A 72,089-nucleotide genomic window follows, 5' to 3' on the forward strand; every position below is an offset into this window, starting at 1 on the left:
ACGGGGAACAATTAGCGTCAGCCTCCCCCGCCGATGAGAAGTTCGGCTCCCTCTCCGGATCCGGGGTAAAAAATGGGCCCCGGCCGCAATTCTTTCTGGGAGCCGGCCCGGTCTGGCCGCGGCGCATGCGGGAGCCGGGGGACGACTTCCGGAGCGATGATCGGCAGCCGCAGGAGCCGTTTTTTTCGGCTCCGGCGGAACCGTTTAATTCGGTCAGAAACGATTTATTTTGACGGGACGCAAAGAGCGAATTAGAGCCCTCCTTGGCCCCCTTTTCCCACTATCGGTTTAATTTTATTAGAGATTTTCGGTTCCAGGGTTGAACATCCTCTCTCTCTCTCTCTCTCTCTCTCTCTCTCTCTCTCTCTCTCTCGATCGCCCCACTCGCCGAGTCAAACCTCCGGGAGCGGGTCGGGCTCGTTGCCGTTCGTTTTGCGACGCCAGGTCCAGACCCCGATTCCCACTCACGGCGACGGGTGACCCTGTCGCCCCGGAGCGACTCCCGACCCCCGAGTCACGGAGAACACGTGTTCGCTGGGATGGAAGTCTTGGACGCCTCGGTGCTTTGACTCCTTTCCGCCGCTCCCAGCCCCCGACGCGAAAACGCAACGCGCGCCGAGGCCGGCGGAGATTTCACAAGATTTCACTCGTCTGGGGTCCATGTCTGCATTCTTAAGTCTGCTTTTGCTTTTCCAATCCCTCTGTTCCTCCCTCCTGCAGCCCTCCCCTCGGTCGGGCTTTGTTCCTGTTCTTCGGTTCATTTTTGACGGGTCTGTACTCACTGAAACATTTTCAGACGTCAGACTGAGACTTTCGGCTTTCGCTCCGCTACGCCTCAAAGCAAATATCTCTGCTTTTCACTTTACATTTCCAGCACGGTCACATGACCTTGTTTTTTTCATCAAATATTATACGTACTGTATATACATATAAAAAAAAAACAAACATAAAAACAAGGACTGGATCTATCAAACTACTGGTTAAGGATTGCGATGATGAAGATTCATTATCATATCCATTACCATATCCTCGTAAATACACGACACCACCCATAATATTCATTTTTTAAATCAGGATATATAGGCTCTGTTATCCGGCATCGGCGGCTTTAACTTTTAATTTGAGTACATTCGGGAGCAAGCAGGTACTGTATATACCTTGAGTAGGAACGTCGACGTGCTATGTTGCCTTTCACCTGTGGTCGTTCGGTGGCGTTTTGGGTATTTGTACTTTTCGCCGAAGTGAAAGATCTGAGCGCACCGCCGCCACACCCCTGCCTCCGGGACGGGGCACGGTGGCTGCGGCCGTGCCGTCGCGTTGCCCTCGCGGTTGGGGGGGGGGGGGGGGGGCGCCGGGAAGAACCTTCCATGGGAGCCGCCGCCGCCGCCGTAGGGGTTAATCTACCAGCCGGTTTGTTTGTCCTGGAAATTTGCATACAGTTGCAGAAAACTTAATGACCGTGCTTTAATTTGTCCGCTGTGCTTTCCCATCTTTGTAAATCATTGCGCAGAGCAATCATTGTCTCTTTGAGAACAGACACTGCAAAGAGAGAGAGAGAGAGAAAAAAAAAGAAACAACATTCCATCTTGCACGAAAAAACATGAGAAGCAGGCCAATTGCACATGCTGGATTGATGTGGAAAACTGTGGTTTCCCTGCCTCGCTTTCAAAATGTGTCCTCTTTCCTTTCTCTCTGTCTCCCTCTTTATCCTGTCACAACTCTGAAGGATCCATCGGCGACATCCAAAACGCTTGAGTAACTTGAAGTCTTTTTTTTCTTTTTTTTTTTTAGAATGTGTCCTATCTTTTATCCTTTGTCATGCGCCGACTGAGGCTCCAGGACGTTCCGCTCCCCGAACACGGGGGAAGATGTGGAGTAGAGCGCTCCCGCAGGCAGAATCTGGAGTCGCACCTTCTCCACAGACCCCCGTTGTTTTGAACCACCAGCTATTTTCTTCAATCTCAAGATTTCCAGCAAAGTGTAATCTTCCTCTCCCTCTTCAAACAGCGATGTCCCTGTGAACGCTCTGCAAGTAGGGTCCCAAAATATATACATATGACAGAAAAGAGAAAAATTTACAATGCATATAAAACTCAGACCGCTCGGCTGTTTGTTTGACATCAGAGGCAGAGTAACAGAACGTTGGTTTAACAACATGATGACCAGTTAAAACCATGTCAGCGGCCGGTGAAATATTCCTTCAGAGGTCAGGACTAAAGAGAATGCATTTAGATTCCCATTAAAAAAAAAAAAGGTAGTAAAGCGTTCAAAAAAGAGAGAAAAGAAAAACAAAAAAACAGCTCTCTACAAATTCTCCCTGTTGATGTCGCTGTGAACTGAAAAAAAATAAAAATAAAAATAAAAAAAAGTCTTGTTCTGTAATCAGGGTTTTTCACGAGTCGTTCTGCGGCACACAACCCCGACGACACCCCGGTGGGAACGCAGAGCGCCGCGGTTTGATAGCAAATCAGTTTTATCACCTCATGCGTCTTTATACTTAATTTGTTTTCATTGGCGTGGACGTCCGGGTTTGGAATGGACGCCAAGTGGAGAGGGGAGAGAGAGAGAGAGAGAACAAACAAAAAAAAAAAGGAGTTTGATGGTTTGCGAACAGTTTCCAGCCCTCCATTACAGGCTCCTTATCACCACTTTGGTAGCGAGATGGAAGATGGATGGCGGGATGCGGACGGATTGATGGGTGGAGGAGAGGCATGTTGGCGTGGGTGGTGGGGGTTATTATTGGGCATGTCGGGGTGAAATGAGGGCACGCTCCCTCTATGACGTGTGTGTGCAGACTCAGACACACACACACACACACACACACACACACAACGTGTGTGTGTGTGTGTGTGTGTGTGTGTGTCTATATGCATGAGGATGTGTCAGTGCACGTGAGTGATTAATGGGCTTTTTGCAGCATAAAGCAGTCGGCGTCTGATGCCCCGTAACCCGGATAGCGGCAGAATGGTCGCCCCTGAACCTTTCTTCCTCCTCTGTTTTTCCTGCTTCTTTCTGCCCCTCCCACTTCTTCTCGTATTCTCAGAAGGCTTGCTCCTCTGTTTACACCTGCTCCACTTGCAGATGTTGAATGCAGGGACTTCAGAACCCCCCCCCCCCCGGCTCCCCTCTCTCTTTCCCTTTCCCCTGGTTCAAAAAAAAGGGGGCGTCACCGCAGCGAATGGGCCCTTAATGGGAGCGGAATGAAATGAAAGCCCCAGAAGCGCAGCGCGCGGGGCAAAAGTCTACAGACGCTTAGCTCTGATCTCAATAAAGCTCAATAAAGGTCTAAAGCCATGAAGATGTAAAGATGTAAACCGTGCGTTATTTAAAGACGTCCGTCCGACCGTCGCAGCATCGGCGTCGGGCGGTCGGAGGCTCCGAGGGCCCGGGGGTGAGACGCAGAACGGGTGGGAGGGAGGGAGGGAGGGAGGGAGGGCGAGGCCAGAAGGCAAGGGGGACCAGGGGCTCACGGGGGAGGCTCCAGGTGTCCCGAGCGGCGGACGGACAGAGAGTGGACATTTCGGGTGGGTGCGGGCGAAGCGCTGGCGCGGAGACCAGAGATTGGCTGGTCCAAAATGGCAGCATGTGGCAGGTGCCGCATGTGCCACCGGAGGAGAGGGGAGGGGGGGGGGGGGGTGAGACCACGGGTGGCCTGAGCCTCTGTCACGACCAGCCAGAGCCACTTGGCACAGCACCAGAGGTAGAAAACGTGTGTGTGTGTGTGTGTGTCTGTGTGTGTGTGTGTGTGTCTGTGTGTGTGTGTGTGTGTCTGTGTGTGTGTGTGTGTGTGTGTGTCTGTGCGTTGTGCACGCGCTCAAACCATGTAATTAATGGCCACTAGGCGGTGCGCAGACAGGCATGGCAGAGTGTGACGAATTAACACTGTGGACCTGCATCCTTTCTCTCCACACTTCCAAACACAGACACACGCGCACGCACATGCGTGCACCCACGCACACACGCACACACACACATACACACACCCACACACACACACACACCCATACGTTGTTACAGCAAACCATTCATGACACCTGCCTTTTGTGTTCCAAAAGAACACGTCCAACAATGCGTCACCCGCTGGTATCGGGTTCTATGTTCCACGTAGTTTAATCAAGCGGCGATTGAAAAGCAGAGACTCTGGTTCTGTCTGATGAGGGCGGGTACGGGCTCCGTCAACCAGGACTCCTATGGAAGATGTTATCAGAGAGCGGAAGGGAAGAAAGCGAGCGTCGCAACTGAACGAGGGATACTGTGCCTCTCTTGTTAAATGTGTGCGTGTGTGTGTGTGTGTGTGTGTGCGTGCGTGCGTGTTTGTGAGCTTGAAGCGGTCCATGTGTGTGCATGGGCTCCCTGTGTGCGGCTGGGCGACTGTTTGCCGCTCTAGTCCAAAGTGCCGCGGCTGGGCTTTGTGAGCCGCGCTGATAAGGACGAGCACAAGAGTCCCTCTGAGGAAAGACTGCCCCGTACTCACACACACGCCCTATTTCCTTTCCTTTCCCTTCCTTTCCTTTCCTTTATTCTTCTTTTTTTTTTCTTTTATTTCCAAAGTCTCATTGGAAATTTTTCCCTCTTGAGAAAGTTTCGAGTGTGAAACTCGAGGCGGGCGTATGCAAATGGGATCCAACGTGGGAAAATGAAAGTCGTCGAAAGCAGATCCTCTCTCGCCGTCTCGCTCTCTGTATTTCTCTCCTCTTTAACTCGCTCTCCCTTCACTTCCTCTCTCTCTCTTTCTCTCTCTCTCTCTCTCTCTCTCTCTCTCTCGCGCTCGCTCTCTTTTTCCCACTCTGCAGCCTGTAAACGGAGAGGGATTTAAAGTTCTGAGAACCCGCTGTGCGGAAAATTCAAAGGAAGAAAAAAAAAAAAGAGAAGTGGATGACACAGAAAGAGGATTGCTGGAAGTGTCATTTTTTTCAATTTGCACTTTTTTCGTTTAAGACAAGAAATGTTTCGAGGCGGACCCTGTTTGATGCATTTATTTATTTATTTATTTATTGATTTCCCAGAGTTCCGAGGTTGACTCGTGAGGGTTTGGTGCAGTGCATATTGATGTGAACTCGCCCCCCAAAAGCATCCAAAACTTCTCCCGGCGAGCGGCGCGGGCCCCTTGTGCCAATAGTTCTGATGTGACGTCCCGCCTGATGTTTCACACATGATGTAAACCGATCGGGCCCAAAGGTCACAAACGAGACGGATGCCTCCGGCGTCCAGGTGCAGCGCTCGCTCACCGGCGCGGAGTGTGAGCTCATGGCCCTGAGCCTCGCTGGCACAGCGGACGTGGCCATCATGCGGTGATGGGGGCTTCATTCGAGACGGGTGTCGTAATCGCCATTCTCTTCTACGACCGCCCCCCCCCCCGCGTCCAACGACACAGCCACCCACCAACACAGCCCCCACCTTTACGGCTGCAGCCCGGCCTGCACACCGCCAACCTGGGAAATGCAAAGACGTTCACTCAGTCAACGTGAACATAAATCAGTACATGTTTTAATGCATAAGTCCATTATCTTGGCTTTCGCTGAAGACCAAACTCTTTCTATTCATGTATTCAGTGGGTTGTGTTGCCATGTGAAGACCCAAAATGAATGAACAGGAAAAGTTTCTCCGGGCAAAGTCAAAAACGTTCTCGGTTTCAGTTTCAGAAGCTGTAGGATTTACGACGGAGCCTCGCTGCAATGATCTCATGCAAATCCGAGCAGAGGAGGAAGAAGAGGATAGTTGAAACGAAAGCGGTTGATACAGATACAGGGAGACTGGACTGGAAGAGCAGAGCGGAAACTGGGATTGGCCGAGCAGAGAGAAGCAGCGACGCCACCGACAGATATCCAGAGAGGAAGAGGGAAGGGAAGGCGGTGGGAGGATTCAATTCGGTTTGTGAGAGTCCGCGGGGTTTTATTCCTGGGTTGTGACCACCGCCGCGAGGGCTGAGACGCTCTTATCTCCAGCACGCCGTACTCTCCGGTGATAATGGCCTCTCATTAAGACCCGGCGCAACCCTCCGGGAAAGCTTGGATGACTTACCATCTTGCGGTGCCACGTTACAGAGGAACATCCATCGTCGCGCAGCACGAGAAAGGGCTGGAAGTGGAGTCGTCTCACACACACACACACTCGCGCACGCACACACACACAGGCTCACACACACACACACACACACACACACACACTCGCGCACACGCACACGCACGCACACACACAGTTTTACTGGACGCCTGAGTGTCTCGTAGCAAGCAGCCAATGACAGCTGTGTGTCCAGTCCGGTCCGTGGGCAGCTCCGGGGCTGTCTAGGTGCCAACAGGGAGACAGACAGTGCCCCCTGCTTAGCCCACTAATCTGGTCTAATGCCTTCACTGTAACCCAACCCTCCATGTACAGTGATGGACGGACAGACTTTTCCCCATCGCGTCCCACGTCTGGCTCATCCCCATCTGGCGGGGGCTTCCCACCTTACCGACAGTTCACACATTGCGTCCTTGATTGACACGTCAAATACCGGGGTTCCTGCCGTCGCCTTTACGTGCGAGGGAGCGGGGGCACGGGGATTGGTCGCAGCTTCAGTGTGACCACGCCTCGGCCCGCCCGCCTGCTGATGAGGACTTCCGACACCTGTTGCCACACTTGAAGCCATGAGAGCGGCATTGACACACACACACACACGCACGCGCGCGCGGGCGCACACACACACACACACACACACACACACACACACACACACACACACACACACACACACACACACACACACACACACACACACACACACAATTTGGCTGTGTCATCCAGGCAGCTACAAGTACAGAGCTGCACAGACGGAAAAAAAAGAAGCCACAGAGAAAGTCGTTATGCCTCTCCAGTCCAGTTCTGTCTGGCTCTGATTACTATGCGGCCTGTTGCTCATTTATAACATTTTTGTCCAAAGAATGAACACAGTATTTTTCTCAGTGCTTTTAAAACGTGATACAGAATGGGAAAGTTAAGACTCTGTTGGCCACGGAAACACTGAAGGACTGAAGAATTCCCTGCCCGGACATCACAGTAACTGGCAAAGAAACTCGCGGATCAATGATCGTCAACAGCATGATTCCAGACGACAGAAATATTTAAGCTTAGATGCGTAAGTAGATTACGCGCACCCGGTATTCAAGCTCTGCAAATCAGGGTCCCAAGTGGTATCCGTTGCCAGCCGGCTTTTGGGGCGCCAACCGCCGGATCTGCGGACGCACCTGGACTGCCCCGTCTGGATCCTTCAGCAGATCGCTGGTCTGCCCAGAGCACTGGCACACAAAGAAAAAAGAAAAATGGACAATTCCCGTGAGACGCTTTGACGCCTCGAGTTTGGGTTTACGCCCGTGTATATCTCGGCGGGAAATGGAGCCAGAACATTCTGAATTTGGGCGGGGCATAGGGGATACCTGGGAGCGCCGTGGTTGACAGCCAAGAAAGGAAAGAAGAAACGCGCCCACAAAAGACACCTGTCAATCACGGCAGCTCCGCCCCCAAATACAATCTGTTATCAGCCTTAATATCCTCTTTATGGAACAATCATTTTCAAAAATCAAAACCCAGACACCCAATGGAAGTATTGAACTTGGATACTAAGACGGTGAAGTCTTTGGTAAAAATAAAAGACTGTATTTCTAGTGAGAATTCGCTTATTTTTCCATTGACTTCCATTCAGTCTGATATTTTCTGAAGCAGCATCTCGTGGCCATCAGCTGGACTGCAGTCTAAAGCACCTCTGCATGGGCTTCAACACATGGCAGTAATGGTTGCTGCTCGGTACGATCCTGCATGATCCAGATGATGCAGATACCTGCACAGTTACCAACCAATGAGGAGCCACGATTAAAGAGCAGAACAAGAATCATTTTGATGAAAGACACATACTGCACATGCACCGCTCCCATGCGTGTTCCCTGTCCCCATGTACAGCGAATAACATCAGTCTGACATGATCAAACATGAAAAATCTGAACACACACACACACACACACACACACACACACACACACACACACACACACACACACACACACACACACACACACACACACACACACCATGAACCCACAAACGGATAAGCGCGGGTGCACAAACAAGCAGGTATACCTGTACACTCTCTCTCTCTCTCTCTCTCTCTCTCTCTCTCTCTCTCTCTCTCTCACACACACACGCACACACACACACACACACACACACACACACACACACACACACTGTCAACATCCCACACACATACACACCTGGTGTCACGTGGGCCACGTTACCCTAAGACACATGCCAATACATAAGAATGCACACAAAGGAGCGCTCTCACAGATAGATGTCAGCAGCCACAACAACAACAACAACAATAGCAGTATAGCTAGCTAGCTACATGCGATAAGAGTCGTACCCCGCCGTGTTTCAACACAGATCTGGTTGTCTCCAACCCCCCACCACCAAGCTGTCCCACTGAGATAAGCCGGCTGGCATTTTCATCAGCAGCCATACTGATTGGACCATTATCATAAGAAAGAGGCAGAGAAACCAGGAGGCCTTCCCCCTGGACGCTGATTCATGTTCAAAGTTGGGATTAGCGATCTCGCCCCTCAAATCCCCTCAAACAAGGCAGGGCCGCAGAGGCGGATGAAACAAGCATTCAACAGATAACCAAGAGGCGTCAATGGACAGGCGGATTTGTGGATGGAGCGGTGGTAGTATGTCTGTATATTCAGTATATGGATTGATGATGGATGGATGGATGCATGGATGGATGGATGGATGGATGGATGCATGGGTGGATGGAGGGAGTGATGGATGGATGGATGGATGCATGGGTGGATAGATGGAGGGAGTGATGGATGGATGCATGCATGGATGGATGGATGGATGGATGGAGGGAGGGAGGGGGGAGGAATTGAGGGAGGGAAGGAGGGGTAGATGGATGGATGGATGAATGAATGGATGGATGGATGCATGCATGGATGCATGGATGACAGATGGATGGATGCATGGATGGATGGATGGATGGGTGCATGGATGCATGGGTGACGGATGGATGGATGGATGATTGATGGATGCATGGATGGATGGAGGTAGGGAGGGAGGGAGGGAAGGATGGATGGATTTATGGATGGATGCATGGATGGATGGATGGATGGAGGGAGGGAGAAGGGAGAGAGGGAGAGAGGGATGAATGGATGGATGGGTGGGTGGATGGATGGATGGATGGAGGACATGGGGGGGAGGCATGGAGGGAGGGAGGGAAGGGATGGATGGATGGATGGATGGATGGATGGATGGATTGATGGATGCATGGTTGGACAGATGGAGGGGGAAGGGAGGGAGGGATGGTTGTTTGGATGGATGGAGGGAGGGAGGGATGGTTGAATGGATGGATGGATGGATGGAGGGAGGGAGGGAGGCAGGGAGGCAGGGATGGTTGGATGGATGCATGAATGAGATGTTTGCGGAGGCTGACGTGCGAACCGTCCTAAATGATGTGTCGTTTCTCCCTCTCTTTTTCCACTCTTTCCCTCGCAGGGAGCGGAGCGGTTGGAGCACTCCGCCTCGCTCCTCCACCAAACGCCTCGGGGCGGCAGAAAGGGTTCGGTTCACGGCGTCAATTCCAAGCCTCATCTCCCACCGCCGGCGTTCCTGGCGCGCTCCTGCCGGTGCACCAGCCTGACGCAACTGTGGTGAACATCCGGCACGACACGTTCCCCCGGCACGGGAGCGTCTCCACCAGAGTCTCTTGGCTCTTGGACGGGGGGGGGGGGGGTCTCCAGGGCGTCAGGCCTCGGCCGTGACGACCCCCCTGGTGGGTCCAGAGAAGTGGAGAAGGGCGAGAGAGAGAGAGAGAGAGAGAGAGAGAGAGAGAGAGAGAGAGAAAGAGAGAGAGGTGGAGCTGGGGAGGTGGTGGGGATCAGACAGGTAGATATATATATATATATTTATATATATATATATAAATATATATATATATAAATATATATGCAAAGTGTTGATTGGTAGCAGGTGTTTTTGGGTGTGGTCCCATCTCCCAAACCTGGGGTGTTTCTAACTCCACCCATACAGTACTGTATGTGCAGATCCATCAAATAAAACCTGGAGAACAAAACAATTTTGGAAGCCCCTCGGTTAATGCGAAGCGGTAATGAAGTGAAGTCATCACTGATTATTATCACCTTTCAACAGCCTTATTATTTCCCGTGGTCACCACAGTGACGTGACGATGGGCATTTCGGGAGGCTGAAGCCTCGTCCCGTTTCTTGTGTTCCAAATGTGATCTGTTGTGAAGCGTCTCAACAAATCCTTTTGCGGATGAAATATTTTTTTACTAAAATTGGAAAAATGAAACGTATGCAACCCAAGGCGTAACGATCGAACTGCGTCTTCTATCTCCGTGGGAAATAGGATCTTGCCAAAAAAAAAACAACGACAACTCATTCCTCTTGATTCGCTCTGGGTTTCATGTCTTTGCGTCTTGTTACCCCGGGGGGGGGGGGTTTGGTTCTGAAATGCAAACGGGAGGAATGAGCGATCGGCCCGGGGATGACGGCGACTCAGCCTCCGTAAACCGCCCCTCGCCCGCCCTTCTCCGCGGCCACACAAAAGCCCAGCCCCGTGCCGGGGAGTGAGCGTCGGGCCAGGTAGCTCAACCAGAGATTATTCAAATTGGGGCTCATAACTTCCTCGCATGGAGACAGAAATTGCGGGATCTTGTCATTTCGCTCTCACCGCGGGGGGGGGGGGTCGTTCGACAGCCTCTCTCTCTCTCTCCCCCTCTCTCTCTCTCTCTCTCTCCCCCTCTCTCTCTCTCCACGCTGTTCTTTAAAGGCTTTATAGTTGACGAGCGACGTGATCCTCTAAGCCTTCGATGGGAGACGGGCAAACTCCTTCACGCCCCCGAAAGCCAATTTGGCGCCGTTGTAGGCGAAGCCGTTTATATGTGTAATTTTAGACACGGCGACGACGGCGACGCCGTTGATTCAATCGGCCTGATAAACATCCCTTCGCCGCCGGTGGCAAGGCGGCACTGGGGGCAATTCCCCCCCCCGTCACGTGTTGCCCGGACATCCAACCGGCCTCAGGGCAAACGTGCCGTCCACCTCTCATCTCATGGTGGCTGTGAGCGCGACACAAGCTTGAAATGTATCTGGAATTATCAATAATAAATAATTAGAGGGTCGTCCAATCGCCCGTTTACACAACGTCAACCTCCAGTTTGTCTGCTGACCCCCCCCCCCCTCCAGTGGCATTAAGACAAATGAGGCTCATATTCCTATTATTGATTCCTGGAGTGTTATCACATATTCAGCCGTATAATCGCCTCTTAATCTGGAGGCCGCAGTTTCTCCAACTCCGGCTCAGAGAAATGAGAAACCTTGTGATATCGCAGGAAGGGGGGGGGGGGGGGGGTAGCTAATTAATTACATCAGCAAATGGAACAGGCTCACGAGGAGGTGGAAATTAAAGCAGCAGGGGGGTGGGGGGGTATGATTAAGATTCAGCAGACGAAAATGGCTGTGATTATTCCCGGCAGTGTCAAGTGTAATCCAAGGGGGAGGCCAACGCGCGGTGCTGCTGCAAATGCCAATGAAATTAGGGAATCTCGCTCCATGCCGGTAACTGAAAGCGGAATAAACGGCTCCCATGGACGCCCGCGCTCGGTGCACGCGCCGCCATTTCCCGGGATCGACGCCGACAGACGGCTCCGCGGTGACACCTCGTGGAGAACGATCGGCAGGCGCGATTAATATTAGGACTCCTGCGGGTGAGCTGCGGGTGCAAGGCCCTCCCAAGCGCGTCCTCGGCGTCCGCCCTCCGCATCCGCGATGAGAGCTTCGGCCCTTTTCTTCTGTTCGGTTTGGATGAGTCGCTGGGTAAAAAGAGTCGTTGGGCTCCTCCGGCCCTCCGCTCGCCTGGCTCGGCCGGTGCAACGCACAGTGAGCGGGGTACGACTTCCCGAACGACCAGCGAGCTGAGGGAGAGTCGGCTCGGCTCAAAGTTATTTCTTTTGGTGGAATGAAACGCACAAATCGGTCACGTTCAATGTGAATTATGCCAAATGCCTTGGCCTTTTCTTTTATTTATTTTTTTATTTTTTTACCCTGGACTTTGATTTCGTCCTCGTGCGTTAATTATTTTTAATTTTTGGGGTTTGGAGATTCACTCGCATGCCCGCCCCGTCGTCGGAGGGCCCCCCGGAACCTGAGTCATTTCAAAGATTTGCCGCCACAAACGAATCGTTTGCGAGTCCTGCGTCACTAACTAGAGACAGGCCATGAGAATAACAATAAAGCGCCATCATAACGTATACGTCTCTCACGTTTTTAGCGGTTGACAGGATCGTGGTAGAACACAGTGGGATTATCCTGTCATGTGTTATTGGATCATTGTAAAAAAAAAATAATAATAAAAACATGAATAAAAAGGGCGCCGAGGAAGAAAAAAGTCTCCGGAGACGCTGACACAACAGACACCAAAGCCCGCCGCTTTGAGCGTCGACGCCAGTTACCGTCCAGTTACAGCCCAACCTGCAGACGGAGCTTGCGGAGCGTCGGCGTTCGGGGAGCTGCTCCATCTCGCCGTCCCTCCTCCCGCTCTGTGCCTCTCGCCGCTCCGCCTCCAGCCTGACAGCTGCCGTAACCAGGCGGGTTGGGGCGACAGTCGGGGGCTGAAAGTTGAACGTTTTTAATTTGGCGCCGTCTTTCTACCTCTTTTTGAGCTCGGGGGAAATGAACGCCAAGATACGTTTCTTTGCCAAAAAGCGCTAGCCACGCGTCCCGTGTCTGGCTCGGCTCTGCCTGTTCCCCCCGAACCCCCTCGCAGGTGAACTGTACGGCGGGGCACGCACGTACGTGTGCAAACGCCAGGGTTGTTGTTTTCCCCTTTAAGCGAAGCCAGATGAGTGCGTCGGTTGCAGCGTACAGCAGCTGCTCCGGCTCGGTGATTTATCATTTGATTAACAGGCACGAAGCGTCTTCGGCATATGGCAGCGGTGCCTTTCGGTACGTCAACACATTTAAATAGACATTAAATCGAGACGGCAAACAAGAAACGCTGCAGGTTTATCGTCTCACTTTGTTAACCAATCACAACAGGGCTGTAACACCCCGGCACTTCGGTTCCTAAATGGACGCCGTCCTGTTCGGTGAAGAAGGGGCGTTCGTGTGTGATGGTTTACGGAACAAAAGCTCATCTTGAAATGTTGCCTACCCACCGACACAATCACATTAAGCCTTACATGACATTATATGACATTACATGACATGACATGACATAACATGACATAACATGACATGACAATACATGACATGACCTGACAATACATGACATGACAATACATGACATGACATGACATAACATCAAATGACAATACATGACATGACACGACATGACATAACATAACATGACATGACATGACATAACATAACATGACGTGACATGACATGACATTATATGACATAACATGACATGACATTATATTACATGACATGACATGACATGACATGACAGTACATGACATAACATTACATGACATGACATGACATTATATTACATGACAAAACAAGAAATGACATAACATGACATGACAATACATGACATGACCTGACAATACATGACATGACAATACATGACATGACATAACATTAAATGACAATACATGACATGACACGACATGACATAACATAACATGACATGACATGACATTATATGACATAACATGACATGACATTATATTACATGACATGACATGACATAACATTATATGACAATACATGACATGACCTGACAATACATGACATGACAATTCATTGACATGACATAACATTAAATGACAATACATGACATGACAATACATGACACGACATGACATAACAGAACATGACATGATATGACATTATATGACATAACATGACATGACATTATATTACATGACATGACATGACATAACATTATATGACAATACATGACACGACATGACATGACATGACATGACATAACATTATATGACAATACATGACAATACATGACATGACATGACAATACATGACATGACATGACATGACATGACAATACATGGCATGACATAACATTATATGACAATACATGACATGACAATACATGACATGACATGACAATACATGGCATGACATAACATTATATGACAATACATGACATGACATGACATGACATGACATGACATGACATGACATGACATTATATAAAATGACATGACATGACATTATATGAAATGACATGACATGACATGACATTATAGAACATGACATAACATTACATGACATGACATGACATGACATGACAGTACATGACATAACATTACATGACATGACATGACATTATATTACATGACAAAACAAGAAATGACATAACATGACATGACATGACATGACATGACATGACATGACATGACATGACATAACATGTCATGGGGGATGGGGGATGGTAGCTCAGGAGGTAGAGCTGGTGGTCTAGTGATCTAAAGGTTGCTGGTTGGACCCCAGGCTCCTCCTGCTAGCATGCTGTAGTGTCCTTGAGCAAGACACTTAACCCCTAATTGCTCCTGATGGCTGCGTCCGTCGGTGTTTGAACAATTGTAAGTCGCCTTGGATAAAAGCGTCTGCTAAATGACTAAATGTAATGTAATGTAACATAACATGGCATGGCATGACATTATATTATATTACATGACATAACGTTACATGATATGACATAACATTACATTACATGCCATAACATGTCATGTCATGCCATGTCATGTCATTAAACTCTACGTGGTGCTTGCGTTACAGAAGTGCTCCTAACCCAACAGGCGGGGATTAGAGTTAACTCTGGGCTTCACCCATACGTGGATCATATTAGACCTGGAGAAACAGCTGGAGATCACATGCTGTGCAACAAAAACAGCTTTTACAAACACGCAATGGCCCCGGCAAACACTGTGCAAAAAAACAGGTCGAATAGTTTGCATTGTTCAAACCATCACGGTTGAAGAAATGGTCTGAAAAAAAAAAACATGGAAACACAAGATGAAATTGGCACGTAGCGGAAATCTATAGCACTGGTCCTAAAAAGAAACATTACTTTTTAAGGCAACAGTGACAATTTACTGAAATTGCCTTGAAATGTTTGTCATACTTTTGGGAGTTTGGAGCGATATCTGACCGGAGTCTTTGGTTTTCTCGCCGCCGTGCGTATGTCCGCCCTTGGGGCCCCCGAGGGTCTACCGACATATTGATCCTCCTCTGTCTTGGCCTGGTTTAAATTTCCAAACCTAATGTGTTCAAGAGAGTCGGACGCTTTTCTTATGATCCCTCTCTTTTGACCCCCATTGTGTCTTCACTTCATCTCCACTTGGTTGAAAAAAAAATAAAAAAAACCTCAGGCCTCCGCCTCTCCCTCTTTTTAAGTAGCGCCGCCACCACCTGCTCTCCTTTTCCACTTATTGATTGCCACAGGCCATCGCGATCAGCTGGCTCCAGGTTGGCGTTTAGCATATATAACGCCCCCCACCCACCACGCCTCGAAAGAGCCACCGACGACCCCCTTTCAACGCCCCGGACGATCCGCTCAGGTCTTATCCTCGGCCTCGTCGCCATTAACTCACCCTCCTCCATCAGCATTCACATGTGAGGGAGTTAAGTCCCCCGGGGAGCAGGCCGAGCGGGACCCAGGCTTTCTCCGCCGGGGCCCTTTATTTATTTATTTATTTATTTATTTATTTATTTTGTTCCTTCATCATTATGATTATGTATCAGCACCCGGACCCCTGCCCTCTCCCCCCTTAGTGGGACCTGCCCCTTAAAGCACTGCCCTTGTTATTCATGTCTTCTGCCTCGACAGGTTCCAGAGTAACGTCGCCAATCAAGCCTCTGGAACCTTCTGCCGACCTTATTTCCTTCCCCTCCTCCGGGATCCATCACTCAGGGACAAAGGGACAAAAGGGGGCTGCGCCGACGGAAGGGAGCCGGCCCGATGCGGAGGACGGCGGAGGTGTATGGAGCCGGGGCGGAGCTCCTCCATTCTCCGTCTCTCAAAGGCCGGGCGGAGGGGTTAATGGCGGATTGAATGGCGCCCCTGCCCCTTCCCCTGCGCCCGTGGTATAGGTGGCGACGCGGCTCTCATTGTGGCCTTTGTGTCAGGGCTCAATGAGACAACGGCGACCCCCGAAACCTCAGGGCTTACCTCTCAAGGCAAGAAAGGGGACCGATCATTTAGTTGTTGTTTTTCCTTTTGTTTTGTTTTTTCTCCTCGTGTGCACTGGGGTGTGTTGGCACTCCAGGTCGGCTCAATGCCCCCTTTGAGTCGGCTTTGGGGTCTCGTGACAAAGGGAAGAGAGAGGGGCGGGGGAGCGGGGGGGGAGTGGGCTTGTGTGTGTCGGAGGAGATGGGGGCGGGGGTGCGGCTCGGGCCGGGCGTGGATCAATAACCTGTGCGATTCCGGAAGCGGACTTCACCGCGAGGGGCCGGCCGGTCTCACCGCCGCCGCCGCTCCTTTATCCCCGCCGCCGACGCCGGGGCCTGAGCCAAGGGCCTTTTCTCAGATGCGGCGCCGGGCTGGTCCTCACAACATTGAAGCCAGGGTCCAGTGCCATTGTTTTGGTCACGCCAGGGTCCTTCGGTGCAGCAATTTGAGCCACGGTTCATTCCGGTTCATTTCAGTCTAAAATGTTCTGCGGCTCTCAGGACTTTCATGGTTACCTCTGAAAGAGTCCCCGAAACAATGGACTGAAAACCGTCTTCCCAGCAGCAAACTGCGTTAAGGCTTTTTCCTGGAAGTAGCAATCACAACCCAACCCGCTATGTGCTTAATCAAATCCGTGTGGTAATAAATTTTACACTGCAAGGCCCATTACTTCTAATTTGGCCCTAATTTGGCAACTACAAATCACCCTCAGTGACGTGCGGTGGCTGCTTTAGTTCGGGGACTTTGAGGCAAAGGTGAGAGTGAGTAATTGAGGGTCCTCCGGTCGATGCATCACGGTCCCATCGAGCCGGCATGTGTTTTTGGCTTTCATCCAGTTGTCTACGGCTATAACCAACATTCCTGCTAAACAAGCCTAAATAAAGTGCCCCCCCCGTACGCACCGGCGCTCAGGAGTTTTATTTCCTGTTAATGACGCTCGTTTGGGTTCCTTCCCCGCCCCGCCAACCACAGCGCACTGGCTTTTTTTTTTTTTTCCGTGACGTCCGCCGCCGCGCTTTTTAATTTCTGATAAGTGCAAATTGTGCAGTTTTTTTTTTCCAAGCCGCGCCAAGTTTCCGCTGTTTCGACAGACGTGTTTTCACAAGCCGCGCAAAGACTGATGGGGCTTCTGAAACCACCGGGGAAAAAAAATCTGAAGATTCGAGAGCGGGGGCCCCTCGGGCTCTGTCTCCGTCTGTTGGTTTGAGGTGAGGGTGACAAGCGCGAAGGAATATATCATCCGCCCGGCGCGCGACCCGGCGTACCGCGGCGCTCAAAGAGATCCCCGAACCGTCCGCCGAAGTTGCGGTAGCTTTGAATTTTTCGTCGGAATCTTCAAAAACGCAGACCGTCATGAGGTCTGGAACGGTCGGGCCGGGGAAGAGCCGACGCTTTCAGAGACAGAAGTGCATTGTGGTCGGCCGGGCGAAAAGAAAAGTGGTTTTAATGGCCGGCGTGCTCCGCCGAGTCTGATCTGAAGCATGTGAGAAAGCGCTTCACCACTTTGCTCCGAAGGGGGAAAAAAAAAGAAAAGAAGAATGATCGACAAACGACATGAGCAAAATAATTAGTCCATTCGGCAAAATCAATCCCCAATTTAGGGTGTAGATCTTGGTGAGAGAGTATAACCATTGCCATTGTCTTTTTCTCTCTCTCTCTCTCTCTCTCTCTCTCTCTCTCTCTCGTCCTTATCCGCCATCTTATCGTCACCCTGAGGAGCCCATGGCATTCCCATTCACATTCCCATTCACATCCCTCGCATGGCGGCCCGATCCAAAGGAGGAATATCCCTTTCATCTATTAATAGGCAAACGCTCCGATTGTCTCCGTCCTCTTTCAGGGTCTGACCTAATTGGAGCCTCGGCTCGGCTTTAAGTCTCGGAAAGAATTCTCCGCAGTGAAACTTTCTATTGTGGTAAATGGAGAACCCCACCCCCGCCGCCCCTGCCCGACACCCCCCCCCCGCTGTTCCTCAGTCCTACCGGCAAAGACAATGTGTTTTTTTTTTTAGTTTTTTTTTTTACAACAGCTCATTAATTACTTAATGATTTGACGGCACTTTGAAAGGAGTCTCATTGTCAGGCCACTGTCTCCGGCGTCGAGGTTGGTTCATTTTGAGGAGATCGCTGTGGATTAGCCCCCTCAAATGAAGTGGATGGCTTCTTTCAGCCGCCAAATTCACATTTGCATCCAAATATATTCCCAATGATTAACTGGCAGTGTTTAAAGAAATAAAGCCGGTGATTAACCAGCTTGAAAAAAGCCGCCGAATGGAAAGAAATCCCATGCATGTGTAAATGGGTATCCAGGGAACGGAAGCACTTTGGAAAGCAGCTCAGGAGACGGACACAGTGTGGTTGGACGGTCGGTGAAGGGACGACGTGTGCCGCCGCGCCTACATTTCCGACGCCACCGGGCGGAATTGTTTCGAAACCGTCGAAGACAACCGTCGGGAAGCAACGACCCCCGCCCTCCCCACCCCAACTCGCCGTTGCTGGCCCCCGGCGTGGCTCGGCAGGGGCCACGCCGGGGGCCAGCAAAGAGATCCCCGCTGATTGGCCAAGCTGTTACAAATCAGCGCATCGGGACAGCTTCATAAATAGGGTCATTAGCATATAAAGAGACTGGCAGAGGGCAGCGAGGGCCGATTATCTAGCCCCCCCCCCCCGCCACGGGAGTTGCCCCGGGTCTTCTGTAACGACCGTCGAGGGCCCCGCTTCAAGTCCCCGAAAGCCGACAACACGGTGTCCAGACTCTGTCAGTCATTTGTCAGTTTTACCCCCGGGCCATGGTGGGTCGCTGGGGAGGCCTGACCCGGGTCCTGGACAATGTAGACGTAGACGGGACCTGAGCGGAGGCGGCGGGGGCGGGGGCGGGGGCGGGGGCGGCGTCTGCCGCATCAGATGTGAGACAGCGCCCGCGGCTCCGGGTGAGGAGGGCGCGTGGGAGGGCGAGGCCTCATTTAACCCATCACTCGCAGCCTCATTATCCACCTTCCACCTCCACCGCCGTTACCGTGCCTCATTACCGTGCCTCGTTACCGTGCCTCGTTAACGGGCGCTCGCTCACTCCTCCACCCGCTTCCCTCCTCGTCATTTCTCCTTGTCTTGCACTTGTGGGGGCCCGGGGCCGACAGCCACGGGCGGTGGATTGGAGTTTGAGCGCCGCGACCCGGGATGCGGAGGTCAAACCGCCGGCGACGGCAACGGTCGGCGGGCGGCGCTAAAAATCAATCATTATCATCGGCCCTAACGAGAGGAGACATCATTAAAAGCCGGTTCCTGTTGACGAGAGGCGCGTCCCGGGGATTCCAGCACATTCACAATCAGCTCCACCGAGGAATGGAAGGAGCGCTGCTATTGATTCGGCGGAGGAACATCGGCGCCCGGCGACGACCAATCCTGTCAGTATGGATTATTTTCAGAGGAAGGTTTAGATGATGTGACGGCGCCGAATGGGAGAACCTCTGTGTGGAGAGGGATGAACATGTGCTCACGCTGCACCATCACATCATAATTATTGTCATTATTGAGGAAAATTAAGAAATTTACTCAATTAGACAAATTATTGAAGCGTGTGGAACGAATTCAACGTCTTTTTGTGTTTTTATTTGTTTTTTTTTACCAATTCCATACTCCATGTCCAATAGGTTTAGATTTCATTGTTCTTTTTCATTCTCCGTACGACTCCCAATAGGCAACTACAATCTGTGCACAGTCTCTACAGATTGTAGTACACAACCCGTATATTTTATTTACTTATTTTCCTGAAGAAAAGATATTCTGGAAAGCTGGGAGGAGGCCCCCCAAACCCCCCGCAAACAAGTCCTCCTGGGAAAATCCAGCACGTTCCCGAGACATGGATCTTAACCAACGCTACCAAGCACTGTGTGTGTGTGTGTGTGCGTGTGTGTGCGTGTGTGTGCGTGTGTGTGCGTGCGTGTGCGTGCGTGTGCGTGCGTGTGCGTGCGTGTGCGTGCGCGTGCGTGTGCGTGTGCGTGCGTGTGCGTGCGTGTGCGTGTGCGTGTGTGTGTGTGAACTCAAAGCCGTCAGGTACCACTCTTCAACATGCATTATGGATGGTTTCATTTCGATGGCGTCCTCTCCTCCAGCGGCGCCAAGATTGAGGAGATTGATTGAAGCAGGAAAATAATACAAATTCTGCTTTCATCAACTCCCTTTCGACTCCCTCTTTGAGCAGAACTTTGACAAACGACTTCGTTGCCGCCATCCGGTCGCTCCGCCTTTGTGTCTGTGTGTGATTCCTAATGACTTAATGCTTTAATTACGCTGAGACGTCATCGCAGCCCGTGGAACAATGGTCGCCGCCCCCCGCGGTCTCGCACCAGAGACTAACGAGGCCGTAATCTGTTATTAATCATCTCTTCTTCGCTTTCGTTCCTTATCCCCGACCCCTGGGGGCCTCCAGAGCCTGTTAAGAGCTCCGTTCGCCGCACCCGTGGCCCTCGGACGGTTTTTTCCCCGTGCTTTGTGTCATTTTCTTTCTGGCGAGTCCAGCGCTGGGGCCTTCGCCGCCCCGAAAGAGTCGGATCCGTGTGTCCTCGGACCCCCTCCTGGAGCGTCTTCTGCTTCTTCTGCTTCTTGAGGTCTGCAGGTAGAGCGGCCCCTCTGAAATTGTCACACGCAGCCTCACAAGTACGATTGGGGATGGACTGGGACTAAAGAATGGCGCTGGACTTTTTTACCCACACCGGTGCACCACCACGGGCCCCCTGCTACTCCACCAGCCCCGCCCCGTTGGCGCACATACAAACACAGCAGCCCTTGATTGCGCCACGTATGAGCATAATGGATGGATACTCAAGGCTACTGCAACACTAAAACAGAGCTATTTAAGGGCAAGTGAAAGGTTTGTTGCCAGCAGGCCACCACTGTGAGGATACCGTGATAGGTTCAGGCAGCCAGTGTTTCATGAACGTCTATATAGGAACAGCCTGTATCATCTATTCCAACACAGGAAACAAGTCAGATAATGCCATTACCAAATTGCTCCCTCTGACCTCGAAACTTGAAGGACTTACTCTTCAGGGCAGGTCTATAAACAATAAATTATTACGAACATCAGGTACAGACTGTACACATTTGACCATCCAAAATGCAGTTAAGTAAACAAACAAACTCTAAATAATATCTAAAATTGAACCAAAATGAAGTAGTGTACATTATATTTGCCTACTGCAAAGGCACAGACCTTTACTTATGGCCTGGTTATTGCTGGTCTATAAACAATGAAACAATATTAAAATAAACAAACACCAGCTGGTCCATAAATCATAAATAACATATAAAATTGATATTTCCGACGTTTGAAGGCTGCAGCACAGTAGCATTTCTGACAGCCCTTGAATGCAGCGGTGCTGCCTTTGAGAAAAAAAAAAAAAATCCCTCGCAACTCGGAAAAAGAAATGCTGTTGCGCGCTGCCGGTGATGCTGCTGCTGGTGCTGGTGCTGCTGGTGCTGCTGGTGCTGCTGCTGGTGCTGCTTGTGCTGGTGCTTCTGGTGCTGGTGCTGCTGGTGCTGCTTGTGCTGGTGCTTCTGGTGCTGGTGCTGCTGGTGCTGGTTCTGCTTGGGCTGGTGCTGCTGGTGCTGGTTCTGCTTGGGCTGGTGCTTCTGGTGCTGGTGCTGGTGCTGGTGCTTCTGGTGCTGGTGCTGGTGCTTCTGGTGCTGGTGGTGCTGGTGCTGGTGCTTCTGGTGCTGGTGCTGGTGCTGGTGCTTCTGGTGCTGGTGGTGCTGGTGCTGGTGCTTCTGGTGCTGGTGCTGGTGCTTCTGGTGCTGGTGCTTCTGGTGCTGGTGCTTCTGGTGCTGGTGCTTCTGGTGCTGGTGCTGGTGCTGCTGATGCTAGAGCTGCTGGTGCTGGTGATGGTGCTGCTGCTGCTGCTCGCAAACACATCATTTGTCTTTATGCAAGCTGTGGCATCTGCTTGAAGTGACTGCTTGAATTTTTTTTATCATCTCTAGCCTTTTCAGCTCCGCCTTTCCTCTTTTTACTTAGATTTTTGTCCATTTTGACCGACTTGATCATGACTCCACCTGTTCAGGCTGTCCCCTTAACTGCTGGGGGTGTGCGCCCTCAGCCCCTCTGATTATGAGGGCCGGTGCATAATCAAAGTGGACCGGCGACGCAGATCTCTCTGATGCCCGCTCATGTTTTTGTATAATGGGCTGTTCAGGTGGCCCCCAGAGCGACCGGCCCACCGGGATGTGTCCCGGTGCTCCTGCCGGCCAGTCCGACCATGAGTATGATGCAAGGAAATGACATGAAAAAGGATCAACTCCAAGGGCTGGGAAAAATAATAAGGTCTTAGTATAAAAGAAAAAAAATTGAAATCTGAATATATATATAAACAATAAGAAAACAAATATATGAGTGAGTACGTAAGCCAAATGTAACACAAGGCAAGTTTATTTGTTCAGTACATTTCATGCACAAGGGCTTTGCATTAGGCATTAAAGACATGACATTAAAGTCAACAAGGCTCAAAGAACTGGAATAAAAAGGTAAAAACAAATATGAAGCAGAGTAAAAGAGCACCCATTTCACATGATCAGCCCTCGCGTGGTTCAAAGCTGTGGGCCGTGTTGACCGCTCCTGATGTTAATTTAGTATAGTCATTCAGTTATGAGAGGATTCATCGTTTTAAAAGTTGACGTTCGAGTGGTGAGTGGCTGCTCGGGGCTGGCTTTCAAAGCGTCCGTACGTCCTTCTTCTGACAGATAAACCGTGACGCGCCGCCCGTTTGGTGTTTTTTTATCAGCCCTTCTCCCGCAGGCGCAATGGCCGTCGCCCCTCCTGTCGCCCGTCAAGGTGTACGCTCTTTTTACTACTTTGTCCACTTTCATTTCTTTCCCTCTTAAACGGCTCCACTCCCCCTCATGACTGCGCCCCCCCCCAAAAAAAAGAGGAGAAGGAAGTTTCCAGATGGTTTAGCACTTGTCAGGGTGACCCCCGCCACCCCAGATGCTGTCCAGATGCAGGTCAATGGCGGGGTGCAGGACGCTGTCCAAGTGACTTATGGAGCGCAGTAAAAACCTTAAAATAAAAAATAAAAAAAAGCCACGACGAGGAGCCCGACGAACCCAAAACTCCACCTTGCAGAATGGAACGACTTAAAAGATCAAATTCCTTTTCAGTTTTTTTGTTTTTTTTGGGGGGGGGGTGGTGGTCGAGTTTTGCGTTTCTGGTGTCGGAAACCTCGCTGACGCAGGCGCGTCACCTCCAGAGCCGAAGTGCTAAAGTGTCGCCGCCGGAGGTTCTGGTTTGTCTCAGTGGAAAAAAAGCAAAACGTGGGACGGCGGCTCCGGGGTTTCCTGTTCCTGTTTGAATGATTGCGCCACGCCGCTCGGCGGACACGCACGCTGAGAGAAGCCATTTCATCCCCTCGCGCCCGGGCCGGGACGGACGGCGGCGGCGCGGGCGCTGTCCGTTGCCAAGTCTCGACGACTGACTCGGGCGATTGACTTTTAAAAGTCGGGAGTGAATTACCCCGAAGTAAGCGCTGCGGAAGGACCCCCGTGTCACCCTCATCACGGAGCGGGACACTTAAAGCCCAGTGTAATCACATCCACTCCGCGCCTCCATTCGTTACGGCGGCCGATTCGCCGAACGGCGAGCGCTCATCCGCGGCCACGTCGGGAGGGGGAGCGATGGAGCCGCGCCAGGGGAACAAGTGCCGCGGCGGAGGCGCCCGCTCCGTCTTTCTTATTTTTTAAACACTCGCTAGGCGTTTGCATTTTTCTTTCCTAATTAACCAGCGTGGTTTCAATGGTCCCCGGGTGCCTGGTGACTGGACTAATAAAAATAAAGGCTCTTTAATGGACCCAGGGCAGACTGTATTATGTTGCCCTTCAAACTGGCCCCCGGAAACACCCCCTCCTACACAGCCAGGGCCTTTAAACAACAACCATAAAAGCCAATGAACCGGAGGAATATATTTGCCATATGGCCTTTGATTGTTCAGGGGGAAAAATAGAAAGGGGAAAGTGAGAAAGCATAAAGGGGACGAGTGGTTTGTAAGTGTGTGTGTGTGTGTGTGTGTGTGTGTGTGTGTGTGTGTGTGTGTGTGTGTGTGTGTGTGTGTGTGCGTGTGTGCATGTGTGTTCGAGTGTGTGTGCGCGTGTGTGAGCGTGTGTGTGTGTGTGTGTGTTTGCACAGGGGAGGGGAAAGGGAAGGGGGGTCCCCACGAACTCCCCTGACACCGTGAGGGGCCGCGGCAACGTCTGTGAGTGGTGGCAGTGTGAACATTATCCAGACATGCATGGTTGTGTGTGTGCGTGTGTGTGTGCGTGCGTGCGTGTGTCTACGTGTGTGCGCACGCGCGTGTGCGTGATTTAAAGCGTTGACCTACAGCTGCAACAGTGTTTCTCATGATGAGGGGAGTGGTTTTATGTAGCGCCGAGGGCCCGGCCAGCGGGAGGCTAGACAAACTGACGGTCGTGTACAATATCATTCAAAACGTTCACACGTACAGTACAGTGTGAGTGTGTGTGTGTGTGTGTGTGTGTGTGTGTGTGTGGGTGCGTGTGTGTGGGTGCCTGCGTGCATATATGCTTCAAACCTGTGTTTCCCAACCACTTTCCTGCCCAGGACACCCTTTTCACAGTGAAAAAAAACTCCATGGCACCATGGTCAGTGTCGCAACCGATCTGCCGGTGGCGGACACATCTTTTCTAATGACCGGCAGTCTGCCGTCACTCCGGCAAAAGAGTCGGTCAGCGAGTCAAGCCAAAATGGGTGAGAGCGTTTGGCAGAAGTCATGCGGGGGCGAAGATTTAGCCTCCTCGAGTCATTTGAGTCCGAGATTTAGAGGATCGTCTTCTTCTTGTGTGTCGCGGGGGAAAAAAGCTTTGGGGAACACTGGTGTAACCTACACTGACTGTTTTGTGTTTTCTATAATGTACACGGAGCTCTGCGTGTTGTCCGTGTGTCCAGCTCCTCTTATTATTCTTCTGTTTTTGCATCTTTGCCTGTCGTAAATTATAGGTTTTCAACCCCGGGGAACAATAGTGTTATATCCACATTCCCAGAGACACGTTCTAAGTGATATGTTTGCATATTTGACAAGCAGGTGTTATATTTGATGATTGTCCGCAGAGCCGCACACACGGGTCGGCCTCGAAATAATTGTGTAGCAGTTGTTGATGATTAAAGAATGAATAAAGAGACATTGCAGGTTGAGAAGTACCACTCCACTTGCAGACTAACTCTGTTCTAGATGCAATGACACAAATACTCTGTGTCTATGTCCAGCAGCTGACAGCACAGGTAAAAAAAATAATAATAATAAAATAAAGTAATAATAATAATAATAATAATAATAATAATAATAATAATAATAATAATAATAATAATAATAATAATAATTGTGCTGTCTTAAATCGACATAATCCCAACTAACCTTCTTTAAAAGGGTTTTTCTTGACGTCCCTATAAACCATACGATACGTAAAGGACAAAATACCTGAAAACAAACCAGCATTACAGTAGGACACTCGCACACACTCACAGATTGTCAGATTGTCTCATAATAACGGGTCCTCATAAGGTCCTCAGGTTTTTAAACATTTTTAAATTTCCTATGTACAACTTCTGATTAACTCTCGATAATCACTGTGCTGTTGTCTTCATATTCTACTGTGCATCATCCTAATAAATCTTGTTTTAAAAGGTTTTTATGTCCCCAGAAACCACTTATACATGAAAGCATGAGTGTGTGTGCGTGTGTATGTGTGTGCGTGCATGCGTGTGTGTGTGTGTGGTTTAAAAGGGCAAAATACCTGAATACCGACGAGCATTAACAGGACACTTAGGATTGTCAGGTTTTAAGGATTTAAGGTCCCCGTAATAACGGGGTCCTCATGAGGTGCTTGTATTTTTAAGCATTTTTAAATATATTTTTGAAAATTTGATATTCACCTTCTGATTCACTCGCTTTTTCCAGATGTCCCCATAAATCACTTATACCGGAAGGTGTGTGTGTGTGTGTGTGTGCGCGCGCGTGCGTGCGTGTGTGCGTGTGTGTGTGTGTGTGTGTGTGCGTGTGTGCGTTTGTGTTTGTGTGTGTGCGTGCGTGTGTGTGAGACAGCCACAGACGGCCGTCCTCTCCTCCAGCTCCGCCAAAATGGAATTCACTCAGATCGCTCCGAACAAAAGCGCTTCCTGGAGCGGCGGTGGGCGACGCCGCAGATGAGGATCCATGTGATTCATTCACCCACTCAACCCCGAATTTGAAGATCAACCGAGCAGAGCTTAAAAAAATAAATTAAAAAAACAAAACATGAAAAAAAAGAGGCTGATAAGACCAGACGAAGGGCTGAGGAGGTGATTGCTGAATGGGTGTGTGATTAGTAAACCTCATTAGCGAGCGGCGAGTCTTTCCAGGTTCCAATGGAGTTCATCCGTCCATGCCTTTCAGTGCCGAGACAGAGTGATTAGCGGGAACAAAGAGGAAGCGCAGGGATCTCTCTGTCTCTGTCTCTCTCTCTCTCTCTGTCTCTCTCTCTGTCGCTGTCCCTCTCTCTCTCTCTCTCTCTCTCTCTCTCTATGGAGCCCTTGCCCTTCAGGAGCCGATAGGGTGAAGCCTGATGGCACCGGTGCTGGCGGCTGATACGTCCGGAGCCGCTGTCGGGGGCCCCCGAAGATCAGCCGACCGTCTGGGGTGGAGGGACCCGGAAGACAAAGGTGAAAGGGAAGGACACACACACACACACACACACACTTATACACACCTACACAGAAAATACTGTACATGTTGTGTGCAATGACAACAACAGTAACAACACACACATACGAGGAGTACCAGGTACCCACATTTTCACACACATGCTCACACATGCTGACACACACACACACACACACACACACACACACACACACATTCTGTTTCAACTTGTTACCGTATCTTTTTTTGTTGTTGTTTCCAATCAAAGATGTTCCGTTTTGAAACTGTATTATTCTCTCACATTGTTCATCAGGTATTTCTCACATGAATCCAAGAGCAACGACATTAATTCACTTTGGCAACTAAAAATATATGTTTTTCCACATTTTATTATGAGCTGTTTACTAGATAAACGGTATGTATTTGGCTTGATTCACGAGCTGAATAACATATGCATTACATGCCAGGCTGTATTAAAAAACAAATTGTTAAAAATTGTGATCGGTTGAGACAGCAGTGGGATGGACAAAAGGGAACGCTGCTTATTTTGCTTAAACTTCAAGAAATTCAAGAAGACTTGTCGATTGTGTGGGCGACATTTGGCCCCCGGACCGCCAGTTGGCTACCCTCTCATAATCAGTGGGATCTCATTACAAAAACACACACGTTTTGCAGCTATTGTGCTGTTTCTTGCAGTGGATTCTACAGCCTCGACGCTGGATATCTGCACCGTGGGTCTGAAGACATCGACTGTTCCGCCGGAAACTCCAGAGTCGGATGTTTTGGCTCTTCAGAGGAATTTCATATTTTTCTTCTTCTTCATCAACCCAGAACCGTGCTTACTGCATGGGCCTGATTTAGCTCATTGCTCACTACGTCTACATCTGTAACTGGTGTGTGTGTGTGCGCGTGCACGCGTGTGTGTGTGTGTGTGTGTGTGCACGTGCGTGTGTGTGTGTGTGTGTGTGTTTCCCGAACAGCGGAATCAGACGGACAATAAAAAAAAAAAAGTCTCCATCGGATCTTCATAACCGCCGTCGGAGGAGGTCTCTCGGAGCCGCCCGTTTAAAATGCAGAGCCCGGTGACTTGGCCGCCGAGCCATTTTCCATTACCGTAGTCGCCCTTGTTATTGCCGGGGGGGGAATTTATGACGCTTCATGGACCGCCATTCGGCGGGTTTTTACTGCCGCTAGTCCGTCCAAGATCAAACTTTACCGAGACCCCAGGGAGCAGCTGTCCGTCCGTCTGTCCCTTCCTATCACCGTCTGCCTGAACATGGCCGCCTCCTTTTCTTTCAAAGTGGAGTCCTACCCTCCTGCCAAGCCTGAGTCATGGCTGAAACTTTTCCTTCTTCCCTTCCTCCACCTCCTAAGATAGCAATGATGTGTGTTTATGTGTGTGTGTGTGTGTGTGTGTGTGTGCGTGTGTGTGTGTGTGTGTGTGTGTGTGTGTGTGTGTGTAGGGCAAGTAGCCAGTGTTATTTGCTGCTTATAGACCTGAGAGATTCCTCCCCGGCCTCCCTGGAACCAGGTTGCGGTCGCAGGGGGACCGTCCCGTCTGACTCGCCCTCGTTTACACCGACACACCGGGCCTTCTGCAGATGTTCCGCCATCGAGGGCGGGATTTTCAGCTCCAGAGCGACTGATCTTTTTAACGACCCAAATGGGAAGTATGCGTGTGTGTGTATGTGTGTGTGTGTGTGTGTGTGTGTGTGTGTGTGTGTGTGTGGCTCGGTCCGATATGAGCGCTACGTGGGCCGGCTGGGGTTTCAGGAGCTGCACAGCGAGCCTCCCTTATTGGACATCATACCTCGGCCGATGTCCTCGGCCGCTACAAAGGTGCATTCCGCCATGTTGGAGTCACTGAGCGAGCCTAGTCATGAGCTCAGGGGCCTATTTCCGCTCGGTCGCCCGCCCTAAATCAACCACAAAAGGTGTCTGCCCGTCTGAATGAGCCGTGTCGGGCTCGCTCCGTCACTCCTCTCCGCTCTTCGTCGCCAATAAAATGATTAGGGCCTCGTGCGAGGGCATGTTGCCGTAAGTGATCTTGATGTATGGCAGAGGCTGGAGTTGATTTAGTCCGAGACTCCATCGGCCGCCGGTCTTTCCTTTATGGCCTCCTCATGATGGACACCCACCAGGTCAGGGGTCGGCCGTGTGTGGTGATGACCTTGGCTTCGGTCTTGACCTTGGGAACGTGTCGAGGCAGCGAGGCCTCAGAGGCCCCCCCCGGGGGGTGGGGGGTGGGGGGTGGCGGATTCAATAAGGCCCTTCTTTGCCACTTGACAAATGAACGCCTGTGTCATTGGTGAGAAAAAAAAAAAAAAGGAAAGGAAAACAAAACAAAAAAAAACACACACACACACACCCTTTCCAAACTGCGGGGCTTTAGGGATCGCCGGGGGGCCCGGGACCCGTCTCGGGGATACGACCGAGAACCGCAGCGGGCGCAGGATCGTGTTCCTAAATAACGCCCCGGGACGGGATTTATGGAGTCGCACCTCGGAGCCGGGGTTGGGTGGGGGTCACCTCTGATGGAGAATAGGCCCATCACTGTGTTGTTGAACGTGGGAGCGACAGGGTCCGTCCAGGCGGCGCCCGCCCGCCCAGGGAAGGGCGTCGCCGGGCAGATCTCGGCGGCCGCCCGTGCTCCGGCTCGCCTCTTCTCCCTCGACCTCCTTCTTGTATAATCGCCGGAGAAAATGATTAAAGCTACAAATGACTCGGGCCGCGGAGGTTCCGCCGGTGATGGCAAGCAGATGGCGGCAGGTCTGGGGGAGACCCCTTCCTCCCCCGTCACCCCCGTCCCCCCGCCCCCTCGCATAAAGAACCATTTGCATTTCATGAGCCTTAATTGTGTCTGTTGCCCTCCTCCCCACCGGCCCGGCGATGTTGCGCCTGTCACCGAGCGACCGCGCTCCCGGAGAAGGGCCGTGATAGATTAAGGAGGACCTTCTGTTTGCGTCGCGCCCCTCATTATGTCGCCAGAAATTAGAAAATATTATCTCCCCGCGGACGCTCCGAAAAGGGGGAGGCGTCAGGTGATAATGGCGTCGGGGGGGGGGGGGGGCCCGACGTAGCGGGCGGGCGTTTGGGGTGACGTTAATGAATGGGAAAGTGATTATTTCGCCGCCTCGTCCTTGACCCTGTGAAAGGAGCGGCGGCGGCGCTCCCACGCAGCCCCCCCCGCGGGGGGGGGGGGGGGGGGCGCGCGGGGTCCATCCGCGACAAGACGTCGGACGCCGGCGTCGCGTCCGTCGCGTCCGTCGCGGCGCTCACGTCGCGCTCACACCTTCGGCGTCCGCGGGTCACGGGGCCGTACGTCCGTCTTCTCGCGGAAATGAAAGCGGGTGGCGGTTGACGGGTGTTCCGGGGCGACGATCGGACGCGGATCCGTCATCGTCACCGTAGGAAATGTGGCGTGGAGCGGGGAACACCTTCCCAGACAAAACAAAGCGTCGGATGTAAATGACGCGATCAATCTGTCTGACGTGCGTCTGCGCCGCCTTCCCAGTAATAATTTGTTTGTGTGTTGATGTGTATTAATCAAGTTAATTTCGGCAGCGGTCCTTCAAATCAAAGCGCTCCGTTCATTCCGGGGGCGGAGGTTGGTCAGGAATGGATTGGAGCCGCTGCACGGGTCGGGGTTGAGAAGGTAAAGGTTTTGCCTCTCGGATTACATTTTATGGCCGTCCACTCGCCTATAAGTCACAATAGCAATAACTAAATCCAGGTATATTTAACTGCCTGTATCACATACAGCGTGATTGTACATGTTTTCCTTTTCACTAGGACGTAGTTTAACAAATTGCGGATTAGTTTCTTCTGTTCTTCCGTAAATAATTCAAAATTTTGTGTGTTTTTTCGTTTAGATTTGCTTAAAATCCAGCCAAGTTTGATTCAGCAGAATCGGGATCGGAATGGGTTAACTCCACCAGGTGCATTTACACGCACTAGAATTTGTCGTGGTGAGTAAAACGATTAAGCTTTAAAAAAAATAATAATAATAATAAATAAATGAAAAAGCTTAACAGAAAATAAAATAATAATGTAGAATAAAGTAGAATATAATAAAAAAAATTAAGTTGAAAGAGTAAAAATAAACAGAAATTGCCAAATATACACAAATAGCCAAAGGAATACATAAGGCGTGTTGTTAGTTACGGTGTGAATTTATCTGTAATTTAAGTTTCCGAGGAAAAACATACCAGATCCCTTCTCCTTCGTGTGCCTCCGTGACGATCCATGCATTTTAAATCCCCCTTTTTCCCCCCCTACAACTGGGGCCTCCTCAGAGCTCCGGGTCGGGGAGGAGGAGCGGTCATCCATGAGGCGGACTGAGGAGCAGCGGGACAGCGGACAAATGGAAGAAATCATCCCACGCACGCAGAACAGCCCTCCCTCCCAAACAAGACGAGCACCGCGGGTTTAATGACCATAAAGACAGGGCTTGACCTTCAGCGCACTTAATTAAAATGAAATTTAAAAAAAATAAAATAAAAAATAAAAAAGGGACGCTCGGGTGAGCTTCCTCCTCGGGCGTCGGGCGGCGGATCGAGGTGTGACGCCCGCGCCGCACCACGCGGGGGCGGTGCTGAGCAGCCCGGCGTCGGACATCGTGGTCGTGTCGGTGCCGATCGCATCCTGCGGGGGGCGCTGTTAGCGCGTTAATCACCACAGAGAGAGAGAGAGAGAGAGAGAGAGAGGGAGAGAGAGAGGAGAGAGGGAGAGAGGGGGAGAGAGAGAGAGAGAGGGAGGGAGGGAGAGAGAGAGAGAGAGAGGGAGGGAGAGAGAGAGAGAGAGAGGGAGGGAGGGAGAGAGAGAGAGAGAGAGGGAGGGAGAGAGAGAGAGAGAGAGAGAGAGAGAGAGAGGGAGAGGGAGAGAGAGGGAGAGAGAGGAGAGAGGGAGAGAGGGGGAGAGAGAGAGAGAGAGGGAGGGAGGAGAGAGAGAGAGAGAGGAGAGGGAGGGAGAGAGAGAGAGGAGGGAGAGAGGGAGAGGGAGGGAGAGGGAGAGGGAGAGAGGGAGAGGGAGAGAGAGAGGGAGGGAGGGACTCAGCCTGTGCTCATCTCGGTGTATGTTCTCAGAAAATGTTCTAATCTAACTTTATATATATATATTTTTTTTCACAGTAATTAGTTATATATGTATATGTAAATGTTTATGTAATAATTCATTTTCTGCTTTAATTTTATGATGTATTTTTATGTTTTTGTGGTTTTCCCCATCCCAATAAAGCCTTTCTATATATATTCTATACCCTATACCCTATATACTGTATACTGTGTACTGTATACTGTGTACTATATACTGTATACTGTGTACTGTGTACTGTGTACTGTATACTGTATACTGTATACTGTGTACTGTGTACTGTGTACTATATACTGTATACTGTGTACTGTATACTGTGTACTATATACTGTATACTGTGTACTGTGTACTGTATACTGTATACTGTATACTGTATATAATAATTGTAAGGTAATTCTGGAGTCCACCACCAGATGCCGCTGACGGATAAATTGAGCGCCGGACCGCGTGTGAGTGCGCATGTGCGCAGGGTTGCCCGCTCGTTTTGGCGCCGCTCCAGGTAAGTAGCGAGCGCGACCTGCGCAACTCGTGACGTTAGAACGAGTTGTGAATGCAGATTGACGTCATCACAAGTTCACTTTACGGTTTGATCGCCATGTTTTGCCTCCAACCGGGGCTGGGTCGGAGCCCGCGCTTGGCCGCCGTGCGGACTGGGGCGGCCGCCGACGACGATGTCGCTCAGTTGCTGGTGTCACTGACGCTGCCTTTAATGTGGTGTTTACGTGCAGTGCTGAGGCGTGATGTGAGCCGCGGGACAGTTACATTCGCTGCCTCTTCCATCTGTTGTGTTATACTTGACTCTATACTTTATGAGGCTCATGTTTTCATACTGTACAGAAACGAATTGAGGTGTTTGTTCCACGCTGCCCTAAGGTGAGGCCCTAAGGCTGTTTACCGGATGCCATTAGGGAATGTGAAGTTGGACGGTTGCTATGGGCTCCTCTCGCCATCTTTGGAGGACGCTCCCATTCAATTGCATAGAGCAATAGATCGAATGTACTGTATGAAATGTACAGAAGCGCAGAAAAAGAAGGGCCGAGGTTCCCCCGCAAGATTTTCTGTGGCAGTTTTTTCCAACCGCACGAGACCTCCAAGCCGCCCTTTGGCTCAAAAATGGCGACCGACGTTCACAGTCATCGCGAGCGATCCCCCAGATATGGCGGCTTGCTCCAGCAATGTGTCGTCAGCTGCACATTCCCTATTAAATGCCTCCCTGTTCCAGCACAAATCCCGAACCAGTGCTCCATCCACTCCCCCCAAAAACAACAGGACGCGGAGCACCAGACCCAGGAGACACTGGACATATTTTTCCGTTTTAATCTTGATGTCACACAACCTTGATGTGTATATACGTATACTGTATATACAATATATTAAGTGCAATATGTAAATCTTCACACTTTGTTTTGTACCCGGTTAATCTTGTGTTTCCCATGCCAATAAACCCCTTTGAATTTCAGCTGAGGGAGAAAGACACATACAAGCACAGGGAGGGAGGTCTGTGTCCCTGTTTTACCCGCAGCTATCTCAGATATGTTGGGAGGGGAGGTGGTGGGTGACTGTGACCGCTGCGGCTCGCAGGAAGAATCCCCCACCCCACCCTCACTCCCCACTCCATCATGGGAGTTCAGTTTCACAGCGGGAGATTCAGACCCATCTCAACCACTGTATAGCAGAGCGCTGCACGGTTCTAAACTGAGGGCTTCGTTCTGGTAAAAACAAAGTATTCAGTATTCATATTGTATTCAGACAAAGTATGCATTGAGTTGGTTTGTAGTAACTTAGAACCCTGAGTGTGGCGTCCTAGTAAGTAGTTCCAACAAAGACACAATCCCACAAGTCGCAGTAGTGGTGGTAAGAAACATTCTTTATTGGTTTAAATCAAAGTAGTTTTTGGTAATATCACGAACACTTGATGGTTTAGGGCTAAAACAGTGTAGGTAGCGAGAGGCAGTTTTAGAGCTTGGTGGTGTTACAGAAACCAGGGCAGTTGTCATTAGAGACATAGAAACATCACTTCTAACTGAACCCCTTGACACGGTGGCAGTAAAAAGTCCCAAATAGTACTCATTATTATTATTATTATTATTACTATTATGATTTAAGATATCTGGTTGTGGGAAGCTTATTGAGTTATTTGTGGACATGATGGTTGTCAATCAAATGCTCTGTAATGGATCTCTGCATGCACACACTACATAAGTCGTTTTGCATTGATTACATTTTTTTTTTATTAATGGCACGTATGCATCTCTTCCATCCAATATAGCTTATAATCGTGTGTTTAAGGGTTTACAGGCAGATATGTATATGGAACAGCGCAGCAGCTTGGAAAAAAACTTTGAAATATCTGCATAGTAGGATTCTCTAGCTACTCATGCTGTCTTTGTGAATATAAAATATTGATATCATGTGGAAATGATAGAATGGTAAAGAGTTTTCTTTTTTCCGTTTCTATTTTATTGAATTAAGCTAGATTGTCGCTCACATTTTGTTATGCAAAAGTTATAAACAACGTATTTATACAGTAGAGGCGTCCTCAGCGGGGCAGCGGCCGCAGCAAGGCAAACTTCAAGTATGTGAAACAAAGTATTTAATATCACCACTGCAAACATCCGCTGTCCTTACTCATAACGTACACCTAATACTAAGCTTGTGTTATGCTACTACCTACCTATCTTCTGGTCTTTTTTTTTTGTTACAGATATGGCTTCATCTCGACGACATTGTTCCTAAGGTTAATAGAGAAATCATCCCTAATCCCTAAAAAGCTATAAAAGCAACATTTGCGTCTTTACAGTGTTTTGGCATCTAGAGAGTTAACTGGTCATAGATAGACAAAGGAAAACAAAGGAAAAAAGGTTAAAAACATTGACATGGAAAAGAGGTGAGGTGGTGAAAAGCTAAAAAAAAAAAGTTCATGAAATGTAAGTGTACCATTTGCTTTTTTTAAACCAACCGAAGATGATCTCACAATACTGACATTTTACGTGGTAATATGATCTGTCGATGTGCCGCACCCAGACCCAGTTATTTTTTGTGTTACAGTAGGTGATCGGATCAAGTTCGGACACAGTGGAGTATTCTGCTCGTTACGTTTTGAGTTAATACCCCAATCTCCCCTCCATGGCGAGCTGTTTGACGTGAAACAGCGCCAAGGTAACTGTAAATCATCGCTGTAAGTTATAGGAATGGTAAATATATAGCACCGTCTTTGTTTGAAAACAAGAAATAGAAAAAATAATGTAAAATAAAAACAGTGAAACTTGCAAATTCCACAAATAGAAAAAGGACCAAAAACCTACGATGTTCGACGTCTACCCTAGGGATCCATCTAGTTTTTTTTTCGGATGTCAACACTCTTTCCTTGAAGTAAGTTTGTCAAAAAAAAAATAAAAAATCATTCTACACTTTCTATGTTCTTATACATGCTTTAGGTTAAAATACTTCAAGAAACTTGGCTTTTACTAATTCTTAATAAGAGAGGGAAATACGAGAACTAAAACACAACAAAAAAAAGGCATCTAATTATTTCATCATTACGAACAAACAAACATTGAGGCACTTAATCAGCAAAAACAAAGCTCTTGGCGAGTATCTTTGTTGACAGAGCAACACAAAAAAAACTATGTACATATATGTAAAAAGTGTTATAAATAGGTTTTAAACCATAGATACTATATACATCCTCAAATTGAGACAGTAATGGTTGTTGGTTGCCTTGTATTTCTGTTACCCTCCCCCTTGTTATCTTTATCTGGATGTAGGAGCCTGGAGGCTTCAAGGGCTGTTTTGGTAAACACGCTTCAAAACTTCTACTTTAGTGGGGGTGGGGGTGGGTTGGTGGATTCGTGTAGGATGACTGAGAGCACAGGAAATAGGAGATGGCCGATCGCCGTCTCATTCTCGCTTTCTCAAGATGACATAGATGAGTCCGCTGATCAGCGCCAGCGGGAAGGCCACCCACGCCAGGATGTAGGAGTAGCCGAAGGCGTCCTTCGCCGGCACCCACTCCGGGCTCATCACCGTGTAGATGATTGCACCGCTCATCACGAACAGACCTGGGAGAGAGACAAAGACAGGGTGGAGAAGAGGAAACAAGGTTAGGAGAGTTACGACCACCAGAGGGCGTTAGGTCAATACATTGGGGTGCTGAGCCAAGTAAATTGGCGAATTTCTTGACTTCTGAGTTATTGGGAGGATCTCGTCTTGGTCAATGAAAGCATTGGCCAGAGGAGGCAAGTTGTGCGCTCCAGGATTGCTGGGACATCATATGACCATATATGGACATGGACTGGGGATTTCTTTATTGTTTTACTCCTTTTTGGTCGCAACCATTTCTGGTAGCCATCATTAGTAAAGGTTGCTACCCATACTGTCTCGCTCCATGGTTGGAACAAGTCGAGAGGCAGCTAGAAGTGATGCTGCGTTCCATTGGATCACTGAGACCGGGGCTGAGCAGATTTGTGACTGGGCTATAGCGCCCCCTAGAGCCCTCTTGTAGGGCCGCCCATGCACCTTGTCACTCAATCACTCTCCATTCCCTGTCTTGGATCATGCGCCTGAAGGTGAAAGGGGCATGAGTGTCAGTGTTTTGCAGACTCCCTCGCCCCACAACATTACATCACACCGCATAACCCTAAATAAGCTTGGAATGGTTTCCCCTCCTTCCCATCTCCCGCGTTGGCACGGCGCCAACCCCTGCGTCCAACCGCCCTGCCTGTGTGACATGTGTCATGCTCCTGTTTGTTATTTAAAACCCCCTGGCTCGTCGGCCGCTCTCTTTTTGACATTTCAACACGTGTCGCTGGCATGGCGCCCGGCCCCACTCCCATCAGGGTGAGTGGGCACCTGTATGGCGGCCATTGTGCAGCTCGCCGCCTTCGGGTTTCCACTGGGAGAAGGCGTGTGGTGCTGACCTGAAGCAGGGTTGATGGTTAGGGCTGCCAAGCGAGGGAACAATAGGCCGGCGTTGGAGCCAAAGGGCACAAAGTACAATAGACAAGTGGAACATTAATCCATAACAGACTGGCACAAAGTCTCTCCGAGTAATGCGCCTAGTCAAGGCTGTGTCTGAGTGTTTTATTAGCGCTGTAAATGAGGAGTTGGGAAGTCCAAGTCTGGAAAATCCAGCCACCGCCTGCACATTTTGGTGTCTCACCGAGCCAAAATATGGGCATGTTGTGTCTGCTTGATCACAGTTACATCAACGCTGTAGAAAAGGTCCAGAATTCCAGGTTGCTCTGCACATGCACTGATTTCACTCAAAAGTTGGACCTCAGGTAGAATTTCTACTCTCTGAACCCGGACTTTCAACCTCTGCACCAGAGGAGTGCCAAAGAACGGAGAAGATGGACAACTGACTTACTGGCAAGGATCTGGAAGGTTCCGGTGAGGAAGAAGCGTCCACCCTTTTGCAAAGTGAAGAGCTGGCAGAAGAAGAGGAAGAGAGACAGGCAGCTGAAGATGATGGACAGGATCATGAGGGCCTGGACCGACTGGATCCACTCTGCGGAAGGAGAAGGGAAAGACGTAGAGGGGGAAAAATGAATTATAGTTACTATACAGTCCAATACAGAAATAATAACCGCAGTGTCATTCGCATGACTTCAGAAGAATCTAGGTGACGGCAAAAGGTCTGTGAGCTCACGCTGGCGAACACAAATACCTCAAAGTGAGGCAGCTTGAGGGCAGTAAAAATTGTTCCATAATAATAAAGCTGCTTGGGTATCTTGTTCCTAAAACGCCTCTTATCACCCCTCTCTCATATCACATCCAAAGACTAAATGTACTATATCGATGTACTTAGCTATTAGCCTTCCAAGGCCAGGCGGATGTAGGCTATTGACTCATATACAGTAAGTCCCAATCGTATCGACAGGGAAGTCCAAGCACAACCTATCTATGGTGTGTGTGTGCGTGTACGTTTGTAAGCATGTGTGTGCCTATGCTTGTACATCTTCCCGAAAGGTGGAACCGGGCCAGGAATTCCAGGATTTCCAAGCAGGGGCTATTTCTTGTCCGAGTGTTATACATGAAGCTTCCCTGGCCTCTCAAGTTTCCCACTCACGCCACTCCCCACCTTTCTCTCTCTCTCACTTAATATCCATCTCTTCATACTCTCTCCCCCTCATGTTTGGCTGGTGCCGACGTGTGACTGGTGTTGCTGTACAGAACATGAACCAGATTGAATCTCTGACCTTCCCCCTTCCCTAATAGACTCGACAACATCACAGTGTCGTCGCATTATGTCGATCAAATACACACGTTATGTGGTTTTAATGGGTTGCCACTGCAAACAACCTCATACTGCAATATTCATCAGTAGACATTCTCCCGTAGACTTATTGATAGCTAAGTGATGAGATTACTTTGTGTGGACCTTGACTGACTGCACCCTTACATAGCTTCTCTATCTGTGTGCAGCTCTTTAAGGAAACCTGTACTCTTGCTACAGATGCATGGCCAGGCGGGGCGATCTCTCTAATTCCGATTTTAGTGGAAAAAAAACAATAGGTTGATGAATGGCGCCGGGTCGACAGGATAGAGTCGAGTTACTAGGAATAACAATCCAGGGTTCATTTTTAGAGACAGAGAGATGAGGGAGGAAACACGACACCCCATGCCAACCTATTCACAAAAAAAAAAAAAAAAGAATCTCTGTCCAATCCAATGGATGCACTCAAGACAATACAAAATTGGAAAGGCAATTATGATTGAAGATTACCATGATTTAATTTTTGTAATTGCTTAATACAATAACGGTGACAGCCAATAGGTTCATAACGTTCCACCTTATTCTAAGAATAGTTTGTCTATAAATAAGATTGCTATATTATCCCTGCTTTCCAGATAAACACAACTCTTGTCTTCCTTCCTTCCCTGACAGACTGCTAATAAGGAAACAGTGGTGTGTGTGTGTGTGTGTGTGTGTGTGTGTGTGTGTGTGTGTGTGTGTGTGTGTGTGTGTGTGTGTGTGTGTGTGTGTGTGTGTGTGTGTGTGTGCGTGCGTGCGTGCGTGCGTGTGTGTGTGTGTGTGTGTGTGTGTGTGTGTGTGTGTTACAAGGTGTGGTCCATTCCTCAGAATGTCTGATAAACTCTTGTGCTCCCGCTAAGAAATGAATGGCGCGGTCCGTGGCTTTGGAGGCACAACACTGAAGCTCGGTGTGTTTTCGTGATTGTTTCAAACATTGTCTGGTGATTCCCAGTGCCCCTGCTCTACTGATATAACACATTATGTCGGTCACTAAAGTCACATTAACTGCAGCGTTTGCTCTGCATGTGTGGGTGGCACGGATGGATAGGCAACATTTCTTCTTCTTTGGACACTGATAATGGATTAATTGCTTACATCCCTAATTTCATAGTGAGAGGAATCCATTATGTTGTTAATTCCTAGGTTTATACCGTCCATGAACAATGTCGAACATGAGATTAACATGTGATAGTCAGCAGACATGTATCGCCTGTATCATCCTGGCTGTATTCAACTGTGATGACTAACTCTGTATTTAAAAAAAAAACAAAAAACAATTTCTACAGCAGAAGCAAAGTCATGGGAAAGGCAGAACCGTCCAGACCATCTTGGCTGCACATTGCTTTTTTCCCAATCCGCGGGACAAAAGGGGAGTGCCGCGCACTCTCCCCCTGGTTCTTGCTGTGATTGCTCAGCAAAGCGTCGAAAGGCTCTTTTGGATTTTGTTTTAGGCTTGGCTCGCACGTGAGCACCGGCCGCACTATCGTCCATCTCCCAAAGCCCATGCACAAATGCGGACACACGAGCCCACTTAAACAAACAGTGTGCGTCAGGGCTCCAATGAAAGCAGCTCAAGCAGAGCGGCCGTGCCACAAAACCAGCTGGCAGAACTCGCCAGCCCTGTTGCCCGGACAAAACACACACACTGGCTGAGCTCTGCTCATTCTAGACACATGACATCACCCGCTGCAGCCAGCCGCCGCACCACCATGACAGCACGTTTAGCAGCAAAACACTGCGCTACCGCTCATCCACTTGATGTAACCTTTACTACAACCTAGTGAAAACAGTTTAAGCAACACAAGCCCGCGTCAGAGAAAAGCGTAGACTATTCTAAATAAGGCTTCAAAACTACGGCTGCAGCTATCTCCGTTTTTTAATAATGGTTCACACACTTGAATCTGACAATTGGATGTGATCGACTCAGCACATTAAATTCTGCATAAAGTGCCTGAACCCTCCATGCTTTCAAACACACACACACACACACACACACACACACCCACACACACATGCATATTCATGCAAACACACACGCATGCATACACACTCAGACACAGGACACAAGCAAACACTTTGCGGCCCCTCCCTGGTCAACACCTTCTAAGCCCATTCCCTCTCGGTGGAGAGACTCCCAAACATGGGGCTTGGATATGGACATCATGCTATGACTATTTATACAGCCTCAGCCTATCATCTGGGACCCTGCAGCTGCAGTTGCACATTCTCTCCCCTAGATGGCATCAGAGCGCTGACACGCCCTCTTCAGCATATTGAAACAGGGAGATTCGCCCCAAGTTGAGCATCTAACATTTTAATGCAGATCCTTTCAGCCAAGTCAGTGCTGATGTGTTACACAGTTGGAATAGAAAAACAAGCAGCTGCATCCATCCTACCTCCGGCTGAGGCGGGGCTACAGTGGTATCCTGCATTGGCAGAAGTGCAGTTTCGCCAGAGGTCTGAGGTGCTGGTTTCACCTGTGGTCCATGCCTGATTCCAGGAACACAAACAAGTGGGTTTTTAACATTGGAGTATTTTACATCCACAGACAAAATATTTGCAAGCAGCCTGCAATGCAATCACAGTTGCAGGAAGTCTGCAATTATTGAAACAGCTACACACGTGTAATTAAGACCGTAATATGACCTTTTTAAATTCTACTCACGCTGACAATAGTCGAGACAAACAGGAGAACCAGACCAGCGACGTGCAGGAGGATGATTCCCAGTAGTAGAAGCAGCATCTTGGTGGAGGTCTGGACAAACGAAGCCACAGAAGAATATAGTCACTCTGACAGGAGGCCTGGCGTGTGTGTGTGTGTGTGTGTGTGTGTGTGTGTGTGTGTGTGTGTGTGTGTGTGTGTGTGTGTGTGTGTGTGTGTGTGTGTGTGTGCGCGCGCGTCTGGATGTCTCACATTAGTGTGGCACATGGGTGGGTCGCAGCATCACCAAAGTGAAACTTGAAACATCCCGTTGCCTACGCCTCTCTTGCCAAATGGCAATAAAAGAGACGCGAGTGTTTGCGCACAGTTTGTGGGGTACAACGGCACATTGCGTAATAAAAAGAAAAATAAGAATTAGTCAAGAAATAGGTAAATCCAAACACACGTTTTATCAGACCGTTTCCTTTTTTCTTTTAGTTTTGTTCAACAACGTGGAGGGAAAAAACGACATTCACAGCGAACCATTGAACTTTAAATGAACACAAGATCTTCCCATAAAATGATTAAAAAAAAAAAAAATAATAATAATAATACTAATAATACTAATAATAATAATAATAATAATAATAATACTAATAATAATAATAATAATGCCTGTCTCCGCTGGACTCTCATCTCAAATTTTATCCCCATAATTTCTCCATAATGAAAATGTTTTGTTTTTTTTATCTTACAGATTTCAATTAACATTGGCCAATTCAGTGAAGTTGAACTGTTACCTTCTGCTCTGTAGTCGTTCAACTCAGTATCTTTATTATTAGTAAATTTATAAAATAATGGTTTTATAATGATTTTCAATCATGATTTTATCGTTTTACTAATGCGTGCGCGCAGTGCAATCTAATAATAACAAGTCAACTTACTTTGAGCGGAGAGCTTGTATTTCCACACACGAAAAAAGAAAGGATTCCGGCTTGGGAAGGTTGATTTTGTTGTTTGTTCTTTTAGCCCCACAGTAGTCCCACTGAGCGCAGAGTTCCGCGGCAGATCGCAGCCCGGGCTCCGTGCGCTGTTATAAAGCGTCTCATTATGGAAAAACAACGCCCTGCGTGCGTCATGACGTCACGGAGCGCCCCTCGCCGTACAGCGCAGAGAGAGCGTGCGCTGTTTGGTAGCCATGGAGACGCTGCTCCGCACTCTAGGAATTTCGTCATCGCCTTGAAATGACATAATATGATGAACGCGGTGATGTGTACATGTGATCATAACGTTGGATAGCCGAGGAGCAAAAGCGAACACTCTGATTCGTTAATTAAATGACGTGTTTCCTCAGGTGTGGTTTCGAATCACAGTTGTTATGCTAAAGGAAAATGTTTTTTTATTAACTTCGTAGTAACACTGCTAAGGCAAAGTGCTTTCCCCAACGCAACGGAAATAGCCTCATATATTGAGATCTAATATATTGAAATTTGTTTCATTTGTTAATATATGTCACGTGATGACACAAACAGTTGGTATGATCTTATAAAGTAAAATCTAAGATTATAAAAAAATTAAATGATAATATAAATACAATTTATTACAGAACAAACCAATTTTTGAATTCCATAGATTGTAAAATGTATCGCCATATATTTTGCAAAGATATATTATTTAAAATATATTTGAGTGATAGAAATATAGGAAAGTCAAGCTATCGCATTTTGTAAACACATTCGTATGTATTGCTAAATATATGTGGAGCCATTCCATTTATATATATATATATATATATATATATTCAAGATAAGTAAATTATATGTTTGTTCCATGAGGATATGTTGGCTTATTTCCCTGAAAAGTCAAGGTGCACGTTGTCCGGGTGATGAGAAACACAAACGTTGTGATGCGATGTGGTGAGGGCTCATTTCCCTGCGCCCGTGGAGTAATGTCCATGTGACTCACATCGTGTTTGAAAGTGTGGATGGGAATGCCTAGCGCCTTTTGCTATGATTCATTCCCAAAAGGAGTGGGAGGGAGGGTGTTCATAGGGATCCCACTCCCCCTCTACAAACACAGAGCGTGCAGTGCTAGTGGCTCTTGAGATAGCGGCTCCATAAATATGGGTGGAGCAATCGTTGCTATTATTAGAACTAAAATAAAAGGGTGTTTTACCCGGATGGAGGGGACAAGTCAGAGATTCATTCTACGGAGCTGTTCCACTGGAGTCTCCTGGAGTCTGGAGTGGTGTTGGTTGTGGTCACTGGTGGCTTAACTGCAGGGATTGTCGGAACCTAAATTCAAGACGGGGTTCGCTTCACAAAGTGACACTTAGCGCGCTCTGAGTGGTGGGTCCATGAGGGGGGAGGCCGCTGGCTTCAGATAATCCCTGTCAGCTTCTACTTTGTCTTTCCTCCTCACTTTGCTTGCCCTTCATCGGCGTCTGGCAAACACTTTTCACACCCGCGCACGAAACAAAGGCCTTCTCACGGAATTCAGAGCGAGAGACATCGGCCGCCAATCTGCTGTTCTTGAGTGAGAGAACGCTTAGTTGACAGGAAAACATAACAGTTACAAGCCCCTCTTGGCCAATGCCTGATAAGGGATATCTCCACGACTCAACCCAGACATGTTTGGGTAATTCATTGTGTGTAGAATATCTATCAACTGCAACTGACCGACTCTTTGGCTCTTTGGCCCATTTGAGCTTTGAACCAGTCAACACCGAAAGATACATACAAGCATCTGTGTGGAGAACAACTGTCTCTTTAATCTAAAGAGTAGCTGTGACAATCCCCCCCCCCCCCCCCCCCGCCCCCCAAAAGAAGTCTCCCTCCTTTGACATCCCTTATATGTCAATGTTTGTAAAAGTCTGACAATCAGCGGGCTGAGCGGACACACCACAGGGGAGTGCTAAGTTTACTCCAATCTCAAAGACAATGGCTCGTGGCCAAACCTTCCCGGGAGAGATGCTCGATACACAGTGTTGCCAAGATACTTTACTCCATCATATTGCGACTGGAGCAGTATGTCATTTGGTTGATGTGATTTATCTCCCATGTCACATGTATTTGAAAATTGCATTCAAAGACCATAGAAGGGAGCGTCAAGCTATAATGGCAGAAAGGTATGGACGAGCTGAAGAGGAGAGAAGTCACTGGGTTGCAGTAACGCCGTCCACAAACCAATACCCAAGACTGTGTCCCCAGCACAACAGGGCTTTTTCTTTTACTAAAAACAGGCATCGAAATAGTGGAAAACAATACCGATTGAAAAGAAACATCAGACAGTGAAGGCTTCCCTGAGATTGTCCTTGGTGCAATTTGTTCTTGCCACTGTTGTGCTTTTGGGAAGAACAATGTGACCCACCAAAAAACCTTCCGTCTCAACCTTCTGTCCCCCAGATTGCATTAGACGCCATTAGACTTAATTCTGCCCAGACGATCGATTTTTTTTGTTGTTGGGAGAGTAATGGTTCTCGTACTTACAATGGATGTTCTTTCCAATTGACTTGGAGCCAAATGTTTCCAGCTTGGTCAAGGGGTGGAGGGTGTGGAGGTGGAGGTCCGGTTTACGTCACTTCACCGATTGACCGCGGTTGTTGGGGTCCAAAATGGGGTCGCTTACTCCTTGTGTCCTGTCGTCAGTGTGTGAAGTTCCATTCTCTGTTTGTCATCGGAATTTAGTTCAAGGCCCCCACCGCCACCTCCACCTCCTACTACTGGCTTCTAGGACCACGCCCCCTCCCCACCCCCTTCACTAACAGTCCAGATGGGCCTCCGTCTACCTACTATAGAAGCTGTTTGTAGACAGAGTGTGTTTCTTTCACACAGTATGCTGATACAGGCTGCATTTGCATCTGCACTTTCAGATGCTCTTGAATCTGCACTTTCAGATGCATGAGCAAACAGTCTCTCTCTCTCTCTCACACACACACACACACACACACACACACACACACACACACACACACACTTAAACTGAATGCATGTGATCCAATAACTAATAATGTGCTTAGGTAATAGAGGCTAATTAAGCCCGAAAATGCCAATGAGGGAAGGCTGCAGCCATTCACAAAGCAGATCCCAGGGACATGCAGGACGGGTGTAGGGAAAGTAAAAAAGGTTAGAAAAGAGGACAAGAGGGAGATAGAGACAGACAGAGGTTATAAGAGAGAGATGGGTAGAGAGAGAGAGACAAAGGTAAATACAGTGTGTTTGTGCACCATTGGGTTTGGGACCACTCAGACAAATGGTCTTGTCATCAGATTTTAATCAGAAAATCTAAACATAGAGCAAAGTCAACAAAGAGGACATCTGCCAGCATTATGCTGCCCGAAAAAAAAATAAAAATAAAAACACAGTAGAAGATAAAAAGCATTTGCAGCAATTTCATTATTTTCTGCATTCACTAGTTAATGACATTAAAATGTATTAAAATGCAGAAAACTTGCTATCCAAATGCTTCTGTTCTAACTTGTAGTAATTCTATCTATAATAATGAAGGTATCATAGGTATAGGTATCAGGTGTTTTTCTTCTTCCTTTCCCCCATTTTTTAAAATAATAAATGGGACATCCACTTCCTGTCATTTCCCTGGTGCGAGGTATAAAAATAAACAGTGTCCGGAAAAAAAAAAAAAAGGGCAGACCCTTAATTATCAGTCGCTATGATTCAGCAGGAAAGCCATATCGCGACCTGCCGTGACTCTCCCCCCCCTCTATCTCTTTCCTCCCGTTAAGAAATTCAGAACCTGAGAAGAATGAGAAAAGCGGATCAATCTTATGGATTGTTCCGGAATTCCACTCAAGCCCGCTCTCCATGTGACCGCCACCTCGCCGGCTCCGTGGGGTTTGATCCTCCATCTGGTCAGAAAGGCTATGCACGGAATGCCAAAGATGATAACGCTGATTGGATGAATGCTCATTCATATGGATGATGAGGAGGGAGGAGGACGGTTGACAGTTTTCGGTTGCCAGTTGTAACCAGTACAATGAGGCCAGTTTTAGTTACATTGCACTGTACGGTGGGTTCGGGCAGTTAAAGGGGGGGTCCGTCTTATCTTTTAGTCTCCAGCTTCCTCTCCCTCAACACAGTTCAGTTACTGGTCCACTTCATGCTTTGACCTCAAAGGAAACTGCGGTGTAGATGGAAAATGTGAAAGAAAACAACTCATATTGCATCATTCACTGGAAATGCTGCTCGTCGGTCTACATCAAATATTGGCAGGAAATGAAAAAACACATTACTGGTGCATTCCGTTGATGTCGGAACCTTTGACCTCCCTACTTGGTAGTGCAAGTGCAAAGGAACAGACATTATAAACTTGGTACATTTATATTATAAATGTATGTATGCATGCACTATTTATCAGAATCACAATGTGTTTGTTAGGCCAGGTACATTTACAGATATACTAGGAATTTGTCATGGTGAGCTTTGGTGTGTTTCACTACAGACGATTAGCATAAAACAACAGTCTGGAAAAAAATGGAGAGTAAAATAATAATAAAATACAATGACAATCTAAAATGAAGTAAAAATACTATAGTAATATGTACAAATAGCTGAAAAATACAAAACAGAATTATATGCATTGTTTTTAATGTGATTCTGATTTACTACCCCTGTACCCTTTCTGTCAATATGGAAATAATTGCTATATCCATAAATCTAAATCCCTTGGCTTGAAAAACATGTTGGATTACATCATGTTCATCTAAAAGTGTGAGAGTCCTCACAAGCTGCCGTGTTGCTCTCTTTTTTTTTTATCCTCAACAAGTGTGAGGTTATGTGAAATACATAAAATACACGAGGCAGAGGGCGTCTATAACAAGAGTTGTCGGTAAAAATAAACTGCTAATATGTGCAGACCGCGGAGAGAGATTCCAGAGTACATTCCCCGTGTGTCGGGGTGAGGCCGGAGGTTGAGGAGGGGGGCGAGGCTCTATTTACGCCCCATCCCAAAAGCGAGATCCATAACATCAACACAAATAAAGAATAAGGTAACAGGAGGAAAGATGTAGAGATGGATTTACAGTATACTCTACGCGTGACCCCGCGTGGAGAGAGAGAGCGAGACAGAGAATACCTCAGCGTTCTGTTTGTGCTAATAAATTTAATAACAGAGTGATGAGAGCGCCGAGTCTTGTGATGGAAGGTGGAAGGCAGACAACAGGAAGGCTGTGTCTGTGCTGCCCGGGCCCAGGAATGTGGCTTTGGCCTACTGGGGGTCTGCACATAGTCTCACACACACACACACACACACACACACACACACACACACACACACTCTCACACACACACACACTCACAGACACACACACGCAAAGACATACCTCCACCATCTATTTGCTTCTGAAGGTTGTGGTCAATCACAACTTTGTTTGCACAGCAGAGCGGAGGACTTCACCCTTGTGTGACTGACAGTGTGTATCAGTGATTAAACATTACACCCAAATCAAAGTTTCACAAACACACACACCCTCAGTATTATCTTTACAACCTTCCCCTCCGTTTCTCCCCAGGCCTCCGTTGAAAAATCTCGTAAAGTGAAGTCAGCTTTTATTTTTCTTGGCGTTTTTCTTGACTAAATACTTTTTTTTTTCACTGTAGTGCTGTGTCTGATTGGAGTAAGTGGGAGCAGTCGCTTTTAGAAGCTCCTCCATTAAATTTGGGCTTACTGTATATCAACCGAACGGTAAACCCTTCCATCTTGAGCTTCCCTATTGTTGTGTCACCCTGCAGCCTCAGATTGTAATTTGTATTTTAATTTGTATTGTAATTTGTATGTACCATAAATGCACATGTACTGAACATCTGGGTGTCGAAACAGATAGGATGGGTGGGAAACGAAAGAAACACCTTCTTACCCTCTGCCTCAATGTGATGAATTCTCAGCCGGACGTACGAATATGGTGTTGATTACATTACTTTTGATTATGTTGTGTGTCTTAACTTCCCTTTTATCTGGTAGGTGTGATTGATTTAATGGCGGATCAGAGGCAAGTGATTGAATAGTGGCCACATAAGAAGTTAAACTCAAACACTGGTATTGACTTAAGCTCATTGGCATTCCACAGTTGAGATAAAGGACCGTACAGTAGGTGCAGCATAGGAGGGCTTGGTCAACCAGTGTGTATGTGTGTTTGTGTGTGTGTGTGTGTGCTTAGGTTGCCCAAGCACTAGAAGCTGTTAAAATTAAATCCATACTCTGCATACCTTTCACTGTGTAGCCATTGGAATTTGCCTTTTTTGCATCAGCCTGCGTTCAACCGGTCTCAACCTCTCTTATTTGACGGGTAACTCCATTTGGAGGACAGAGTGAAGAATTGGGGTGAAACAAGGTTGAGAAACCGCTGATGGGTTAGGAGGCAATAATATTGTATTCTGAGATTGTTTCCCAGAGTTCCTCCTTAAGGTGAAATGTGGAATATGCTGGGAATAAAAGCCTATACCGTATTGCTTTGTGGAGGTTTAGTTACATGACTGATCTTTGAATGTCCTCAACCAAACTGAACATAAACAAAGAGCGCGTAGCCCTACGTGCTGAATTGATGTACACTTAAGTGTTGGCCTTGTGTGATGTTGGGGTCAGTTTGGGCAGGCAGATCTGAGCAAGCCATCAAAGCCCTGCGTATTTGTCTTCCTCCTCTCCATTTCCACTCTAGTAACCAATACAGGCCATTTCTTTGGGGATCTCTCATGTCACTTCTGCTACCAGGGACCCCAGCTTTGCGTTCGACTGGCTCCGCTTCGCTTCGCTTGTTTGCATGTTCTCCCCGTGCTCACATGGGGTTTCCTCCACCTAACGTCAGTAAGGACCCCCCCCCCCCCCCCCCGCACACATCATTGTCTGACCAGCGATTGTCTGACACTCACCAGGTCCCCGTTCGCGTTGACGATCCTGCCCACTGCTCCTGACTGCCCCCCCAGAGGAAGGACAAGCCAGGATGGGTTAAATGCAGAGGCCTCATTTCACTGGCCACCATCCAAAAAGCGTGTGTGTGCATGTGTTGTAGTGTGGTGTGTTGTGTGATAATTAAAGATTCTTCTTCTTCTTCTTCTTCCTGGCCCGTCCTCCTCATAGCTCAGAGCAAACAGACTCCACAAGTCTCCAGAAGGAAGAAGCTACTACTGCTGCTGTGTGATGTGGGACAAGTGACTCATTGTAGTATAAAATCGGCACTAAAACATCCAACACTACAAATAATTACGCACTTATTTAGTCAGTCATTTGGACATTCTCGCTCTTCCTTGACACATGAGGCACATAAGTATATAGTTATAATTAATAACGATAACCCTATACAGTATCCATTGCTAGCATATTTCAACCAATCTCTAGACCAATGGTGTGTTGCAATTAACAAAACAAGGATTTCTCTAATGGAGTATGGAAGTACAATCAACATTAATCAATCTCAAAGCTTTTAATGCATGTATGTGTGTGCATATTATGTTACGTAAAATTTCGCCAGACTTGCACGTCTTTTCCTGAAGACAACATTCTCTAGCGTACATTAGCATAGCATAGCATACATACATATAAGTGATTGCAGTACATTTGTAGCACCATGATATTATCAATAGCTTTCATCGTTTAGAACTTGAGATCAGCGGACGTAAAGCCAAAACAATTTCAATTTTAATCAAACCTCTACTACAGTATAACCCCCGAAAACACTAAGCACTCAATACATTGGAACACATGAATGAATTTCGAGCTCCTTGTCCTCTCAGGTCCAGCCCGGTGAAGCTGTCTCATCTTTAGGTGTAGCCCACCAGGCGAGGGGTGCTGGGAAAGCTCTTGCGCATGCTCATGCACTTTTCCTGGTCCAGGAACAGCGAGTTGGCCTTGACGGACAGGTCGTGCTCCAGGATCACCTTGGTCTTGACCAGCGTCTGTAGGGTACTCTCCGCCTCCATCAGCCTCTCCTGGAGCCTCTGGATGGTGTCCTCGATCTCCCTCACCTCGCCCACCAGTCTGAGGATGAAAAAGATGTGACAGGGATGGATTAACCCCTAGAAGAAGAATCACTTTATTGGTTCTTGTGCGGAAATTTCTCCTCTAACCTATCCTCACTATTAAGGTAGTAGTGGAAAGACATTGCATGGTGCCCAGGGACCAGGGACCAATACCTTGGTCAAAAGTCTCAGCAGAAGTGTCATGCAGGGTTTTTAAGATGGGAAGAGCATGGGGATAACATGCAAACCCCACAGAGAGAAGCTCCACTTGTGTTACAAACCATACCTATTTGCTTTGAGTCAACAGTGCTAACCACTGAGCCACCATGCCACTTAAGGCAAAAACTCCAGCAAAACAATATATATTTTCACCACCTAGCCCATGGGGACCAAATTTGTTCTCCAGCAGCACAAACTAGCTAAGGTGCTACCTGTGATGCGGGTTGTCCCTGCAGAGTTCAACGTTGGGCCTGTGGGTCCTCTCCTCCATTCTGGTTTGAGCCACTTTCAGCGGGCTCTCCTTGTCCTTCAGGGCCCTCTTCAGAGACTCGATCAGCATCTCCGTCTGAAAGATCTCCTGCAAGGTCTGTGGAGAGACAAGAATGGTGAGGTTGCTTCATAATACAAGACTAAATAATCCATCATCGATCGATGATAGCTACAGGTCATTTGATTCAGAGGGATTCAGGTGAAATGGGCTGACAGGAGAATGAAAGCAAACCCTTTTTTTTTTTTTTTTTCAAAATCCCTTTGTTGTTAACTCATCCAAAAAGACAAGCACACGAGTTAAGGAAACTTTGAACTGTCTTATTGCTATTGACAAATATTACAGTACTATGAAGTGATAACTCCACTCCCTCGACTCTTCAAGAATCAAGGTTTGTGAAAGATTCTGTGGCTTACATAACAGCTGTTGTCTGGGCATGAGGACATCCAACAGGTGATGTGATTTTTAAACCATAAGCCCTGACAATTTAGTGTGGGAACAGTAGAGTCCAGTGTGGAGAACAAACAGAGGATAAGAGCCCACGTAATAAAAGAGCCGTCTATTTTAGCTCCCTTCTGTTTCTCTGTAAATAGTATTTGTTCAAATTGCTCGCCATAAGGAAAGGACTGAGTGCTTAATTTTAGCAGCGGCACATCAGGGCTTTTGAGAGGAAGAGTGGAACCGTTCCAAAAACTCACATGGTCTTCGTCTACATGTTTGTTCCTATTAAACGGTAAACTTAGTTAGACACCGCAAGACGCCGGTGAATGGAGTATTGTTTTCAGCCTCAACATATGAGGAGGAAAAACAAAACATATTCCTAGTTATAATTCCTGAGGTTTTATGCTTCGTTACTTAGAATACGCAAGGTAAATGAAAACGGAACCATGACAGAAACAAAGAGGGCCAAACAAGCGAAGGTGAGGAGGTGATGGCGCTCGACGTTGACCTTGGCCAGGTGTGTTTGCAGGCTGTTCTTGGCGTCTGCGGTTTCTGAAATGCGATTGGTGAAAGCCACGTTGACGTTGTTGAAATGGCTCCACATCTCATTGGACGTGGTGTTAAGCAGCACCTCGATCTCGTCCCTGAGCTTGTGGGAGGCAGCGCGCTCGCTCTGTGACAGCAGGATGTTGTCATCTGTGAACTTAGACCACGAGTCCGGAAGGGAGAGCCTAAGGCGAGTAGAAAAAAACAGCATCAAAACACAGGAAAACAACCATAGAGCGATATAATAATTATCACAATATATTTACATTACTTTATATTATGCCACCTGAAAATCGCATTCTATGTACGTACTATCTAATTAAAGGCCCTCATGCGTCAAATATGAAACTCACGAGGGGTCCATCCTTTCGATTCCTCTGTAGTAGCTGATCCCATCTGAAGTGTTCCTCAGATGGTGGCACCTGTTGTCTATTCTCTGGGCCGTCACTTTGTCGCTCAGGTCTCTCTCCAGCTCATGCTGGGCGGCTCGGTTTGACCTGAAGTCACCCGCACAGCCCACAGGCACAATTAAACGATGCGGAGCTACATCAAAACCATTCACCAGTCACTCAACAAAATGGCGGGACAGTCTTTTTACCCCACAATGCAACGTAAAAACTGGCATTTTGTAGATGTAGATTTGCTATCTAATGTTAATGCTAATCTAATGTTTGAATGCTATACATGTGCACATGGTGTTTGATGATGATTCAGTGACAAGACAGCGATGGAGTCAGATATAATTTTTAAGTTCGGCAAGTTCTATTTTTTAGCTGTCTTAGTTCAAACTCACACCAATTGTGCGACTGCTCTTTCCAGATGCCGCCTCATTCTCTCCTGACACGACTTAATGACTTCCACCTCCTACATGCCGCAGAAAAACATGACATGAGTAAATACATAAAAATATATGAAATGCAATTGATGTGACAGATCACACAGAAAACGTGCGAGGTGCATTTCCAAACCCTTGCTTTGTTACCCTCATTAGGTCTTTCTCCACACGGTCGTGGACCAGATCGATGGACCTCCGCTTCTCTCGGTGGTAGAGACACTCTTGAGACATCTGGTAAAGTATTAAAGTAAACAAAAGTTTTTGTGATTTTGTCAAGTAGCATGAAGACCTTGGGAATTTTGCACTCAACAATATGAAAACACTAGTTTTGGATCAGGAATATAACGACCAATCAAAAGATAACAAGTGCAAGATCAGTTTTCTAGTGCTTGTAGAACGTGGTCTGGTCACTATAGCATTGTCATGTTAGAGAAAAGGGAGACTGCACTGAAACAAATAAGAAAGAAATTTTCAGAAAAAATTGAGAAATTGGGAGCATCAGAGTCATTCCGTCATTGGGGAGAGGTGTGTAGGAGAACTATCCTGTATCCTGGAAGGAACTCAGAAGGCAGAGGCAAGTGTATGCTATGTTTGTAGCGGAACACAGGGCACGAGCATGCAGGTGTGCTGGTATAGATCTCTTAGCAACCTTTTACCCCCGCACCGCAGTTTTGAATTCAATACAGTCAGCCAAGGTAGGCCACTGTTGGACTAATATGGGAGAATCAGCAAAGGCTGAATATGAGACAGAAATTAGCGGAACAAAGCAATTTTGTAGACATGAGAGGATTGATAGCGAGACTAACTTCCTCAAGGAGGCCACATGCGCTGGTCAAAAAAAAAAGTGCTAATTTGTTTCTGAGGTCCGTGAGAACACCTCCTGCTATCTGATCAGATATCAGCGTCACCCTATCTCCAGCCCCATCGAGTTGACTCGACCTTTAGGATCAAATGCTATCTGGGTTGAACACAAGAGCAGAGCTGCCTTTTATAGGCGGTTGCCTGGTAACTAACAAGCCATAATGTGACCTAATTAAGAGTGAATGAGGACCTCTTGCTCTGAGCCACCGCAAAGGATGACTGGGGATGTAGTGATGCTCAACATACAGACCTCCTTCACTGCCAAACAAGGTGATCATTGATGATTATTAAAGAGTGCACTGGAGGCAAAAATGCTAGTTGTAAATACAATTTACAAATTGGGTCCATTAAGGTACACGCTAGAATAGTAGTAGTGGCATTTCATTGAGGATTAGTTCAAACCTGTTGGGGCCCTTCGGTCTCTGCCAGAGCTCTCTCCAGCCTCCTCTTGACCTCAGTGAGCGCCGCTATCTCAGTCACCATGTTGTCGATCTCATGGTTAAGCTCGGACCTCCAGAAGACGATGTCGTTGAGGCGCTCCCCGATGTTTTTGCTGGTGCTCTCCTGAGTACGTCTGGTCAGCTGCTCCTTGTCCTGCATCAGCCGGATGGTGTCCTTCCTGAGCCTCTCGGCGCTATTCCTCGATGACTCGGACTCGCGGTAGTTGTACTGGTTGGACTTGTACCAGTCATCAGGAGTGTAGCGGGTGTTCAGGACCGTCCGGTTGGAGGGGTAGAACATGGTCTTGGCACGCACCAGGTCCAGGTTCTCCCTCTGTATGGTGGCCAGAGACGGAATGACTCCACTGGCCTTGTAGTAGTTGCTAGTCCTCCACAGGTTGGCACTGGAATTCATGGCCAGGGCCGGCTGGGGGCTGCGGTAACTGGATGCCATGGTGGAGATGGCCGGAAGAAAGTGGCTGGTTTTGGGCCGGGCATATGTGGCTGTCAGCGTAGAACCAATTAGCTCCATTTGTTCCACGCAGGACACCTCTGTTCTTCTGAATTCATGAAATACATTGTCTGTTACTTAATGCTTTTATAAACATTTACAATTGACCCTTTTTTGGGCTTTATACTAACCATATGACTATGCATAAGCAGTGTGCATTTCAGAATATTAAATATTTTATTTTTCATTGTTTTACAAGTGTAGCTACACTCTTAACAATGGAAATTGCTATGTTGAAGGTTGAAAATCTGGCCTCCAACAGAATGCAGTTCAATGGCCCTACAATACTGATAAATACAAAATATAATAGAAATACAACAAGAATCCAATACAAAGACAAAATTCACTGTAGTTATGAGTGAAGTAATGAAAAATAAGCCACACTGCGTGTTTTATCAAAGCCCACTAACATTAATACAGTAGATAAAAGTTAGAGCAATTCAACTGATATATTATATCTGATATCTAACTTCTTTAAATCACTGTCATGATCCAACTAAGTGCAAAATAGATTTTTTTTTTTAATCACTTACCAGTATCAACAAAGCTTTTTTCCTCCAGCATCCAGCTCTTAGCAGAGTGTACCTGGAAATGAGCTCAAGAATGCAACAAAGCTCCGCTGACATACATAATAGATACAACAAGTCTGCAGGCTATTCGTCCAAGTTCCAGGGAGCCAATGGCGCTGCAAAGACCTGCGGCAGGAACAGGACTGTCCAAGATTTCTGTTGACTGAGAAGCGGTTGCCGTGGGTTACCATGACAGTGAGGTAGAGGCTTCTGGGTGAGATTTCCAGATTAATTGCAAGCAGGTGCATTGACTTAGCTGAAGTAAATATGTTGGAATTCCAAATTTCTCATGCAAAGTTAAGGGTTTCACAATTTGTTCAAATGGAAATGTCATGTAATTTCTACCGGGGGGTGGTTTTGTTTTGTTTTAGTTTACCTGAACTGTCTTATTGTTCTTTGTGTTGTTCGATACGGTTGATCCGACAGGTGGCTTTTAACAAAAACCCAAAACAAAGTGTGATGAAGTGAACTCAAAGTGCAACTCCATTTCCTCCCAGGGATTAATAAGACTTATCTTATCTTATCTTAGTAAAGTTATCTTTAGGTTTTCAGTGCTGTTTGCCTGCCAAGGCGGGATTTCTTAGCCATGACCAGAAAATGAAACTTTTTTGAATTTATTTTCACACACATCCTCAAGATATGTTGTGTTGGATGGAGTTTATGTCTGAGTGTCAGGAATATGAGGTTTCTTGTGATGTGTACAAGTTTGGTTTTCTACCAGCATCGGATAACCAGCCCTCACCCTGAGATAACTAGCACCACGTATGAGTTACACTCGCCTGCTCAATGATTCATGCCACTGGAAGAGTCCACACAGGACACTGTGGCACACAGTAATAATCTGTGTTGTGTTACCTCCCATTGGAAATGGTATCATTTACACTAATCTGTTCAATAGGGGAAGAGAGATGGTGGGGTGCTTTCCACTGCAGCCAGACAGAGGTATTCAGGGCATGGCTGATCTTAATATCACTTTATTTTTTAACATAAGAATGTATCAACAAATGGTAGCGTTATTTGGTATCTTGTCACCGCTAAAACCCGACATTTGAGTTCAACAGAGCTCTGGGCCTAAACAGACTTCTGGACCTTAATCAAGCTCACAGTCTGAAACCTGACATTTAATTATTATATGTTAACATTACATTACATTTAGTCATTTAGCAGACGCTTTTATCCAAAGCGACTTACAATTGTTCAAACACCGACGGCCGCAGCCATCAGGAGCAATTAGGGGTTAAGTGTCTTGCTCAAGGACACTACAGCATGCTAGCAGGAGGAGCCTGGGATCCAACCAGCAACCTTTAGATCACTAGACCACCAGCTCTACCGCCTGAGCTACCATCCCCGTTAAAATAAATGTAGCTTTTATTTGAATTTGCGTTGGGGCCTTTGGAGCAATAATTGGCTTAATTCAATAACCAAATTATGTCATATTAAGCCACGCACAGCAGATCTACTCTTTCAGATTGGTGTCATGAAAAGTCAGAACAAGTTGCACATATGAATGCACATCTCGTCATATAACCAGGTGTGTTCTCTCTCTTATAGAGGGGGGTCATTTGTTAGGTGATACGACTCTTCATTGTCATGTCTTCCATAGTGTGAGCTTCTCTGTATGGTGTTGTAGTTGGCTCCCCAATGGGGTGACTTCACGAGCAAAACACTGCGTTACCGCTTTTCCACAACCATGGGCCATTGTCCTCCCAACAACATGTTACATGAGACTTTCCAGGTCTGAAGTCAGGAGGTGCAGGCCAATGTGCCAACCTAATTGCAGCTGTTAAGTATGGATTCTTTGGAAGAATACATTGTAATTGAAGGCTTCAATTACAGTATATTATCCCCCCAAAAATCAAATAGCACCCTTCTCTTGTCACAACTTAGTGTTTTTAATGTATATTTTATGTGTGGCACATTCATTTCTAGGAAATAGCAATTGAATTACAGCGATCAAGTTTGCCTCCACTGGTCTTGCATTCATTGCAGGAGGGTCAGAACTGCTCCTGAAGAATGTTGTACAGATCCCTCTTATCTACAGTTCCTGAGTGGACACCTATTCGCTTTCATCGACATGCATGTGCTTCCACACACAATAACATTCCATTTAATCCCATTATTTATCCCTTATTATCCAATTATTTTCCCTTATGAGTCCAATTTTGAATGGGACGGGGGCCCCGTGGTGGCTCCGCATAACCCACCGTGGGGGCCAGGCCAATATTATCATTAACATGGAGGTTTGGATTTAGAATGGAATGACATGTCGTTGCTCCGCCCCCCGTGGCCTCAGTGTCACTTAACGTAGCTAGTTTGGAGTAAGCCACCACGGATGCCTCTGCTGCCCTGACCTCAGCCACTATAAATACAGCCCAGAAAAGCATGGAAAGCCATCGCCCCAATTGAAATTCCTCAGTTGGATAGAGTGTCCTCTGAAAAAGCTCTCCCCTGTCAATCTCTCAGGAGACCCCAGACTATAACGTGAGTGAGCGAGGTCATAGTGCCTATATACAGTATACTCCTGTCTTGTGGCTCGGGACAGTATGTTGTGGACCACTGTACGGTAGGGATGTCAGCGGGAGCGAGCTCCTCTGAGAATGAAATTAAACTAATGAGCGGAGAAGCGGTATGTTAATGCTTTGCAAGTGAATTGCATAAAAGCCTTCAATTACAATATATTATCCCCCCAAAAAAACAAATAGCACCCTTCTCTTGTCACAACTTAGTGTTTTTAATGTATATTTTATGTGTGGCACATTCATTTCTAGGAAATAGCAATTGAATTACAGCGATCAAGTTTGCCTCCACTGGTCTTGCCATCTAATAATTAATCAAGTCCTGGAAGTATTTGACACCTGGATTTATCCAATTGAGGCCTGGGTGAGCGCTTTGGTGTGGACAAAAGAGTCAGAAGGAATGATGTTCTGAAAACTAAGCTGAAACTAATCCTCTCGGGTAAAAGCTCCTGGTGAACTGGAATGACTGTGAACACTTGAGAACTTCAGACTCTGCTTGGCCCATACAAACAAGACACCTTCCCCCAACGCCGACACACACATGCACGCAAGCACACACACCCTTAAAGCCTTGACATATCCTTAACCTTTTACCATTAACCTCACATCAGCCCCTTATCAGGTACAAATAGAGAGAGGAAGGATGTGTGATTTGCTCTCTAAACATCATTCACGCCCAGTGAAAACATGTCCCCCGCCTGTTGTCTGTAGGTCTTCGTCTTTCCACGGCGTCCCCTCTTCCAGAGTAACACGGGACACTTCCTGCTTGGTCAAAGCATTGAGTCCGTCACAGTTTCCACTAAAACTTTGTTTTTTCCATAGCCAAACAACTGCTTATTTCACAGCCTTCATAGTGTTTCATCAATCAATAGTTGCCACTCTGTCCGTCTCTGTCTCGGCCTCCAGCTGTCTATTTTACCCTTGTTCGCTCTATATTCTTTGTCTCTTTCTGTCCATCAGCTTATTAGTCCATTGTGATGAAATCAATCTGCATTCATGAATTATGGGTGGAGTTCTGTGAGGAAGGTGGCCACACCTGGGGAGCAACACACGAGAGGAACTGAGCCTTTTGCACATGATGACAGCTCTGCGGTTCTGGCACCGAGCCAGCGGCCTATGCAGATTTTGAAAATCACAGAAGTCCCCCCTGCACTCATCTCAAGTCGACAAACATCCAAGATGGATCAAAGACTTGTTTTGCTGCGTGGTTGGTGTTTGGACTCGTTACATGGGACACCACATGTATTCCTGTGATACAATGTCAATTGTTTTTCATCATTGGTGCTATGATGGCCAGTGCAGCCTGTTTTGAAACAAAAACGTCACTTTTAAAGGGGTGTCGTCATAGAAGCATGTACATAGAAGCAGATGGGATATAGAAAAACAAACAATTCAACCTGGCAGTAAACAATTAATCTCAGGTACTGGAGAATTATTAAGGAGTAGGGCTGGGCAATATACTGATATATTATCAATTGTTAGTTAAAGTTATCGAACTTCGTATGAGACGAGACATCGTCTGGGATTTTGTTTTTTTCGTACGATCGTGGTATAGTAAAATTTCATCTTTGAGGCGGCTTTACAGTAAAGTAATGTCATTATGTTCTCAGTAGACATGTTTTTATAATGAGCAAGAAGTCCCCATTTGAAGAGCTGTCTGTCTGCTTTTGTCTGCTGCATTGTTTGAGTTTATTGGATAAGTGAGTGACAGTAATTTGAGGATCGCCATTCTGCTGGCACTGGTACATTCTTTCTCTACTGTTGTTTTGCTGCTGACTCACTGTGGATATTCCTGGCTATGAAAACGACAGAATAGCATTTTGACGTATTCTCTAAATGCCTTATTCTATCTTATGAAATACATATCAATATATTCATATTGATATTCATATCAATATATTTCAATATTCTAGTGGCCTGTAGATATCAAGATCGATGGTGTAATGTGTAGTAATGGCTACAAACACTCGACATACAGTATAAGCCAGAAAGTTATGGCTTTTGGGTGAGCCGGTTAATGTCTAAACCTCTGGTGGAAAGAGCCTCCAAGGTGCAGTGTATTGTGTGCAGGCTCTATAACATTACCAGAGAGAGCAAATAGACACAGTGCATTAGACTCTGAGGAGGAGGAGGCAGACGCCAGGCAGAAAGCCAGGCAGCAGACAATCGCTTATACTGTAGATCATTTCGTGATATGCGGTCTCAAGTAGCCTAGCCCCAAATATGACTTACACTCAAATTTTGCACTGTGTCATCCCTTGCCTTGGCTTTATTATCATTGAAATACTTAATACGCAGGGGTTATGGGGTGAGTGAGGTTGTTCGATAATTAATTCCAGTTCTCGTCACCCGCCTCATCTTCAGCGTGTGTCAGCGATTATTCTGTGACTTCCTACTGGCGACACGCGTCGAATGCTTCCCATTCCCCACGAGGCGGCCAAGCAGATGCGTGTCTGCATTGAATGAAATTACTGCTGAAAATGTCGTTAGTTGAAAGGGCTGAACACTGAATTCATTAGAGACAATGAGAGACACCCATCCTGAGTCATCACTACTTTGGATCTTCCCTACCTTGCTCATTTCATTTCATAGTATCAACATTCCCTCTCTCTCTCTCTCTCTCTCTCTCTCTCTCTCTCTCTCTCTCTCTCTCTCTCTCTCTCTCTCTCTCTCTCTCTCTCTCTCTCTCTCTCTCTCTCTCTCTCTCTCTCTCTCTCTCTCGAACACTCCTATCAAATCCGTCACGGAGGACTGATTTTACCTCAACCGGCCAACTCATGGCACATTCGCACATGGCGTCTTCAAATTGAAAGCCTCCTGCTCTCCCTCCCCTACAGAAGGCATTTCAAATGAACTCCGGCTCGTTGCCTGGGTGATAAACCTCCATTTACATGTGAGGCATGAACTGTTTACCTCTGGAGATACTCCACCCCAGCCCGAGCGACTGAGTCAGGAAGTGTTTGAAGCATGTGTGAGGACTGTGGGCTGGACCAGGAGGGAGGTGTCTGGAGGACGGTGGGTGGGGTGGGGCAGGGGGGGGTCAGTGAAAGATCAGTTCCCTTTCCCCCTTTGGGAACCAACCCTAACCTTCCATGTTGGCTATTTGTGGCAACATGTTGTATTTTTCAATGTCTTAGTCTAACAACACATTGTCGATGTAGTTTTTGTTTATCATGCCGGAAAATCAATTTGAACAAAACAGGAAAAAAGTGTCGAGATAAAAGCTTTTGCTGCCGGCCCCGGGCAGCGTTGGCGGGCTGCACATGTCTGACAGAAAGACAGGAGGAGGGACAGATCGACCCCCCTCGCCCCTGATCAAGGCTCCCAGTCGCAGGCTCCCAGAGTGGGATGTGGGGCCATGAATGCAGGGCTTTGTCCAGTACATGGTCATCACATTCCACTGGAGCCACTCTGTGGATCGCAGCAGAGTGGAGGAGAGGGCAGGGCAGGGCACGACAGGGGAGGAGAGGGCTCCCGAAATCACACTGCGGGGGGGGGTGGCAAATACGCTGCCAGTCTCTGCATTCGCAGTTCAAAGATCACGCCAGAGGCCCTTGAAATTGTAGTTCCTTTTTTTCCTGTTTCTAAAATGTTCACGATTTCAGAATATACGTTTTGTAAATATTGTTTATGTTGCCCGATTAAAAAACTATGTTTGTTCCCCAGAGGAACACAAAACACACCAATACATGAGCTCAACTGTCTCTGTTGTTCAAGATTCAAGAGGTTTATTTGTCACATACATAGTTGCTGAACTCTTCGTGTAATCATAAGTAGTAACTTACTGCAGGATTGTCAAACTCATGTTAATGACTCGAGAGGCCAACAAAACCTACTCAGCAGCTCTTTTGGGCTCATAAAAGTAATGAATAAACTGCAACTGATCACGATGGGCCTTGCATGTGCAGCATGCAGTGCAATACAATATGCCTTTATCTAAAATTAGGAGAGGGAACTGGGCGAAGACAAAATTGCTGACGTCCACAAGAGGCACATCCAAAATTATATATACTGTATATAAATAAATATTTAAGATAGATAAATTGTGGGTGCATACTGTATCACAGATGGACTGGAAAGCTGCTCCAATGCATGGGAGCATAAAAACAGAAGGCAGCTTTGCCAGCTTTTGTATTAACTCTTGGATTGTGTAAAAGGCAAGAGGACTTGGGAGACCTGATTGGCTCATAGCAGACAAGCATGTTGGAAATATCATTTGGCGTCAGGCCGGTGAGAGCTTTGTGAAACATCATAGATATTGGAAGTGGATAGTAATAGTGTAATTGTTTGTGAACTATCTTTTCAGGAATTTTACTGAGAAATGGGAGGTTATTATAGGGTTAGGGTGATTGCAGTCTTTTACCCCTCTGGGGAAAAAAAAAGGCACAATCTCGGACAACACAAGGAATGATCGGATCATTTGCTAACTTTTTCAGATTATCATCAAAATCCTGGAGGCCCAAGGACAAACCTGCTACCAGGCAGAGGTCACCATGGCCAGAGGGAGAGAGTTTTAACCCTGGAAGAAAGGAATATCAAGGTATTGCACTGCAAGTCATTTGTTTGATAAAATGAATGAATAAACGGGTAAAAGTCAGTTGTTGTGATGTGTGATGATTCTCACGTAAGAGTCCTCTCTTCATGTACATGCGTAAGGAACAAAGACTTGTTCAGACATCTGAATGAATGCCCTGACAAGGGTCACTCATAACCTTTTTCGCCCTTCCTCGTGACCTGGAAGTATAGAGGTCCTGAAGAGTGGACAGGTCACAGACGATGATCCTCTCTGCCGCTCTGAGGACCTGATGTTGAGCTGATGTTGAGCTGATGTTGAGTCTGGCCTTATCCTGGACGTTGGCAGGCCCATACCAGACACGCAGTTTTATTTAGTTTTTTATGTATTTTTTATTGGTGTATTTTCCATTATTGACTGCTATGTGTCACTTGCTGATGTAGGTTAAAATTGCTACGGCCAATTTGACCCCAAACATGAAGGATTTATGTTTATTTGAACATAATCAGCTTAGCTGGGTTAATTTTGATTTTGACAACACAGGATTCAATAAAGGTGCCAAGGGTCACTGTCTTTCATCAGTAGCTCACAGGGTCTTCCAGTGCCTACTCACATTGTTTAATAGATTGTTAATAAGAAATTGTTTGAAGAAATACATTTGATTTAAACGTTACATGAAACATTTAAAATTATTATAGACTTTCTCAAGACTTATTGAATTTACTTTATATTATCCCATTTTTGAGAGTCAATTGACTTTTTAAATATATTTCTAATGAATAGACTTTGTATGGTTTTTGAATCTATGTGCTAACTTAAGATAAGCTAAGATAACCCTTTATAAATCCCCAGAGGGAAATTCAGGCGTCATAGCAGCAACAGTAATGAGAATGAAACACAGTAGAGGTACCGGTAGGAGTAAGTAAAGAGCCCAGAGCCGAACCAAGATAATAAGAAACAATATAAATAACAAAAAATAAAGATAAAATAAGATAAAACACTGGGCTGCTGGCCCTAGATATCTGCACTGGATCCCTAGAGAGTGAATGAGTGAACATATGTATAGTTTATCGATGAATGTAAACATGTACATACAATATGTATGTAAGTCAATATGTCCAGATTAGTCTGTCCATCACTCTATCATGAAATATAATATACAGTATATATGAATGTACATATATACATACATAATGAGTATGTGAGTCCATGTGTAATTGCACCAGCGAGTCTCTGCAGGATTCAGTGGTTAACAGGGGCTTCACGGAGAAAAACAATGAACACGAGACCAACTCCCGCTGCTCACGTAACGTGTTTCCTGTCGACCACGGACGTGCCTCGTACTCTTGAATATTAGTGAAAACATTGCGTTTTGCACACAGAACATATTTATGTCAAATGAATAAATAGCCTGAAATGATGCCATGAGCTTGACTGGATACTTTTACTGGATTGGACACATTCTCTACTCATTTCCTAAAGGACAGTGCCCCCAGTGGCCAGTAGCAGGTAGTGCACTAATCATCTCCGCAGTAATGAAGTGCTCCATGTTGCACTGGTTCAGGCCAGCGGTGGAAGGTATGAGTCATTGGCATCAACAGAGTCCTCCTTACAGTCACAGAGAAATAGCTTTGTCTGCAGTCTATCTGCTCAGTGCACTGCAGTCAAATCCAAGCCTTTCTGAAAGCCTTTCTGTCCGTTCATGATTTTATTGTACGCACATCCTCTGTTGGATTATCCGGTTCATCTCTCTTTGAATCATCTTGGGATTCCCTCAAATTAGCACTGTTTGTCTGAGTTAATATTTACATTGCAGGGTTTTTAAACAGTCCTTGTTCAAGTTGAGAGTTGGATTTTGGAGCCGTACCTTCTGTAACGGTGTTGGAGCTTATGGTTCTAGCTATTTTTGTACCAGCGTATAAAGCAGAGAGCAGTGTCACGTCTCAATGCTGACTCAGCAGTTGAATTATTCACCCTGGGCGTGGCTGATTGTGCTCACAGACTGACCTCCACCCCAAATTAGGAGAAAAGGCAGCTCAAGCATGTCAGGGGAGCATGAGAGGGAAGTTAACATGGGCCATAAAACCCTCACATGGCTGCGCAGTGACTCACATCCATGGAAGTCACGGTCAGGCGAATATCTGAACCCTTAATCACAAGAGAGGGAACTCACATTCATCTTGGCACTGGAGGGAGAGTGTGAAGTGAGGTGTGTTCAACATAAGGCCATGCTGCCGTGTGAACAGTGCAATATGTTGGAGCCAAAAAGACAAATAGTGAGGACGGAAATGGGAAGTCTGCGTGTACGTCCTTCCATGTCCGCCGTCCCTCGTGTTTGTCCTCTCCTCTTTCACACGCACCCTTTGCCACCATTCTCCTCCGCCCTAAACCACCCTTTCAGTTGCTAAGTGTTCCATTTGCCTGGTTCTCTCTGTGTCGGTTTTACAGCCATCCTCAGCCCGTGTCGCTTCACACAATGCAGGTCTCTGTCAGTGTTAATGGGAGGCTGTGCACAGCTGGGTAGGAAACTGTCCACTTGGAACTGGGCTTGGGATCGCTGCGTCCAGATGGGCACTGTGAAGTGCTGTAATGTCCTCAAGGCATTTCACAGGAGTTCTCAGTAGTCCTCAAATCCTCCTCTGTTTCCATCTCCATCCAAGAGGAGATGGAAACGGTTGACATGAAAAGCCCAAGAGAGAACAGCTTTCCTGTTCTTCCTTGGCATATATTGACAGTCCTAGTACTCTATGTGCTGGGATCCTTAGTTGTCTACCATGCGTTTTTTAGTGTTATCGCTGTTTTGTTCAAACATACCATCATGGTCCTGGTCCAACAATGTCTTGTATTGCTACCAATAGTGACATGTTGGTAGCATGTTGATCAGACATGCTGACAACCGCTGCTGCCAAACTTTTCTGCGTGTCTGGAATTTAAGTCCAGCTCAAGAACGACATGCCATTTCCCTAATGGCGATTAGCAGTAGATGTTGTCCAAATAGAGAAAAAGTGAATGACAGACACATGAGAGATGGAGACAGTTAATGATCAATAGAGAGAGGGGTAGGATTGAATTTCGATCCACTTAGGCAAACGGAATTCATATGAACCCGTATTGGCGCAGTCACTGCCAATGTACGTATGCACCACTCTTGCATTCTTGGTGCATGCTGCCAAAGGTCAGGGAGCACGGGGCCTCATATCGGATGGATGCAAAGGCATGTTCTCAAGTTAAGCCCTCAGACACACCCTGCTTCAAACGAGTCCTGTTGCCAGTTAGCAACTACTAATTAGACCTACATATTTACCTACAGTATGATGTACCTATTGATGATTTAACAGTCTGATGTTCTTTCTAGCGCTGGAGGAGAGGTGACAAAAGTCCTGCTTCTACTCTGTTCACACGTCTCATTCTGTGTCTTACTACACCACCGAGGATGATTCAGATGAATACATAAGGAGGAGAAGGGCGGTCAAGATCACAGCCCTTTTGTCCATTTTGGCATTTTGCAAGCCCTGTGCCCCCCTCTCCTTCTTAAATGCCAGTGTCATCTGGCTCAGAGTCGCAACAAGCTTTTAAATTGTCCCCCTTCGCCTAAATTTGAAATGGAACAGAATAGGGCTATTCTTCGAAGGATTGTGAAACAGACATGAGAGAAAATTAAACAGCTTCCCAGGCATCCAAACGCTCTCCTCATAGATGGGCGTACTGGGAATCCTCTATTTTGTCAGAAGAATTATTTGCTACGCTGTTATTTCTTATTGTGGCCCGACGGACATCGTAGGTTGAGCTTACCGGAATTGTACTGTGGGTCGCTGGAATCCCATCTATTCATTGGCGATTACAGGATATAGAGGGTGGAGGTATGTGATATATGTGGACACACTCGTTATTCGGACATTCCACAAAACGGGACAGGTTATCCGTAATAAAGTCGAAATGTCCCACAGTTTAAGCGGCAAGGCCATTGGCTTTGTCTTCGGCCGATTGTAATCGCGATGATCCTTCTGTTTATGTGTGTGTGGACTGTAGTGGTGTGTCAGGTGTATATGCCACGTGAGGCCTGTTTGGAGATATGAATTAGCCATATAGCCTAATGGTGTGTGTGGACAGGATCGGCCACAGCAGCTGGGAATGCACATTGACCACATTGACTGGGTGGAGCCAAGGTCACCAGCCACAAGGCCACATGCGGGCTGTGTAGTCACCTCTGAGGCAGCGGGTACAATACAATTACATATGAAGTTCTGAAAAATGACGTGAACAATTTCAAGCTCATGGAATCCAATTTGGGAAAAAAAAAAAGCCTTCATTGGCCGTGCCAATTCAACTATGATGAAACTCAACTCCTTCGGATCCCTGGACCCTTATTAGCAAACTGGCGCGCTTCAAAGCCTACAGGTTGACATTGCGTTACACAGTATCACATGTCGGCACACGGTACGGTGCGGTCAGATCTCCGGGGATGAATTGTCTGGAATTTGCAGTATGCAAACAGATTCAACTTATACTTGCTGCAGCAATCACCCGCCCAACTATTTCTGTCTCCTCTGTCTCTCCACTGTCGACCCTCCTACTACGGCTCGTATCCCTGTGCGGCACAGAAGTCGCTGTGGTTAAATCTCCAGTTGTTTAACAGAGCGTGTTATTATTCTTTTTTTTCCTCAACCCGAGCCACGCACAGTGTAGGGCGACCACCCAAGGCCTGTGACCGCACTGCGCGGGAAGGCAGAGGAAGCCTTTGCCAGCGTTCCCGCCTCATCCCTCTCGCCCTCTCTTCCCCCGACATGGGAGGGTCACGTGACCAAATACACGGTCCCCGTTGCCGAGGATAGCAGTGCACAGCTGCACTCCGGGCTGGGTTTCACTCTCCTCACGTTGGAAAAACTCTTTACCCATGTCCCTCACTCTCCCCGGGACAGCTGCAGACCACCAAGCTTCGACCCATCTATGGGCTCTGCTTGCATGACGGATGAGGTGTTCACAGAGGGGCCATGCTTCTGGTCAATACCACACATTTATTAGTTTGTTTGGCTAACTATACTGTTCCAAGAGCATCAATGAAAACTTGAATTTTATGCAAACCTTGCAATATAAGTCACTGGGCTAGTTAGTTAGTGGCTGTTATGTGCATCCCTTGCTGTGCTTTAAAGCTGAAAAGGCCAGATAATAATAATAATAATAATAATAATAATAATAATAATAATAAATATAGCCGCAGGCAGCAATACACAGGGTCCAGTTTATTCCTTTTAGGTATGTATTATAGTTTTTTTGATTTCTGTGAAATGCATCACATGTTACAAAGATAACAAACATCGCGGACTTACGTCTCGACCAATCAACATGGACTACTGTCTGTATGTTTCTCTTCTGGCTTTCAGTTTAGATATACCTAAAAAACTGTGTTTTAAGGTGATGCAGTGTCCACACTGCGTCACCCAGGAATTTTAGTGGTGACTTTTTTTCCTTGAATTACATTTTCAATAAGTTAAGTTTTCATGAAATACAAAAGACGTTGTGATATTTCTGTGAATAATTACCATTGCACAGCTTCTATTTTTCCAACGGCTCGCCGGATCTTGAACACATCACTCACTTGTATATTCAAGTGGACTCGACTTGGTCACAAGTTTATGTGGACTACTTTTTTTTCATTTTTGTCCAAAGAGGGACCAAAGAGATAAAATATCAATCAAAGAGATCCACAGACATCTATCTGTAAGAAAGTACATAAATATACACGTAAACCCATAGTTTGTAATCTCAAACCACTACAGAGCGACGGAGTCTACACAGCACACTGGACACCTACACATTTATAGCAAATAGTATGATGATGTCATAAAGCGTGACTGTAAATCTCATCTTGTTCATTTTGTTTTTGAATAGTGGCATGTTGGTCAAGCAGGACCAGCTCAATACTTGGGGTCAAATTTGTTTGGTTTTTCACAAATTTCTGCTCCGTATGTGGATCGATTTGGATTAACTTAAACCACGAGATGCTTGTAACATACTGGTTTAAAGGCCACCTCAACCATGTTCGTAGCTTATGTAATTGTTGTGTTCCAGATACTTATAGCCGGGTTGGACATATTTTGGAGTTGAATGCATTGGACCGTGTCTGTGATTTCGGTCAGATTTGGTCAGTTTTTCACTTATTTCTGCTCCGTATGTGGATCGATTCGGATGAAACTTCAACCACGAGATGTTTGTGACATATTGCTTCAAACAAGACATCAACCGCGTTCATAGCTACTGCCGTTCTTCTGTGTCAAATAGTTTTATATTTCGAAATTCTGAGAATTTTCCCCGAACAATATCGATACTGCAGGCTGGACCCTAATAATAATAATAATAATAATAATAATTATACTACTACATTGAATTTCTAATGCACCTTTCATTGCAACCAATCTCAAGCTGCCCAAGATAGTCTTTTGTTCTGAATTTAGCAACACATTTAGTTTTTTTGTTTTTTTTTTCAGTTTCCCTCCTATCCAGTCTGCTTCAACGCTATCTTAGTCATCAGTCACGCCGTTTACAGTGAAGTCATTCCTAGTGCGTCAAGGGGATCTAAATACAGAAAGTCACATTTTGTACGTATAACTCATATTTACTCACCTCACATGGGTGGATCCCTATTGGAAGTGAGTCATTTTAGCAGCTTTCTTTTATTTGAGAGCCCCTCTGATCAGACTGTTGAAAGGACCAATGTGTGCCACTGTGAAACGCAGGCCCGTCAATCACGCCATCACTATTCACCTAACACACAAGACACACGCGCATACTTGCGCCCGCTGTCCATAATCACCAGCCCCACCAGGCATAGACTGCTTCACAAGACGGTGAAGAATGTTGCAGAATGGTGCAAGTGCTCAGTAGCGCTGATATGAGGCGGACCTGTGTACTGTATAAAAACAAACGGTGGCGGCTACACAGAAAATAAATCACATCGTCTCCTCCCGTCCCTAGATGGTCTGCAGATGAACTCTAGCGGACGGATTAGCTTGTACGAAGGAGTTGCCTTTCCACTGTTTACAATGTGTAGCGTAGTTCATCAGCCCCGAAACGCACAATCACTTATCCGTACACCTAATAGAACACACACACACTTACACACACTCCTTTTTAATGGCTGTGCACTAGCGTGGAGGACGAAGCAGAAGGTCCTTGCAGGGATGGCAGCCCCGTGCCCCCTGTCTATACCGGCAGACAAAGGACGTCTCTGTCCTCTCTCAGTTTGACGGTCTCGTCGGTCCATGTCCCCACCACTCTTGCCGCCAAGCTAATGTTCGTCCCGAGCAGAGATAATGTCCCTGCTGTTTCTCGATTGATTTCTTCGCCTGACATTCTCCCACCGCCGAATTGATATCATACCACCATCCCACCACTGCTTCGGCTGCTGCTGCTGCTGCAGTGTGTGAGTGTGTGTGTGTGTGTGTGTGTGTGTGTGTGTATGTGCGCGCGCGCGCGCGCGTTTAAGGGTATGACTGTGCATTTCAATGGGTCATTTTAGTCCAACACAGTCAGTCTTCCTACCTTTACATCTTTTATCTGCAGCAAATGATGGTGAAGGAATAGCCACTACGGGTAACCTGGGAGGGTTTTAGGAGAGTCGTGATGAGAACTAAGGGCTGTTTTGGACCTGGTAGAGGGAAGAGGGAGGCAACTAAGTGAAGAGCATGAAGGTGAAGGCTGGGCGGGAGGCAGAAGGTGAGCAGTGGGGAGGAGTTGTTCTGTGGGAATCCCGACAGCCCACGGAGTGAAGTCGAGAGTCCAGACTGGGCAGAAGTTAAAAGAAAATTAAAAAAACCTTGGATGTCAGTGGGAAGGGAAGAATTTGGCAGCTCACTGTGTCAGACAAACAAATCAGGTAATGAAAACAACTTCTCCATTTGTTTAGATCCCAGTCCATTTCACACATTTCAGATGAGAGGTACCTAGTTACTGTGGCATGTCTATAACTGCACTGTTCTACACTGATCAGCCACAAAATTAAAACCACCTCCCTAATATTGTGTCGGTCCCCCTTGTGCCTCCAAAACAGCTCTGACCCGTGGAGGCATGGACTCCACAAGACCTCTGAAGGTGTCCTGTAGTATATGGCACCAAGCCATGAGCTGCAGACCCTTTAAGTCTTGTTGTTCCAACACATCCCACACATGCTACATTGGAATGTGAAGTCAACACTTTGAATTCTATGTCATGTTCCTCAAACCATTCCTGAACATTCTTTGCAGTGTGGCAGAGCACATTATCCTGCTGAAAGAGGCCACTGCCATCAGGAAATACCGTTGCCATGAAGGGGTGTACTTGGTCTGCAACAATGTTTAGGAAGGTGCTACATGTCAAAGTAACATCCACATGAATACCAGGACCCAAGGTTTCCCCAGCAGAACATCACCCAGAGCATCACACTGCCTCCACCGGCTTTCCTTCTTCCCATAGTGCATCCTGGTGCCATCTCTTCCCCAGGTAAACAATGCACATGCACCTGCCCATCCACATGATGTAGGAGAAAACATGATTCATCAGACCAGGCCACCTTCTTCCATTGCTCCATGGTCCAGTTCTGACGCTCACGTGCCCATTGTAGGTGCTTTCGGTGGTTGACAGGGGTCAGCATGGGCACTCTACACAGCAAGCTGCGATGCACTGTGTGTTCTGACACCTTTCTATCATAGCCAGCATTAACTTTATCAGCAATGTAGTACAGTAGCTCCTCTGTGGGACCGGACCAGACGGGTAAGACTTTGCTCCTCACACGCATCAATGCATGGCCCTGTCGCCGGTTCACCGGTTGTCCTTCCTTGTACCACTTTTGGTCGGTAGTATCCACTGCATAACGGGAACACCCCACAAGACCTGTCCTTTTGGAGATGCTCTTACCCAGTCGCTGAGATCCGTACCCATTACCCATTATTCCTGCTTCCAAGACAACAGACCTGACTGACTGTTCACTTGCTGCCTAATATATCCCACCCATTGACAGGCGCCATTGTAACGAAAAGATCAATGTTTTTCGCTTCACCTGTCATTTTAACATTGTGGTGTATGTCAGGCTCAGTGAAGAGCACAGTACAAGGTGGCCGTCCCCCCTTGCGGCTCGGTGACAGTGAGGGAGCTTGAACTGAGGAACCCCACTTAGTTTGAGTTGCCTGGTTTATCATTGGGGCACAATGTGGAACAGACAGGACGGACAGTTGGTGGACTAGTCTGCCAATTGTCTCATTAGCCTCCATAGATGCTTTGTGTGGAACATCCATAAATAAGAACAATAGCTCAGTTGCAGAGGAATGTCTACAGCTCTTTTATGTAGCATGAAAGGGCCAAGAATCCAGGCTGTTTGTAATTACAAATACTTTGTTCTTTGGGTCGATTGGAGGCAATCCCTTAGCGCTAAGCAAATCAATATGGACTGTCCTTCCTGTGAAGAATGCATTGCTTCATGCATGGAAGATTGTTGTGACTTTCATTGTGTGCGTGAGAAAAACGTTTCATCCGGATTTTATCCTCAGCACCCATTGGGCCCCATTGTGGCTCGTAAAACTTTGTGAGAGAATCGGGTTACAGTCCGAGTTTAGGTTGCCGAGTGCATTACTGATCCGAATGTTGGCCCTCTCGTCTACCCTAATTCCTCCTCTGAATTTAAAATAAATAAATAAATAAAAGGCGAAGAACAGCTTCACATGCACTGAAAATCGTATTCCTTCACATCTTATTTCCTGTACCCAAGGACCGGTCTGGCAAATTCCCCAAAACTCCCACAGAAGACTCTGTGTCGTAGAGGGCAAGTCGCAGGATATCTATACAGTTCTATACCTCTACAGTTACTCCTGCACACATTTTCAATTGGCACGCAGCCGTTTATGATCTGAGTTCCTTTTTGATGCGAGCGGAATCACACCGCCGGGCTCTGTCCCTTTTCAGTTGTCGGTTGGATCTTTTATAAAGGTGATTAAAGGTCCGTGAAAGTGAGACTCCGTGCTGGTGTTTCTTCTCACACTTTTTTCTCATGAGATGCCGTGTTATATGCCATGGCACTGACTCTCACCGAGCTCTCTGCTCTGTTGTGCAAACCGCCTTAAGAGCTCCACAACAGTGAACTAGTTACCATGCCCCCTTTATAGAAAAAGAGGCTCATTGGGGAGAAAAAAAAAAAAAACATAATCAAATCGTTTCATTTTCTAGTGCCAAGAAACCCCAAAAGGTATGTGCTGACCCATTGTTTCTGCTCCCAAGACACTCTGGCTCAAATTATATTCTCATCAGCTCTTTTCCATCTTCGTTACATCTTTTTGGATTTTATTCCTTCCAACTATCCGTCCTGATGAAGCTCAGTGGCCTGTTTTACGACGAGTAGCAGCGGAAGATGCGTGGAGGGTTGTGTTTTTTTTTCCTCCCCCTCTCTTTCCCTTTCTTGGCAGGTGGCGACTCCCCTGTGAGGCTCCTTCCTCCATGAATCCTTAAATGAATGCCGGCCATAGGGATCGGCCTCAACAAAAAAAAACGAGGCAGAGGAGAACTTATTCACATCTCTCCCA

General features: G+C 47.2%; 2 protein-coding genes across 2 annotated transcripts; both read right to left on the bottom strand.

The window, feature by feature from the left end:
- Positions 1 to 33,809: 33,809 nt before the first annotated feature.
- pmp22b (peripheral myelin protein 22b) lies at positions 33,810 to 41,939 on the bottom strand. The gene is made up of 5 exons (XM_080021390.1): positions 41,805 to 41,939; positions 40,885 to 40,974; positions 40,616 to 40,709; positions 37,332 to 37,472; positions 33,810 to 36,024 (listed from the first exon to the last, which is right to left on the bottom strand). The coding sequence occupies exons 2-5, from the start codon at positions 40,960 to 40,962 to the stop codon at positions 35,864 to 35,866; spliced, it is 474 nt and encodes a 157-aa protein (XP_079877516.1). The 5' UTR covers positions 40,963 to 40,974; positions 41,805 to 41,939; the 3' UTR covers positions 33,810 to 35,863.
- Positions 41,940 to 49,628: 7,689 nt separating this feature from the next.
- Positions 49,629 to 53,968, bottom strand: tekt3 (tektin 3; the record flags this gene model as incomplete). Its single annotated transcript, XM_080021894.1, has 7 exons — positions 49,629 to 49,845; positions 50,258 to 50,412; positions 51,263 to 51,485; positions 51,654 to 51,797; positions 52,094 to 52,164; positions 52,283 to 52,366; positions 53,399 to 53,968. 7 exons carry the CDS (start codon positions 53,966 to 53,968, stop codon positions 49,629 to 49,631), a joined length of 1,464 nt encoding a protein of 487 aa, XP_079878020.1.
- Positions 53,969 to 72,089: the final 18,121 nt, after the last annotated feature.

The sequence above is a fragment of the Zeus faber genome (assembly GCF_960531495.2).
Source record: "Zeus faber genome assembly, chromosome: 20".
NCBI classification, from domain to species: domain Eukaryota; kingdom Metazoa; phylum Chordata; class Actinopteri; order Zeiformes; family Zeidae; genus Zeus; species Zeus faber.

Bases quoted from the DNA above. Each gene is read 5' to 3' on its own strand.
- pmp22b (XM_080021390.1), bottom strand. From the start codon at position 40,962: ATGCTGCTTCTACTACTGGGAATCATCCTCCTGCACGTCGCTGGTCTG. The intron at 40,710-40,884 runs GTGAGTAGAATT...TCCTGGAATCAG, and splicing joins TTGTCTCGACTATTGTCAGC to GCATGGACCACAGGTGAAAC. The intron at 37,473-40,615 runs GTAGGATGGATG...CTCCTTCCGCAG, and splicing joins TAGCCCCGCCTCAGCCGGAG to AGTGGATCCAGTCGGTCCAG.